The 72,089-nt window shown below is 37.8% G+C and overlaps 1 pseudogene across 1 annotated transcript; it reads right to left on the reverse strand.

The window, feature by feature from the left end:
- Window positions 1-43,068: 43,068 nt before the first annotated feature.
- LOC308515314 (PMS1 protein homolog 1-like) lies at window positions 43,069-45,688 on the reverse strand (annotated as a pseudogene). The gene is made up of 2 exons: window positions 44,622-45,688; window positions 43,069-43,490 (listed from the first exon to the last, which is right to left on the reverse strand). The product of its transcript is annotated as a PMS1 protein homolog 1-like (transcript).
- Between the last annotated feature and the right edge of the window lie 26,401 nt (window positions 45,689-72,089).

A 72,089-nucleotide genomic window follows, 5' to 3' on the forward strand; every position in this document is an offset into this window, starting at 1 on the left:
AAAAATCTTGCCTCTAATCACCCCCTTTATACTTCTGAGCAATCAAGCACCTATGTTTTTAAAACTTAAACTTTATTCCTACCACTTGATTAGTTTCTCCAGTGAAACCAGCACGCATGCAGTCGCCCCATAGATCATGTGGTTATTATTATGTCATCTGTAGACAGCCTCTCCACAGGGGCTGCCATATCCCTGCCAGTCCCCTGCCTCCGCCGTTTACTTCTACTGATTTTGCTGCCAAGTTCACTGCTCTGAAAAGAGAATAACCAGCCATGAGCAACATGTTCTTTTCCTGCAGACTGACAGGGCTGTGCTTTAATCTCCTCTTGTGTCTCATAACAGTAGCTTTTATAACAGATTTTGCTGACTGTCAGATTATTCTAAGCCACTGCTTGTGATGCAGTGAGGAGAAGAACTTCAAAGTATTTACGTTCAGTTGACAAGAAGGATGTTGCAAATGAAATGTACATATGATAAGATGCCAGTGTATGTTTTAGAATTGGTGTTCTGATGGGAATTTTTTTCTTCAAATATTGTACACATAGAAGTTGATTCAACATTTAAAGAACACAAATACAGTACAGGAGTCCCCCCACCTTATCTGAGAGAGACATCTTTCAAGACCCCTGTGGATACCTGACCCTCTGGGTAGTGCTCAACCCTAAATACACTATTTTCCCCCTGTACACACATATTCTATATAATAAAAGGGTAATATGCAAATTGACCCTACCAGCAGAATGACTGGGAATGACTGGTCACTATGACACACACTGACCACTAGGGGGCAGATGCTTAATGCAGGAGCTGCCCCTGGTAGTCAGTGAGCTCCCACAAGGGGAGCTTTGCTCAGCCACTAGAAAGGCTGATGGCTGCCAGCACAGTGGTGGTGGCAGGTGCTTCTCCCACCTCCTCACCAGTGCTAAGGTTGTCCAACTGCAGTTTAGGCCTGCTTCCTGCTGGCAAGTGGACATCCCCCAAGGGCTCCCGGGCTGCCAGAGGGATGTCTGACTGCCAGCTTAGGCCTGTTCCCCCGGGAGCGGGCCTAAGCCAGCAGGTGGACATCCCCCAAGGGGTCCCAGACTGCGAGAGGACACAGGCTGGGCTGAGGGACCCCCCCAGAGTGCACAAACTTTTTGTGCACCAGGCCTCTAGTCCATGATAAAGTTTAATTTATAAATTTGTCATAGTAAGATATTAACAGAATTAACTAAAAATAAAATAGAACATAACAGTAGATATAACATTATACTGTAACAAAATTCCATTTATGTCTTTGGGGCCACTTTAAGTTTAAATTAAAAGGGTTACAACATCAACACAAATATTGCCATAGATAAAAGTCAATAACAGTAGATCTGAAAACAGTTACTATGTAACTAAGAGGAGGGGGGCTTGCTATATCACACAGATACACTGGACAAAGGAATGATTCAGAGCAAGACAGTGTGCTATTTCATCAAGCTACTCAGAATGACATGCAATCTATAACTTATAAGTTGTTTATTTCTGGAATTTTCCATTTAATATTTTTGGACCATGTTGACTGCAAGTAACTGAAACTGGGTTACTGAATTTTTAGAAAGTAGTTCCATGGAAAAGGGAGGGCTACTTTATACCTCATGAAGTGGGAGGGATGGATTCTAAAATAAACTAATCATTATTATTTTTTAAACCTTCTACCAAACAATTTACATATATCGTCCTTCTACTCTAGGCCTAAATCCAGCATTCCATGAGTTGGAATTATAACAGAGGAGAAAATCATTCTCTTAAGTAGATATAATTGGATAACGAGAAGAACACTGAAAATTCTTTAATATAGTATACAGTCTAGTTTACAATAACTGCTTATGTATATTTTTCAATATCATCAGAGGTGTGTTTTTTTTTTTAAGTCAATCTGTGACTGCCTTGTGAATCCATGTAGCCTAAATGCAGCATCTGGTGTGTGGTAGGCATTCACATATTTATCAGAACTAACATTGCAGCCTGGCCCTGCCACTAATTTTGAGAATTTACCTTTTGACCTCCTGAACATCAGTTTATTCAATACAATAGAAAGCTTGAATTAGATTGGAGGTTACAAATTCTGTATTTAGCTTGCATACCACTCATATTGTGAGAATAAAGTATTTTTTTTAAAATTAAGATGTCACATATAATCTGAGGAGTTGCTCAATTATCTCTTTTTATGTATTAAACCATCCCACAGTTTAGTGAATCAGAGCACCAATTTATTGCATCTTATGATTTTGTAGTTTAATATGTGGTTACTCTTGTACTTGGTGTAGGATGAGAGGCAGGAGTAGTCTAGAAATAAGATTGGGAGCTCAGCGGGAGCTATTTAGTGGGTGTGTAGGCTTTCCTGTGTGTAGGCCTCCCCACTGGCAGTCTGGGCGGCTTCATATTATGGTGGTGCTGTTCCAAAAGCAAGCATTGTAAGAGAAGTGCTCTTTAAGGCAAACACTTAGCACTTATCGATACTCCTCTCGCATCACACCAATATGCTGTTGGCCAAGCTACGCCCATGGCACATTCCACAGTTATTGTGGAAAGGGGACTTCCCCAGCAGAGGCCACCAATTGAACAGTCTACAAAAGTTTTTGCAAAAACTGGAATCTGCTTAACTTTCATAGAAGCTGATCCCTTTAAATGGACCATGTATTCTCTAACATCTGTTTGCATCACCCAGCCCTTTTAATTGGTATATACATACACACTTACTTGATCCTGTGGGCATTTGTCTGTCTCTGTTCAAAATTATTGCAACAAATTTTATATGGCCTGGAATATATATTGTTAAAATTAGGTTTAAGTATTTTTACATGTAATTTATTCAGATACTTTATAGACACCTGATACTTGTCTTTATGAAAACATTGTAATACTAATATAAGGTTATTATACCCTTAGGAGAGCTCAATTGCTTTTTGATCTTTTGCCAGTGAATTAGTTGTATATGACCTAAAACAACCTATGTGTTTCTTGCAGTCACAAAATCCAGTGATTTATTTCTTTAAATCTGACATACTCATTCATGTATGCCAATAAGAAAAAATCAAAATGTGAAGCTTAATTGAAATGTATTTTTCTAATGTGTGCAGTTTGCAAACATAAATTGATATTTAATGTACTCAGACTTTACTTTTGGCATATGGTAAACTACACATACCTCCAAACTATGTGAGAAAAAAGAAAAGAAAAAAAGATAGTATAAGTGATCTCACTTTTAAGTAAGGAAAAGCCGTGAATCAAGTTGGCTTAAAAAGGTAATATTCAGTTGCATTACTTAAGAAGTACAGGGGTATAGCTGTGGCCCAAAGCTGGCTCAATTAATGAGCCAGCGATATTATCAAAAGTATAGACTATAGCCCAGCTGGCATGGCTCAGCGGTTGAGCATCAACCTATGAACAAGGTGGTCACGGTTCAATTCCAGTCTGGGCACATACCCGGGTTGTGGGCTCGATCTCCAGTAGGGGCATACAGGAGACAGCTGATCAATGATTCTCTCTCATCATTGATGTTTCTATCTCTCTCTCCCTCCCCCTTCCTCTCTGAAATCAATAAAATATATAATTTTTTTAAAGTACAGACTCTATTTATCAACTTTGTTTGATTTTACCTTAATTAAGCTTACTATTCTTTCTACTGTTGATCAGATATAGGCATCGCATATGGCTTAATAATTTTCAAGTGGAAAAAAGAGCATTGGTTCTCTGTTTCTTAGGTGTCTAATTTTGGGGCAAAGAAGATTTTCCCAGTAGGTATCCCATGCATTTTGCCTCAATTTTGATTAGTAAAAAATTATTGACATTGCTATTCCTTGACCAGGTATTGGCAAAAATAAAGAGAAAGAGCTTTCAATGAGTGACTTTGATTAATCATTTGGAATGGAATGGCTACTGTAGAATTAACTACTGTGGCTATTATAATAATATGAATAGCTATCTTCCCAATTATTCATGTATACATTTTTATTGTATAATTGGATGCATTTTGGGATAGAATATAGCTTATTGTATTAGAAAAGATGGGGAAATAGGACTCAAAAATACTAGATTCTAATCACTCTACCTCAATGTATTCACAACCCTTTATTCAAAACCTTTAGTATGAAATGTGTTCTTAATTTATGTGTTTGTTTTTTTAATTTTAGATGATAATAAATTTTAATTGAATTGTTTTTTAATCTTAGTTGATAATACATTTTAATTGAATTTTTTTTTTGTATTGAGTTTTATGTTCTTTATATATTTTGGAAATTAATCCCTTGTTGAAGCTGTTGCTTACAAATATCTTTCCCCTTCAGTCAGTTTCCCTTTTGTATTGTTGACTGTTTCTTTTGCTGTGCAGAAGCTTTTACTTCCCTTGCCTTTGGGGTCAAATTTATAAAAACCTCACTAAGACCAAGGTCCATAAGTTTATAACTTACGTTTTCTTTTAATTTATGACAAAGAAGACAAAAACATGCAATGAAGAGAAAAAAGTCTCTCCCATAAATAATGCTGAGAAATTTGGAAAATCATACCCAAAAGTAATAAAATTAAGTTGTTGGTCCCCATATATAAAAATTAACTTAAAGAGGACCAAAGACTTACATGTAAGATTATTGTTTTCTTATATTCCTTTGTCTACTGTCAATCTCTGAGTTCCCTCTCCTTTGTGTTTATTACAATCTTAATACTTTAAGCCCTTCACCAAAAAGGTTTATATTCCAAAGCCTGCAGTTATGCCTTCTGGTCTTCTCTTAGAAATGTACACTTGCTCAACATATGATAAAGGAAATTATGGGCACCGGCAGAAAAAGTAAACCTAGTAGAGTAGAAAGTGTTTTTGAACTTTCTTGAAAATTCCTGAGTTCAGTATCCAGTGGCAGGTAGGGCTGGTCCTGATTGGTGAGACTTTGTGAGCTCTCATTGCCCCTTTGTGGAAAGTTGTCTCCTTTTTGTGATCTTTCTTCATTGTGAACTTTTGAAGTGACACACAAAAATTAGATTTACGCAGTATACTTATTCTTCTTCAGGGAAGGAACGTGAGAAGAACAGAAGGTGTGGGCCTATGTAGAATTAGATTGCCAACATCACAGCAAATGCGCTTCTCAATTTTTCAAAGTTTTCAATACCAAATCTTTAAAAACATCAAAAAGCTAGAGGCAGCTCAGAAGAAACATTTCAATTTGTATTTCCCTGAATTAACAGAACAACTGTCTTCAGAAACAGGGCACTGCAACATGGAATTTATTTATTTTTGGGGACTCACAAAAATGTAATGTCTGTTCCTCACTCAGCCCTGCATGCTCAGAATCTGATATTTTAAAACAAAGAAAATGGTTCTGTCCAACATTCTCACCGTTACAATGCTAAGTACATAAGGATACATGTATATAAACATGAATGACAGTTTATTAATTTTCTTTTTTTAAAATATATTTTATTGATTTTTTACAGAGAGGAAGGGAGAAGAATAGAGAATTAGAAACATCGATGAGAGAGAAACATCGATCAGCTGCCTCCTGCACACCCCCTACTGGGGATGTGCCCGCAACCAAGGTACATGCCCTTGACCAGAATCGAACCTCAAACCCTTCTGTTAGCAGGCCGACACTCTATCCACTGAGCCAAACCGGTTAAGGCTTTTAATTTTCTTTCAGTGGGAAGTCAATTATAACTGGATTACTAATGTTAAAACCTATAATGATGAAGACAAGCAATTATTTACATAGAAGCTTGTGTATCATTTTGTTTAGAGAATTTTCTTTCCTTACAGACAAATCAGGCAAGAAACTAAACTCTTAAAAATGTATTTTGTGAGAATAAAATCAGACTACAAGTATCAAGAAAATATTAAGCTATGTCTCCCATAGTGGGTTTAAAACATTCCCAACAACCATGAAAACAGTTAATTTCAGCCAAGATTTCTCTCATCCTAGCTAGGACTCAAAATTAGCACTGACCACCGTGAATGCCTTTTTCATGCTTCCTTGCTGGACAATTATTCTTTCATTTTTATGTAAGCCTGCTGAACTTTGGTGCTGAGAAGCAGTCTGTCTTAGGATACACTTCTTTCCTCTTATCTAATTCATGTATTAACTTTAAAGTTATCCAAAACATTAAAACATTTATTAACTGAGATTGCCTACATTATCACCTCCCGTTATGCCTAAGAATATTTTACAGGAAGAATATTTTTCAAAACTTTATAGTTTTGAAAGTTGAGTGAAGTAAAAGTCTGTTAATGTTTCTTTTCACACACAGTTAAGGACTCCTATTGTCCGGTTGTCACCTGATGTCTCTTAGTTCTTTTTATAAAAGCTCAAACTTCCTTTTTAAACTTTAATTTAAATTCTTTATTGTTTAAAGTGTTACATGAGTCTCCTTTTTCCCCCATTGACCTCTCCCCAGCTGCTCCCACTTCCCAGCACATACCCTCACCCCCCTACTGTCTGTGTCCATTGGTTATGCTCATATGCATGTATACAAGTCCTTTGGTTGATCTCTTACCCCCTCACCCTCTGCCTTCCCTCATAGATTGGACAGTCAGTTCAATGATTCTATGTCTCTGGTTCTATTGTTGTTCATCAGTATATGATGTTAATTTTATTCCACAAATGAGTGAGATCATATGATATTTATCTTTCTCTGACTGGCTTATTTCACTTAGCATAATGCTCTCCAGTTCCGTCCATGCTGTTGCAAATGGTGAGAATTCCTTTTTACAGCAGCATAGTATTCTATTGTGTAGATGTACCACTATTTTTTAATCTACTCCTCTGCTGATGAGCGCTTAGGCTGTTTCCAAATCTAGCTATTGTAAATTGTGCTGCTATGAACATAGGGTTGCATATATCCTTTCGGATTGATGTTTCTGTTTTCTTGGGATATATTCCTAGAAATGGGATCACTGGGTCAAATGGGAGTTCCATTTTTAACTTTTTGAGGAAACTCCATACTGTTCTCCACAATGGCTGCACCAGCCTGCATTCCCACCAGCAGTGAAGGAGTGTCCCTTTTTCTCCACATCCTCTCCAGCACTTGTCATTTGTTGATTTGTTGATGATAGCCATTCTGACAGGTGTGAGATGGTACCTCATTGTTGTTTTATTTGCATCTCTCGAATGATTAGTGACTTCAAGCATGTTTTCATATGTCTCATGGCCTTCTGTATGTCCTCTTTTGAAAAGTATCTGTTTAGGTCCTTGGCCCATTTTTTGATTGGATTGTTTATCTTCCTTTTGTTAAGTAATAAATTTTGGAGATGAAACCCTTATTAGAGATAACATTGGCAAATATGTTCTCCCATGCAGTGTGCTTTTTTGTTGTTTTGTTGATGGTTTCTTTTGCTGTGCAGAAGCTTTTTATTTTGATGTGGTCCCATTTGTTTATTTTCTCCTCAGTTTCCATTGTCCTTGGAGCTGTATCAGTAAAGTTATTGCTACAACATATGTCTGATATTTTTCTGCCTGTGGAATCTTCTAAAATTTTTATGGTTTCCTGTCTTATGGTTAAGTCCTTTATCCATTTTGAGTTTATTTTTGTGTAAAGTGTAATTTGGTGGTCTACTTTCATTTTTTACATTTATCTGTCCAATTTTCCCAACACTATTTAGTGAAGAGACTGTCTTGTCTCCACTGTATGCTCTTGCCTCCTGTGTCAAATATTAATTGAGTATAATGGCTTGGGTTGATTTCTGAGTTCTCTGTTCTGTTCCATTGGTCTATATGTCTGTTCTTGTGCCAGTACCAATCAGTTTTGAGAACAGTGGCTTTGTTAAATAGCTTGATATCTGGTATCATGATCTCTCCAACTTAGTTATTCTTTCTCAGGATCCATAGGCAGCAAAATATAAGACATATGTCATAGCAATATTTTTACTGGTACAGCTCCTAGGACAATGGAAACTAAGGAGAAAATAAACAAATGGGACTACATCAAAATAAAAACCTTGTACTGTAAGGATGAATTTTTGGAAAGTTTGTTCTAGGTCTTTTAAATATGTTCTTGGTATTTTAATGGGGATTGCATTGAATCTATAGATTACTTTGGGTAATATGGACATTTTTATGATGTTCATTCTACCAATCAATGAACACGGTATATTCTTCCATCTGTTTATGTCTTCCTCTATCTCTTTTTTTAATGTCCTGTAATTTTCTGAGTATAGGTCTTTTACCTCCTTGGTTAAGTTTATTCCTAGGTATCTTATTTCTTTTTTTGTTGTTGTTGCAAAGGTAAATTGGACTTTTTTTTTAGTTTATCTTTGCTATATCCTCTAGTATTTATTTCCATATTTTAAAGTAATATTTATGCATCTCTTCCTTAATTTTCAGTTTTTTAAAGAATTAATGTGGATAGACAATCTACATATAATGAAAGTTCCAGGTAAAAAAAACTGGGGAAATGGAGGAGAGAAAATTATCAAAGAAATAATAAAAATTTCCCCAAACTGAAGGATATGTTTCTGGATTATTAAAATTCACTGAGTATTCAACATAATGATTTTTAAAAGAACTTAAAGCTACTGTGTAATTTCAAAATATTGCTGACAAAGAAAAAAACACATAAAAGCTTCCCGAAGGGAGAAATCAAGTCACATACCTAAGATCAGTAGTCAGGATGGCATTGGGCTCCCTGTAACAAAACCAGAAACTAGGAGATGCCATGGCATTACATTCATTCAGAAACAAAATGATCTTCCATCTTATCTATAGCGATCAACATTGTTAGCAAAGTATGAAAGTGGAATAAAGACATAGTAAGACATGCAGGCTTGACATCTTGAATAATGTATTTTCTGCCCCAAGCTGCAACCGGTGGAGAGGTAGGATGATCTGTGGTGCAAATTGGCCTTGCTTGTCTGATTGCTGAGGCTAGGAACTCCAGTACTATGTTAAATAAGAGTGGTGAAAGTGTACACCCGTGTCTTGTTCCTGTTCTTAGGAGAAATGGTTTCAGTTTTGCCCATTGAGTATGATGTTGGCAGCAGGTTTGTCATATATGGCCTTTATAATGTTGAAGTCTGATCCCTCTATTCCAGCTTTGCTGAGAGGTTTTTGTTTTTTTTTTTAATCAAAAATTGGTGTTGGATTTTGTTAAATGCTTTTTCTGCATCTATTGATATGACCATGTGATATTTTTTTGGTCTTTCATTTTGTTTATCTGATGTATCACATTTCTGAGTTGTGAATCTTGTAACCAGCTTTGAATCCCTGGAATAATTCCCATTCGGTCTTGATGTATGATCTTTTTAATATGCTGCTAGATTCAATTTGCTAATATTTTGTTGAGAAACTTAGCATCTATGTTCATCAGGGATATTGGTCTGTAATTCTCTTTCTTTGTGGTGTATTCATCGATTTTGGGATTAGGATAATGCTGGCCTTGTGAAAAGACCTTGGATGTGTTCCTTCCTCTTGGATTTTTTGGAATAGTTTGAGGAAGATAGGTGTCACTTCTTCTTTGAATGTCTGGTAATTCTTCCCCTCCCCCCCGCCCCCCATAAAACCCTCCAGACCAAGGGATTTTATTTATTGAGAGTTTCTTAATTATTGCTTCAATTTCACCAGTTCTTGTTGGCCTACTCAGGTTTTCTGGTTTTGGAAGATTGTATTTTTCTATGAATTTGTCTATTTTGTCTACATTGTTCAGCTTGTTGGCATATAGTTGTTCACAGATTCTGCCCTCTTCACCATATGTCTTCAACTAGTTCAATGTGGGGAATAAATTTATTTAAGAACAAATAATAATAATTTTAAGATATTACTAGATGATATTTCACCCAATTCAATATTTAGCAGTTTTTTTTTTATTCAGTCAGATGTAGGTAAAGGCAAAGAAAAAGCAGAAATCAATTAAGTCTGCTTGAACTGTGCAGATAATGAGGATTCATTAAGGTTCTTTTTTAGAGTAGAGGATGATAAGATAAAAGATATACTGTGGGGAGATTAATCTAATACTCTGTGTATGAGTAAATTAATGTTCGAGGGAATGGAAATCAGTTAACAGAGACCTGTTAATAAGTAATTTTTTGACAATCTCAGAATGACCTGATCCCTGCAGACAGATTGAATTACGGAGAATAAAAGGTGCTTTATTGAATGGAAAAAAAAAATAAGGTAGAGAATGCTTAGCTCTAACTAACAGAGAAAGTGGGTCATAAGAAATGAGAAATGGTGAACAAATGTCACTATGCAAGTGTGTCTATATGATCTGATATCAAATGTAATGTCTTGCGCCTGTCTTTTTTTGCATTAACTCAAACCCAGTGCTCCTGTCAAACAGAACTATGTACTGTTTTCTAATTATTTCATGAACTTATCATCTTTGAGGGCATTTACTTCTAACATTGGCTACACTTTGCAGTGCATACAAGTTGTACATTGAACTGGATTATTCATTCTTTTTTTTATTTTATTTTATTTTATTTTTTCTTTTAATTAAATCTTTATTGTTCAGATTATTACATTTGTTCCTCTTCCCCCCCCCCCATAACTCCCCTCCTCCCAGTTCCCACCCCACCCTCCGCTCTCACTCCCCACCCACTGTCCTCATCCATAGGTGCACGATTTTTGTCCAGTCTCTTCCCGCATCTCCCACACCCCTTTCCCCCCCAAGAATAGTCAGTCCATTCCCTTTCTATGTCCCTGATTCTATTATAATCAACAGTTCATTCTGTTCATCAGATTATTTATTCACTTGATTCTTAGATTCACTTGTTGATAGATGCATATTTGTTGTTCATAATTTGTATCTTTACCTTTTTCTTCCTCTTCCTCTTCTTAAAGGATACCTTTCAGCATTTCATATAATCCTGGTTTGGTGGTGATGAACTCCTTTAGCTTTTCCTTCTCTGTGAAGCTCTTTATTTGACCTTCAATTCTGAATGATAGCTTTGCTGGATAAAGTAATCTTGGTTGTAGGTTCTTGGTATTCATCACTTTGAATATTTCTTGCCACTCCCTTCTGGCCTGCAAAGTTTCTGTTGAGAAATCAGCTGACAGTCGTATGGGTATTCCCTTGTAGGTAACTGAGTTTCTTTCTCTTGCTGTTTTTAAGATTCTCTCTTTATCTTTTGCTCTTGGCATTTTAATTATGATGTGTCTTGGTGTGGTCCTCTTTGGATTCCTTTTGTTTGGGGTTCTCCGTGCTTCTTGGACCTGTAAGTCCATTTCTTTCACCAGGTGGGGGAAGTTTTCTGTCATTATTTCTTCAAATAGGTTTTCAATATCTTGCTCTCTCTCATCTTCTGGCACCCCTATAATTCTGATGTTGGTACGCTTGAAGCTGTCCCAGAGGCTCCTTACACTGTCCTCGCATTTTTGGATTCTTTTTTCATTTTGCTTTTCCGGTTGGGTGTTTTTTGCTTCCTCGCATTTCAAATCATTGACTTGATTCTTGCGCTCCTCTGGTCTGCTGTCGGGAGTCTGTATAATATTCGTTATTTCAGTCCATGTATGCTTAATTTCTAGGTGGTTCCCCAATATACGATCGAGGGTCTCATTAGTTTTCTTGTAGATCTCATTAAGTTTATCAGCGGCTTCTAAACAGTTCTTGAGAGACCTTAAAAGTGTGGTTCTGAACTCTATATCTTCCATTGACAATTTTGTCCTGTTTCTTTGTCTCCGCATTTTGTTATGCTTCCTTGGTGCACCCCCTAGTGGTCTTTGTGCGCAGTCTTATAAACCTTGATTGTTGTAGCTAATACCAGGGAGAGTTTGACCTCCAGGCCAAGTGGCTATGAGAATCAGCTCTTTTCTGCAGTGAGAGAACTTCTGTCCTCTAGGGAGGTGCTAATCTAGCCTTTGCCTGAGGCTATCCGGCAAATGCCTCTGTGCAGGGCTTGGGCGGGGCGGGTCGAACAGTATCAATAGGGTGGGCCGGAGAGAGCAGTGATGGCGGCTCTCAGTCCTGTCCCCAGGGGCTCTGCCTCTCTGAGTCCCAGCAATGGCTGCAAACCTCAGAGAGAAAGCTGCACTCACTCTGACCGAAGCCAGACAGTCCCGCTTCTCCCGTTTGAGTCTGGGTCCCTAAAGACTCACCCGGATCTGGAGCTCAGAGTCTGCGACTCCCTCCCGATTGAAAACGCCAACCGCGCCCTCCGCCGCCAGCCCGCTCCGCGCACTCCGAACCTCAGAATTTGACTTCAGCACTGCGCCTCCTCTGAGTGTCCGTATGTGTTTCTCTTTCCTCCTAGTTGTAGGACTTCCACTCAGCCAGCGTTCCTGTGGTTCTGGGTGATGTCCCTTCCGTTTTTTGGTTTCACTTTTGAAGTAGTTGTTCAAGGCAGCAAACTCCGGCGTTAACCTATGCCGCCATCTTGGTTCTCCCCTATTCATTCTTTAACATTACATAGGTATTTATGAAGTCACTACTTGAAGAGATAATACTATATTCTGTGGCTGGCACCTTAGTGTGGAAGCGAACTAGTAAGTAAATGATTCCATTAGAGTAGATATAGCCAGTGAAATAAAGGTACTACATGTGAAAGCATAGTGTAAAAGAAGCATTGATGTTAGGTGGGCCAGTGAGATTGAAAAGAAAGCAAAGGACAAGGAGAACTTGCTTTAATAAAAACACATTTTACCCTGCAAGCTCCATTTTTCTAAATTTGAATATAAAATTTGTCAAGCTATTTAAGAAGACTAGATATTTCATGGAGGTTCTGTGATAATGAGCCTTTAAAGAATTTTAAATAAGAAAACCTCATAATCAAGTTTTGATGTTAGAAAATGAATTTGGCAGGAATATATATATATATATATATATATATATATATATATATATATTTGATTTTATCAGAAGATGGAATAGAGAGAGATTAGAAGTGAGATTTAGGCATTTAGTGTTGCAGGATTAGAGATAAAGGGGAAGATATGTACAATATATATTTGAGAACTAGTACAAATGACACCTCCTCATAGCGACTTTCATTGATCCTTTTTAGATTGGAGGGAGTTAGCTCTCTCTTGAATCACAGCATCTTTCTCATGTAGCTTAAAATATATTGTTATGAATGATCATTATTTGCTTATATTTTACATTGCTGTTATCTTTCATACACACACATACACATACACACATTAAGAAATGTATGTGTGTATTAGTTTATAATTTATTTGTGATTGTAAGATCAAATTTATTCATAGATTAAGTGTTGTATCAAGTTGTTTCCTAACTACTACTTACTGAATATTTGAATTAACTGAGCCGACGTGATTACAAGGGTGGTTACTAAAAGAAAATTTTGGTTAAGCATAGGCCTGCATAGTAATGTAAAATTCAGCTTCAGGGTTCTGGCTGACTCATTGACTATTTTTTTAAAACCATTTTACCCCTTTTCCCAAGCATAAAATAAGAATAATAATGATTACCTGCCTCAAAGGGGGGTTGTCTGGACTAGTTAGTTGACAGGTTTAAACTATTTTAAAGATGGAATGAACTATAAATGCTCCAAGGAAAGTTTTTAAAAGCACAATGGAATAAAACCCTTGAACCATAGCATTAGGAAAGTCTTTTAGGCAGGCAATCTTCAACCAATTGAGAATTCTATGGGAAATTAACTTTGCAACATTCTTGATTCCCTTTCCTCTTTTCTACTTTTTTTTTTTTCCTGTAGCTAATATCTACCTAGTGACTCAATTCAACAGAAAAGTTCCAGTTATACCATCTTTTGAAATAGATGTTACTCATAAAAAAAAGAAATGCAATGAAGATTATAAAATGGTCATTAATCACACTGAAAAATTTAGTCTCTTCAATGCAGCACTATATTCAGAATTTACCAGAACTATTTAAAATTCACTTCATCATTGGTAATTCAAGGATATAGTTGTCATCGCCTAGAAACAAATGCTCATTTTTGTGCAGACATATACTTTATTAATTTTCTTAAATATCAGAACTAGGTCAGAAAATCATTTTTCAAAATAATTGCTTGGTGTTTTCTTCCAAATGCCAAATGAAATATTCAAAACTCTGGGGAAAATTATTTCCTTTTGTCATTTTTTATTGAGAATACTTATACATTTACATATCCTATTTTAAAAAACAAAAATCACATGTGTATAGGTTAAAATAGAAAAGCTGCAGGCTGGGCAATTTTTTTGAAAAAGAAATGCTCATAAATAGAACATAATGACCATCTGCACATATGCTTTAACAAAAAGATACATCTTCACTCTTCTATGCGAGGTAACTTAAAATATGGCTCCATGAATCTGACATTTCAACTTTTACTAAAAATAAACAAAAAGTGAGAATGGCAAAAAAGTCAAATTTCTAGGTAGAAATATGCATTTCATGTAACAATTCATGAGTTCTCACCACAAAGAGCATGTCTGACATAAACTCTTAGTTTTTTAACCTGAATAAAACAGTAAAATAGGGCATATTTATTTTATAGATATATTATAATGTATGATTAAAATGACAAAGTATAAAACTCTGGAGTCCAAAATATATTCACTTATTTTTAATAAGTAAATGTATTTACATTTAAAATGTTTTAATTTTAAATCTGTATTAACATTGTTCATTTAAAGTGACTTCTGTTTTTAAAAATCAGTCAGATGTTTATTAGAAACTCTAACATGGCTAGAAATTAGGTCAAAGACATGGTGAGTACATCAAAATGATATGACCGTATCTCTGGCAGCCAGTGATTTTGTTAGAAAGAGAATATTAATAGATATGCACATATTAACAGATAATTCAGTGATAAACTGAGTGTTGGTAATTTTAGCACAAGTATTTGATGTGGAGAAACTAGAAATAAGGTTTGTGGAGAAAATGAAGTTTGAATAATTACAATAGTTTTAATTAGAATATACCAAATGTGTTAATTCATTTAACCCATTTTGGTGGAGTTTCTGAAAGAAAATATTTGCAAATCATGTTTGATAAGAAGATAATATTCAAAATATAAGAATAACACACAATTATATAGCAAAAAGATGACCAAACAATCTAATTTAAAAATAGGCAGAGGAATTGAACAGATATATGTATTTAAACAAGGCATACAAATGGCCAACAAATACATGAAAAAGTGCTCAATATCACTAATCCTGAGAAAAATACAAATTAAACCATAAGGAGGTATTTCCTCCCCTTTGTTTGGATGGCTATCATAAAAAAGATAAGAGATAAGTTTTGGCAGGAATGTAGAGAAAAGGGAATTCTTCTATACTGTTGATAGGAATATAAATTGGTTCAGCTGCTTTGCAAACATATGGAGGTTCCTCAAAAAATTAAAACTATAACTATAATACAATCTAGAAAATTCACTTCTAGGTATATATTCAAAGGAAATGAAAACAGAGATATCTGCACACCCATGAACCTTATAGCACTATGCACATAGTAAACATATGAGGACAAGTCTAGTGTCCATGAATGGATGAATAGATATAAAAGATGAAATAGGTATAAATATATAATGGAATACTATTCAGCCATGTGAAAGAAAGACATTCTGCTATTTGACACAACATGAATGGACTTTGATGGCAGTAAGCTAAGTGAAATAAGCCAGAGAGAAAGAGACATTAGTTTATGATGTCTTTTATATGTGGAATTTTTTTTAAAAGTACAACTCATAGAAACATAAAGTTGCAAAGTAATTGCCAGGTGTCAGGGAATGGGGAAAATAGAGGTTGATAAAAATATACAAAATTTTAGCTATAAGATGAATAAGGTCTGAGGATGTAATTTATAGCATGGTGACTATAGTTGACAGCACTGTAGTGTATAATTCAATTTTGTTAAGAGAATGGAACTTAAATGAGCTCACCAAAATGAATGAATGAATAAATAAATAAATAATAAAGTGAAGTAATAATATGGGGGAATCCTTACATAATGCATATCTCTATCACATCATGATGATGTACACCATAAATACCCTACAATATTGTTAATTATACCTCAATAATGTTAAAAAATAACAAGTTGTAAGTCAGAGAACTAAAAATACACACCTACTTCTCACAAGTGGATAGCAGTCAGGATAGACAAAGAATCAAATGGAAGAGCTATAATAGTCTCAAGTTAGATATGCTAGATGTGGATTCTAGAGAATTAGATAAGCAGAATGCAAAGCTGTTAAGCATTTCTGTGTTAATAACCACTGTATTTCTAGCCCATACCATAGTCTCACCCTATGGTAGGAGCTTAATAAATATTTGTTGACTCAATAAACAAATGAAAGATGTATTTGTAACTTGAAGTGGTAAGCAGTAGAGATCAATTGTAGCTCCTTGAGCACCAGAGTGGCAGGATGAAAAGTGTTTCGAAAGCTTCTTTTGGCAGCGGTTATTCCAGATGACACTAGAGAAATAATTATATGGCACTGTTGATGGAACCATTTCTGTTGGAGATTGCTGCTTGACTCAGCCATATTTTGAACATCTCATCATTTATGCTTTCAAATGCAAAAAAAAAATCTAACATTACAAATACTATCAATTGAATCACTCTGACATTTATGCCTTATGATATCTTGCTGAGCTATCACAGCATTTGCATTATACATCAATAGTGAACCAAGAAGGAAAGGCTTTGCATCCACTACATTTGGCAGCAAAGCTATATAAAATAAATCTATTCTACATTTATATTGAAGTTGACTTCAGTGTGTCTGTTCTTGTTGAAAATGGAAGGCCAAAGAATAAAAAGTGTTTGCTCTTGGATTGTAGTCATAAAATAAAATGAACAAAAATAAAATCAAGACAAAATGACAAAAATAATAAATCATAGAGATTCTGCCTTTTCATTATAAATATGCTTGACAACATAGAGCCTAATTTTGAAAGTATCAAGAAGCAAGGGGCTTAACATTCAAATATTTGCTTTAATGATTTTAAAAGAAAGGTAATAAGGAACTAATTTCTTTTTAAGTTACATCTTATTTCCTTTGCACTAAAAAGGCTCAGGGTTGATAATGGAGATGTCCTGATTTTATTATTAGTGGTAAAATTTTTGAATATTATTATTATATCAGTAATAAGTTTGTCACTATTACTAACATTTATACAATGTTTATTTTTATGTGTTATTTTAATTATCCTCAATAAGCAATGGGGCATGTGTTATTAACTTTATTTTATAGATGAAAACTCTACTACTCAGAGATACTAGATATTTCCATGTCATCCAATTATTATAGAACTAGCACTTTTTAATTTCTCATTTTTATTTCTTCAACCTACTACTATTCTTCCTGCCTCTTTACTCCCATTTGGGACTTTCTTTTCTTCCATTAATCCATGGTCAAAATTTTCACTGAAATACTAAACTTGTCCAAATTAATTATTGAGCTAATTACAAATAAAATATTTTATCTAAACTTAAATTGATGAAATTCTACTTTATTTCAACTTGGGAACAGAAGAACTGTATTAAATAATTTACTGTATGCCCTGCATAAACACGCTGAAATATAGTGTGATTGGTTTTTCTCACTCTGTGTAAAAGGAAACTCAAAAGCAAAGATCAACTGGGCAATTATTAAAAGTTTTTCTGGAAGCCATATTTTTAACCTACAATGATTTCCAAGCCTTGGCATAGCTAGTTCTGCACTTTTCAAACTAGTAGCATTCTGATAATTAATATTCAATAAACTTGTGCTACTCTATAGTGACATTTTTTCACTCTTCATCTATTTGAGTAAATACTATCACCCAATATTAACTAAAACAAAGGTATTAAAAGGCATTGTCTGATATGCAATTGAAATTGTCACTCTAAAGTGTGACTTTAATTAATACACGTGGTGAAAAATAGCAAAAAATCGCTTCTACTAAAGTAGTAAGCTTTCCTTTCTACATGTAACAGAAGTAACAAATATCTTGAGCTAAATTATTAAATTATCATAAACAGAGTCATGTTATAGATAGGAGAAAATCATTCTAAAAGCATAAAACTACTCTAGCAAGAATTGACTAAAACCTCCTTAAAAATTTTAAATGATTAAGAAAAATTTATATTTCTTTCATGAGGACTTTGCTTGGCTCTGGAAATATCAGAAAAATGTATTTTGTACATAGACATTCAAGCACTAACATACTTGTTGTCTGGTCTTAAAAGCAAAAACAAAAACAAAACAAAACAAAACAAAACAAAAAACAACAACAACCATATTTTAGATATAAATACATCAAGTTGTTTAACAATGACACTTTTACACATTCAGATTTCAGTGATTTTCCTTTATTTGGTTCTGAGCTTACTAAACACATTTCTGATTGTAATTTGATTTTAATCTAGCTTATGTACTGATAGCATCTGAGTCATATTTGGGTCTTTGGTGTAGCTTGCAGAAGTAGAGAACATGTGCTGGTCCACCTTGAGTTCAGGAATTAAACCCTGTCCATGGGGATTTGGTTAATGTGAGCCTGCTCCCATGAGACAAAGCTGTTCTTAGAGTGTTGCTACATCCAGTCTTTGTGCTTGCCAAGGCGAAAGCACTGCCTGCAGGCAGCTGCCTTGAACATCAAAAATAATGAGGACATATGACGTATCATGGAGAGGGCCAACGCCTTTCTTGCAGCCCATGTGCCAAAAACAACTTTTATTTCAACTTCAATATTGTGCATTTATTATATTTTGAGATTCATGACAATAGTTCCTGAGAATACAAATTTAGAAGACTTAGGCCTTTTCCATGGAATTTATAATCTTATTTATAAAATAATTTTATTTATTCTTCTAAGACAGGCCATGATTCAGAATTCTAAGTATGAAAGACAAAATATAGAATATCATCATAAGAAGGAAAACATGCCATTTTTTGTATTTTACATCAACATTCTATTTATATACTATAAAAATGATCTTCTATTATACTCAGAACAAAATGCATTATCTTTTACACAAACCTGCATCTTTTTTGCCTAACTATCCACACCCATCTCATACTGCACTACCCTTTTCTAACCACCCTTCAGCTACAATGACCTTTTTATTTTTTCAGTTTGGGGCAAGGTTCCCTGGAACCGAACTCTGAGGAAGAGATATGTGCTCAGGAGATATATTGTGTAGTTCTGTTGAGGCTGCAAGAAAGTGAAGGGAGAAAAAGTTCAGGCAAAAGAAGTTAAACATAGATGCAGTGAAAACCAAAGCCTCGGTTGGTCTTATAGGGAGCTCTGGAGCTTGAATGACCCTTCAGAGTTGCCCCAAGTTGAAGCAAGAGGCCCAGGATTGTGCTTCCTTCCTGAAGAGGAAATCCAGACAACACTTCATACCATCCACTCTGTCTGGTTTCTCTGAACAGATGAGCACCTCTCCTAGCTCATTTATCAGCTCCTTTTTCTGGAATGTTTTCTTCCTCCCACTACTCTACCAATGTTGCATGAAAGATTCCTTTTATTTTGAAGGTCATTTTAAAAGTTATCAATAAGAAATCTTTTCTATTTCCGAATCTAAATTATACTTTTCTTTAAATTCTTTCATAGCAACCTATGCTTCATTTTTTTATAAAACTAAATTCATGCACGAGAGGTGGATCCCTCAACCCAGCCTGTACCCTCTCCAATCCGGGACCCCTCAGGATCAGACCTAAACTGGCAGTCGGACTTCCCTCTTGCAATCCGGGATGACTGGCTCCTAACCACTCACCTGCCTGCCTGCCTGATCACCTCTAACCACTCTGCCTGCCTGATCACCCCTAACCCCTCTGCCTCAGCCCCCACTACCATGGCTTTGTCCAGAAGGACGTCAGAAAGGACATTCAGAAGACATCCAGTCTATTCGGTCTAATTAGCATATTACCCTTTTATTAGTATATATTAGTAAAATGTATAATTATAGTTTTCTTGTGTAGTATTTGTGTTTCATTTTGCTCTTCTATATTTGTATTATTTGTAATCTTGAAGAGTATGGCTTTTCACATATGCATAGCCCTAGGAACTTATACATCACAAATGCTTAATAAATGTTTTTAAATGAATGCATTATTCATGTTTTGCCCCCCCCCCCCTTTGGGCTCTAGTAATTGTTGACATTTTTCATTCATTATAATTATTTAAATTTAACCTTGGATTTTTCTTATTCATTTTGTGCTGTTTGTATTAGAATTATCTTTGCTATTCTAACACAGAAATTCTCAAATTTGGTCTACACTGGAGTCACCTGGAGGGCTTGTAAGAGCTCAGAACCCTGGTTCCTATCTCCAACATTCTGCTCCAGTTTGTCAAAGTGAGGGTTCTGTATCCGCATTGATGCTGATGCTGCTGTTCCAAAGATGGCCCTTTGAGAACATTGTTCCAGGGAAACCTTAAGGTGAATAGAGGGATATTTGGAGTAATTTGGAAGATACTCTTAACATTATGGATCATTCTGTGAGACAGGACATTGGCAATCATATGCCAAACCCTATTTCAAATTTCCCCCACAAAGATATATTTAATGAAGTGTAAAATTATATTCTTCAGGTTATTAGATTACCAAGTAAGTGAACAAAACACTATCTATCTATTTCATAGCAGACAGGAGAAAACCAAGGAAGATGAAGTCACCAAAAAGATAATTTAGTTGTCAACCAACAGGTAGAAATGTAAATTCCAACAGAGCTTTTGGCGAGGGAATAGCATACAGACAGAAGTGAATACAATGAGACATATCATAGATAGGAGACCCTTTCGATAAAGGGGGAAAGCAGTTTTATTAACCACCTTAGGCAAAGACAACTACATCTAGAGAGAACTCGGGGAAATTCTATGTCCTGCGTTAAATTATATCTGCTTTTATGTGCAGCAGTATTTGCCTGAGTACACATGCTTACTTGACCAAAAAGTAACCCCACCCATAAATAATTCAAGTGAAAACAATACACTGACTGCAAAAGCAGCTCCGAAAGTGAAGTTTTAGTAATAAGTAGCTACGTTAAAAAAAGAAAAACCACAAATAAAGACCCTAACTATAAACTTGTCAAGGAACTACAAAACAGAAGGCAAACCAAGCCCCTCTAAATGGTAGAAAAAAGGAAATAATAAAGTACAGAATAGAGATAACTGAAGACAAAAATACAAACAGATCAATAAAAATAAGAGCTGGTGTTTTGAAAAGGTAAACAACATTGTTAAACCTTTACCTAGATTTAACAAGAAAAAGGATGATTTAAATAAATGAGATTATAAATAAAAAAGGAGACATTACAATTGTTACCACTAAATAGGAAGAACCATAAGAAACTACCAATTACATTCCAGCAAATTGTACAGCCTAGAAGAAATGGATAAATTCCTAGAAATATGCAACCTATCAAGACTGACTAACAATGAAATAGAAAATCTTAATATATTAATGAGTAGTGAGGAGGTTAAATTATTAACTGAAAACCTCACAACTAAAAAAAGCCCAGATCCATATGGCTTCACTGGTAAATTCCATCAAGGTTTAAAGAATAAAGAATACCAATCCAATTCTGAACAAGAAAAACAAAGTTGGAGGCATCACATTTCCTGATTTCTTCTATACTACAAAGATATAGTAATCAAAATGGTATGTTATTGGCATAATAATGGACTGATCAATGGAACATAATAGAGAAATAATAAAGTACAGAATAGAGATAACTGAAGACAAAAATACAAACAGATCAATAAAAATAAGAGCTGGTGTTTTGAAAAGGTAAACAACATTGTTAAACCTTTACCTAGATTTAACAAGAAAAAGGATGATTTAAATAAATCCATAAATGTAATAAATCCATATATGTTCAATTAATTTTAGACAGAGGAGCCAATATAAAATGGGGAAAGTATAGTCTCTTCAATAAATAGTGCTAGGAAAACTAGATAGAAACACGCAAAAAATAAATAAACTTCTATCTTATAACACAGACAAAACTCAACTCAAAATAATTAAAGACTTGATTATAAGATCTAAAACATAAAACTACTAGAAGAAAATTTAGGGGATATTATCCTTGACATTGGTCTTGGTGATAAATTTTTAAAATATAAAACCAAAATTAACAAAAGCAAAAATAAACAAGACTACATTCAAGTTGAAAGCTTTTGCTCAGCAAAGAAAACAATTAGCAAAACAAAAGTAACCAACAGCACAGGCAAATTATTTGTAAATTATATGAATAAGGGTTAATAGGGAAACAACCTAAGTGCCTATCAGCAGATGAGTGGATTAAAACACCTTGGAACATCTACACAATTGAATACTTCGCCACTATAAAAAGAAGGAGCTTTTACCATTTGCAGCAGCATGGATGGAACTGGAGAGCATTATGCTAAACAAAATAAGCCAGTCAGAGAAAGATAAATATCATATGTTCTCACTCATATGTCGGATATAATGATCAACATAATTTGATGAAAAAAAATAGATCCAGAGATAAATGGCAGGGGAGGTGGGGAGGAGGGTTAGAGAGCAACCAATGGACTTGTATGCATGCATATAAGCCAAACCAATGGATATGGACAAGGGGGGGGTGGGTAGTGGAGGGATAAGGACGCATTTGTAATACCTTAACTAATAAAGAATTAAAAAAAAAGAAACTGATACAATTCAATAGCAAAAGATAACTCAATTAAAAATGTGCAAGAGACATGAGTAAACTTTCTTTTTTTAAAGAAGACATACAAATGGCTAATATACAGGGTCTATAGGAAAAGAAGCCAACATCAGTAATCATCAGGGAAATGCAAATCAAAATCTCAATACAACATCACCTCAAACCTGTCAGCAAGACTATTTTCAAAAAGACAGGCAACAAATAAAAGAAAAAGATGAATATTTGAAGAAAAGAAAACTCTTGTACACTGTTGGAGGGAATGTATATTGGTTCAGCCACTATGAAAAACAGTATGGAGGCTTCCCCGCAAAATAAAAAATGAAACTACCATATGATCCAGCAATTTCACTTCTTGACATATCTCTGAAGGAAATAAAATCACTACGTTAATAAGGTATCTCATTCCCATGTTTATTGCATCATTATTTCCAATAGTCATTGTATGAAAACAACCTAAGTGTGTGTCAGTGATTGAGTGAACAAAGAAAAGACAATATATATGTAAATACATATACAATGAAATATTGTTTAGCCTTAAAAGGAACATCCTGTCATCTGCATCAACATGGATGAATCTAATATATTATGCTCATTTAAATAAGCCAGACAGAGAAAAACAAAAATTGCATATCATTTATATGTGGAATCTAAAACATACACACAAATTAGAACTCATAGAAACAGAGAGTAGAAAAGTGGTTGATAGGGGCTTGGGAGACAGAGAAAGATTAGAAAAAGGGAACAAACTTTCAGCTACAAGTGAGGGTCTGGTAGGGGAAGGATGGGAGCAAGCTGGGAGAGGTTAATGGGGAAAAAGAAGGACCTATGTTGCCAGGAGCCGGTCCATGCTTGCTGTTTCAAGGGACCTGGCATATATGGCATACTGTTCTTAATATGTTTGCTCACCTTCTTGGCACTATGTGTTTTAACCAAGGTCTCTGAGAAAGGTGGTTTCCCCAGGTAGGGATTTTCCCCTGAAGTTAGGGAGGGAATAAAACCTCTTAACTAAGTGCCAGGCGGGTAATTAATCACTTTAACTATGAACAATCATGCTTAAGCTACATAATCTTTACTCCTTGGAATGGAGATAAGAAACGCCCTAACCTTTGGAATAGAGATTGATAGGATTGGAATCAACTGGTATAAATACAGTTGTAACAAGACAACAGCAGACAGAACTTAGAAGACAGAACTTAGAAGACAGAACTTAGAAGATAGGACCTACACAGAACCTAGAGACAGAAGAACTTCGCTGGAGAGAACATGGCAAAAGATCCTGGACAGAAACTGGCAACAGAACCTAGAGACAGAACCTAGAGAGAGAACCTGGCTGAAGAACCCAGAGACAGAACCCGGCTAGAGTACCTAGCGGGAGAACATGGACACAGAACCTGGCTGGAGATCCTGGCCAGAGCTTCGCTGGAGATCCAGACCAGAACTTGGCTGGAGATCCTGGCTAGAGATCTTGGTTAGGCTGCTGATCAACTGAACGCTGTCTCCGTGTCATTCCTTCTTCGCCGACTCTGTCCACATCTTTGGGGATCCCTGGACCTGCTGGGGTTGGACCCCGGCACTATGTGATACTTGCAACAATAAAGATTTAAACAAAGATGAGTAAGGCCTGTAATGTATAATATGATAACTATAGTTGATAACATAATATTATATAATTGAAATTTGCTAAGCGAGAATTTGAATGTTCTCACACACACACACAAAAAGAAATAGCGCAAAAGAGAATACATGCAGATAGATGTGTCAATTAATTTGATGGGGGAATCCTGTCACAATGTATATGTATATTGAACCATTGCATTGCACTCTAAATATCTTACACTTTTATTCATTAATTATACCTCAATAGTGCTAAAAATAAAGACTTACAAATAATTTTAAAAAGATTACAACACACATGGTAACAGGAATATGGAAGTACATATTAAGTTGAAAAGATCACCACTGTACAAGTCATCAGTAAATGCGAAATGTTTGTATCTTCTTGTATTCTCTGAATACCTTATGCCATTCCACACATGTGCACTGTGGATTCCAAGGTAATTGACAATCTTTATCATTGATTTCTTCCTTTATGTCCTAGTAAAAAACATCATAATCTAGATTTTTAATATTATTTAGAGGAAAAATAACAACTAAAATTAGACTAAGAAAATAATTGTTACTTGGTAGTTGGGTTTAATAAGAAATTATAATAGGAAATGGTATTTTTCTTTATCCCAGGAATAATTTCTAATAGAGACTCCTAATGGTTAAATGAGAGGCTCTGAACTCTGCCTCAATTCCAACTGACCTCATTTTAACAACATGCCAGTTTATTTAAAAATTATTTCCCAATGGAAAGTTTGAATTATAGAGAAGGAATGTGCTTTAAACATCATTACCTTAGAATACTCTGCCTAGAACTATAAAAGTGATCGATGCTCTTCAAGGCTCCAAGAGCACAGATGCCAAATTAGTTTCAAAATAGGGCTAAGAAAAGAATGCAATGACATTAAGACGGAAAATTGTGTTCCTGATCTTTCCCACAAATTTTTAAATGAGCAATAATTCTTGGGTTTAAATATATGAATAGAATGGTGGTATTAGTAATTTTTTCTTATTTTTTAAAATTATATTTTGTATTGTTGATAGTATTACAAGTATCTCCCATTTTCTCTCCTATTACCCCTCTCCACCCAGCCTCTACCCATCCACCAAATCTTCACCACCCTATTGCCCATGTCCCTGGGCTATGCATATACGTATATAAGTATATAAGTTTTTTGGTTTATCTCTTCTTATCCGCCCAACCCCACATCAAGGTATGTCAGTCTGTTCTGTGCCTCCCTGCCTTAGATCTTATTTTGTTGGTCAAGTCCTTTTGTTCATTAGATTCCACAAATAAGTGAGAGCATGTGATGTTTATCTTTTTCAGTTTGGCTTATTTCACCTAGCAGAATATTGAAATTCTATGTAGTTGATAATTGCCTGAGAATATAGTTACAAGGGATCCGTTTTCAGTATTCAGTTCAATACAAAATGGAAAATCAAGGAAGTTTAGGATATGCTGTCTTTGTGTCTTGAAACTCAAAAATTTTGGATTGGAGCAATCTGTAATACTATTAGTATAATTGAATTGGAAGAAACATGTAACTTAAAACAATATTTTATTAGTTTTATATGCTATTAATGAGTTCTTCAAAGAAACAAAAATATATACCTATATTATCTATATCTCTCTATCTCTGTCTCTGTCTCTATCTCTAATCTATCTGTGATGAGAGAGAGAGAGAGATACAGACACACTCAGATATAATGTTTAATCTGGTCACTCATGGTCTGACACATAGACACATAAAATTAACCATCTCAGCTAGGTAGCAATACAATTATTTATTGAATCTAGGAAGAGCCTATCTTTATCAGACATGCATAGCTTCACTTGGATATTCACAATTCAAAGCTTAATCTAAGTAATGTTTCTCCTTGTAAATTTCTGCAAGCCTCAGTTAATTCTGAACATTATTCTTCCTGACAGTAGCCTTATACAAATTTATCATTTCTATTTAGATTGGTCACTGGCAATGTGCCTCATTTCAGAGTTTTCTTTTTAAAATCTGAATTCATCAGGAGCACCCTGCCTGCCATATTTGACTCAGTTTGTTTTTTTTAAATCTGCTTCCTCCTGATAATATGTGATTAGTCAAAAGCTACTTATCTCAAGTCACTCTAAGCCTTCTTGCCAACTGCCCTTTTAAAAACATCAAGATATATTTTTTTAGAATCTTTGAATTTTTCCCGTTAAAATTTTACCAATGAACATAATTGTTTCATCAACTGCTACCCACCTTGTTTGTCTTAACTGTCCATGTTTCTAAGATATCTATATATTTCATTTCACCAAGTCTTTTCTTATAAAGAAAGAAATAGCCTTTTCTTTTATTATTCACTCTCTTTTCTAAAAGAGTGGTAAATCCTTATTCTATAAAGAGAATAAAGATTTTAATTATATAGGACAATACTTGCTAGAAGTAGATGAAATCAAGTGACTCTAAACCAATAAAGTACATAGTCATCAATGTATTATTTTAATAAATCATGTCAATAAACCATAATTAAATTAATTATACATCTTTACAGCTTAAATTTCATTTTATTATTTTCTTATTTTTTTTTTTCCTTTATTGACTAAGGTATTACTCTGTGTCCTTATCCCCCATTTAAACGTTAATACAATTGAATTGATAGCAAAAATCACTGTATTCCATTCTAGGGTCAGGCCAATTTCTATTTGTTTTTATTTCATTTTGTTTTATTTAAAATATCTGGATGTCAACTTTCCTATACTGATGAACTTTTATTCGAATTATATAAAACCTTTTGAAAAAATTAATAGTAGGTATTTTGGAAGAAAGGACTTTTTATGTTTGCAAAGTAAATATATGTTTAGAGAAACATAATATGGTAATAGAAAAATAACCTAACTTAGCTTACATGGCTTTTAAGTTATAAATTTGAGACATCTAATAAAAAGCTAATATGCTAATTATACTGGACATCTTCCGAACATCGATCCAGACGTCCTTCTGGACAAAGCCATGGTGGCAGGGGCCAAGGCAGAGACAGTTAGGGTTGATCAGGCTGGCAGGGGAGAGCAGTTAGGGGCGACCAGGCCATCAGGGGAGGGAATTTAAGGGTGACCAGGCCAGCAGGGGAGGGCAGTTAGGGGCAACCAGGCAGGCAGGCAGAGGCAGTTGGGGCCTCTCAGGCAGGTAGGGAAGCAGTTAGGGGCATCAGGAAAACAGGCAGAGTGGTTAGGGGCAATCAGGCAGGCAGGTGAGCAGTTAAGAGCTAATAGTCCTGGATTGCGAGAGGTATGTCTGACTGTCAGTTAGGAGCCAGTGGTCCCGGATTGCGAGAGGGAGGTCAGACATTTAGGCAGTCAGACATTTCCCGAGGGGTCCCGGATTGGAGAGGGTGCAGGCTGGGTTGAGGGACACCACCCTGCCCCAGTGCACAAATTTTATGCACAGGGCCTCTAGTTGATTTACAGTTATAACAAGCTCAAGGATATTCTTAGCTTAAGTGCAAACAATTAAACTTAACCAAAGTAACTAAGTGTTGTAATTAAAAGTTGTGTATTTGAACAGTAGGGCATAAACTTTAGCATCATGAGAAACTAAAAAAATAACATGACTGTCATTTGTTTTGATAGTAGGGACCAGGTGCACAAAATTCATACACTTGGTGCGGGGGGAGGGGGGCATTCCTCAACCCAGATGGTGCCCTCTTACAGTCCAGGAGCACTTGGGGGATGTCCAACTGCTGGCTTAGGCCTGCTTTCTATGGGGAGCGGGCCTAAGCCAGCAGTTGGACATCTTTAGCACTGCCGCAGAGGTAGAAGAGGCTCCCGCCACTGCTGCTGCGCTCGCCAGCCATGAGCCAGGCTTAGGGTTTCGGACTGAGCATTGCCCCCACTGCAGGAGCTCACTGACCACCAGGGAGCAGCTCGCTCACATTGAGTATCTGCCCCCTGGTGGTCAGTGCATATCATAGCAACTGGTCATTCTGCCTTTTGATCGATTTGCATAATAGCCTTTTATTATATAGCATACGCTGAACACAGTTGATAGTGGCATGTTAAAATTAAAACTATATATTTTTTAAACTCCATTTCTCCGTATTATTTGTCAATATACAGCATGTTAACTAGAGGTACATATTTCATCTATGTTTTCACTTACATACTGCAACATTTTGTACTGCATAGGGGTACATATTTCTTCTAAATATCAAGGATTCATTACTATTAACAAGTAATTAAGTGCTAATCAACACATGAACACAAATCTATGGCATGTTGAAGATTACAGTGTGGTGAAATGAGATAGAAAATAAATATATTGATAAATAGATAAATTAATTTGAAAATTAATTTGCTAAGATTAAAAATACAGGTTAGGTTGACTTAGGTTATGTTTTGATTAAAACACACACACACACAACATCCCAGCCCGTGTGGCTCAGTGGTTGAGCATCAACCTATGAGCCAAAAGATCACTAGTTGGATTCCTAGTCTCAGCACATGCCCAGGTGGTAGGTTCGATTCCCAGTAGAGTGCATTCAGGAGGCAGCCGATCAGTGTTTCTCTTTAATCAATGTTTCTATCTCTCTATCTCTCTCCCTTCCTCTCTCTCCCTTCCTCTCTCTCTCTCTCTCTCTCTCTCTCTCTCTCTATATATATATATATATATATATTAACCCAAGCCAAAACAAAATTTAAAAAAACACACCTTTTAACTTGCTAAGATTTCAACTGAAATTTGAAAGAAGAAAAATATATGCAGAGCTAGAGGAGATTAAAGCAGGCAGAAGAAATCACAGCATTAGACTGATCCAGGGTGGAAACAGTATTGTTTGTCCATAGCCCGTAAACAGGGTGAGCCGGGAGGAGGCCACTGCAACTAGAGGACACAAAGGGCAGATGACATTGGCGTCAGAGGCAGTGGTGAGGCATTTTCATTTTATTCTATGAGTAACAGGAATCCACTCAAGTGTAAGAAGCAGAAATATGATGATGTCCAATTCATATTTTGCTGGTTACAGAAGAAGAGATCACTCACATCAAGGAAACTATAGTTGAAAGATTCCCAGACTAGAGGAGGTATAAAATAAAACTCTCTAAAGATCCTCGAGAAGTAAAGAATAAGCATTTAAAATTTTAGAATACACTTTATCTACAGGGTACCAAAAGCAGATGACAGGTGTGCCAGTTATATATAGAAGTTTTCTCTTGCCCCTCTCTTCCCTCCTACCTATTGCAACTCTAGAGCCATCATATACAGCCTGTGAATGGAGGGAAAGGAGTGAAAGAACAAGTTACAGAAACAGGCCTCTAGAGTTGTTAGTGTATTTTGATTCAGGATTAATACTTACACTATATGTATTATTTTACATATTAAAATGCATGCATATTGTATAATATGAAATCTATTTTCTAGTAATGTGACTTCCTTGTGTCCTATTTAAAAAGATTGTCCATGTGAATTCACATTTACTGTTGTACAGAATTTAGTAATAAGAAAATGGCACAATTTACTGATTCATTGCTGTGTGGGTAGGCCAATTCTAATTTTTCCTATATGATAATCCACATCTTGTGAATATCTTCATGAACATGTATGCCAGAGTTTTTCTAGAGTCTAATTTAAAAGTCGAATAACTGGGTCACATGTGTATGAATCTCAGCTTCCCTAGAGATGGGTTAATTTTTATACAATGGCACTACTAACTTTCCCTTTTCTTCTCAACACATTAAATTGTCAGACTTTTACACCTTTACATGATCCAAGATGAAGAATGTTTAACTTTGTTTTAACTTATTTGAACATCTTATTTTTGTTTATTGGCTATGCCAGCTTTCTCTTCTATAACTTGCCTATTTAAATGATTTTTGCTCATGCATTTGTTATCTCTGCCTTACTAGTGAGCATGTATGACACTTCTGTATTGTGAATACTAATCCTTTATTGACATATGTGTAGCAAATGTCTCTTTCAATTCATAACTATTATTTCCCCTTCTCTTATGGTGTGTTTTCATACAAATATTATCTATGGAATGAGAGGGAGAAGAATGAGATTTAGGATGGGAACAAAGGAGGTTTTGAATGAATCTGTAATATTTATTTCATAAAAACATTTGGAGCAAATATGACCAAATTATTAATTTGTTAAATCTTGATGATGAGTTTTTATGTTATTCTGTTTGTAATTCTGATGTTTCAACAATATTATAATAAACAAATTCAATCTGAAAAAGAAACAAGCCTCCACTATAGAAGGAGAAAAGCTTTGAATTACATGAGAAGTTTTAATTTCTAAAAAAAATATTACAGAAGACATAATTTTTACCAGCTACAAGTGACACTTAGCTTTGTGACCTACAGTGAAGTTTATCCTGGGAAGTGCATAACTAGATACCAGAGATGCAATTAAAGTCAATTTTATGTGTACTTTATTGAGCCTATCTCTCCAAATAAGCACTACAGTTGTATGCTGAAAGTGCAGAAAGGAGTTGGTCATTTAACAAATTTGAATTTAAATTACTTTTATATCATTTAAGTCAAAGCTAATTTTGTCTGATCCCTAGGTTTGTGTGTTTGTAAGAATGAGTACCACATGAACATTAGGATATAAGCTTCCTGAAGAAAGACTTTGCCATTCTTTTTTTTTTAAAAAAAAATTTTGTTTTATTGCTTAAAGTATTACAAAGAGTAGTACATATGTCTCCTCCCCCCCCTTGACCTTGCCCCAGCCTCCCTTACCCCCTAGTGTCTTGTGTCCATTGGTTATGCTTATATGCATGCATACAAGTCCTTCGGTTGATCCCTTACCACCCCACCCCCGCAACCCTCCCTGGCCTTCCAGCTGTAGTTTGACAGTCTGTTCTTACCATTTGCAACAGCATGGATGGAACTGGAGAGCATTATGCTAAGTGAAATAACCCAGTCAATGAAAGAAAAATACCACATGATCTCACTCATTTATGGATAATAAAGACCATTATAAACTGATGAACAAAAATAGATACAGAGGCAGAGCAGCATTGAGACTTTGCCATTCTTGCTTACTTGCTGCATTCTTCGTGCTTTGAAGAGAACCTTGAAGAAAGTGTTACTTAATTTGAATCAGCATAAACAACCCTATGTAGGACTGGCTGATTCCTATCATCCTCAGAAATTTTCCAAATAGAATCCTCTTACTGTGTAGTTGAATCCTCTTAGGTTTGTGTAGTTGAATATGATACTTTGAAATACAGCTGAAATCCTTTAAAGAAAAAGTCTATATAAACCCACCATCAAAAGCATTTTAAGACAACACAATTGCTAGAGCAAAACAGAGCAAAAGTCCTTTATCGGGAATTTATTCAGAACCCCGCTGGAAAAAGCTATTTATGATGATATAGAACATGTAGACCTACCAAAGCCACAGTCCTAACTTTAATGATACAATAATTTAATTGCTTAATATGTGTATTAAGACTGTCTTTAATTCATTGCTTAGGAATTTAATGTGATCCAGTGGAGAAGAGTACTTTGTATGAAACCATGGGACATGTAAGCATGTAAATTTCATTATACCTTCTGAAGTCTAAGATCTTAACAGTAAAATTGGAGTTATATCTCTGGCAAGTCCATTTGACTGAAGGTTCTGTGTGAGAATTAATCTTGAGAAATCCAAGCAGACCAGCTAATTATTTAACATTGCCTCCTATTACAAGGGTATAACTTGGTGACTATCATTGGAAATTGTATATCCCAGTCCAAACCCAGATTTGGGGATAAGCAAAATAGAAAAGAGCTTTTCCCTAAACCTCTGTGACTCACTGGTGCTTAAGCAATACTCCTTTGGTACTCAAGTAGAAGAATCAAGTTCAAAAGAAAGAAAACTCTGACTTCTAACTTCTGCACCAAATAGAACATGACTTTTTTACAAAAATACTGCTTCAATCAATACTAAGGAAGTCCAGAACAGAGTCGGTGTTCAATGCACTTTGTCAATAGCTGAACTATTCAGCAGAGTCCAGAGGAAGCAAAAGGGGTGATTGAAGAAAAGCTTACATATGCCAGGAAACCGCATTTTCTATATCTAGTCAGATATTGTTGTATCCCCAAATACCTGTAAAAATAATAAAAACACCTGACATTTATGGAATATTCAATGGAAGAGGCCAAAGGGGGAGATTTGAAGGGTGGAAGTGGTCGAAAACATGTCTTCACTGATGGGTAAATGTTTGAGAAATGCTAAATATATTTAGATGGAGACTTCACAGAGATGCCTATGGTAGGTGGCTAAAAGAATAATTGAAGCACATGTTTCAGCTATGATTATAGATTTATCACTTGGAATATACAATTATTCATTATATTTTCTTCTTGGTACTTTTATCTCAAAGAATGACACCATCAGCCACTGTATTATCAAAGTCAGGAAATCCATAGTTGTGTTAAATTAAGCTCTTCTAACTCCACACATGGTATTGGCACCAAACACTGTAGGTTCGTTTTGGCAAATGTTCACACTTAAGCCTCTATTATTTCTCATGTGAATTGCAGCAGAAGTCTGAGTAGCTACCCTGCCTCCAATATTTTTTTTCCTATCATGCTCCAGTGATACCATTTTAAACAACCAATTTTGAGAATTTCAGCCTCCTTCTTAAATTCATTAAAATATTTCCAACAATTTCAACATAAATTCTAAATCCTCAACATAGTATGTTATTTTAAAAACTAAATCCTGCTTGTCACTATTTTCTAGAATATCTCTGCATGCATAATTTCCTGAATATGCTTTATTTTTTCTTACTTAACAATTTGTACAAGCTGTTTATTTGTATTCAGTTATGGAGCATACCCATGCGCACTGAACCATCAAGTAGTTCATTCATAGTCATTCTTCAATTTTTAGTTTAAATATTTCTATCTCTAAGAAGGTTTTATCTTTTTATTCGCATTCTGTAGCAAGGCACTTTCAATTACAAGTAGAGATATAAACTAGCTTTAAAAAAAATTAGTGGTGGAATCAGAGGCTCAAAAATAAAAAATAAAATAAAAACACTTACATTTTTATTTTATTTTCTTAAATATATGTTATTGATTTCAGAGAGGAAGAGAGAGGGAGAGAGAGATAGAAACATCAATGATGAGAGAGGATCATTGATCGCCTGCCTCCTGCATGCCCCTACAGGGGTTCGAGCCTACAACCCGTGCATGTGCCCTTGACCAGAATCGAACCCAGGACCCTTCAATCTGAAGGCCAGTGCTGTATCCACTGAGCCAAGCCCGCTAGGGTTACATTTTTTTTGTTTTGGTATAGCTTGTTTCTGCTTGGTTTCATTCATGAATTAATTTAGGGACTTAAAATATCATCATAAGGCAGTTCCTCCCCACCTCTTGTTTTTGCTGGTCTGTATGTGATTTCATTCTTCTCCAAGTGTGGCAACATGACTGTGGGCAAACCCACATTCTTATCATCTCACTTTTCCTAATGTCTGTGTTTTAGACCCAATACCAGAGAAGACTTGGATAGGCCTGACAATCCCAGATCCAAACACAATGTCCTTGGAATTGAGGAATACTTCTTGGCAGTCTTGGGTCATAGGCTCACTCATAGGTGATAGGGGAATATGATGCTTGACAATCTCATAAGAACAATATGAAGTAAAGATAAAGATATCCAAATAAACCAGAAGTTTAGACAGACTCACACACACACACACATACACACACATACACACACATACACTCATACACACACATTACAACAGCCCAATAACTTCTTTTTCTCCAAAACCTGGACTAGTCATATCTTCTCTATGATTCATGGTAACTTACATGTATGTTTATCATGGTGCATATCTCATTGAGCAAGTTATTTTTTAATTTCTCAGACTCCCTGATAGTATATTTATATTGTTTACTTATGTGTCATCAATACTTTGTATGGACTGGTGAAAAATATACATTGTACAAATGTTTGATAAAAATATAATTTAAAAAAATCATAGCATCTGTACCATATTTTTCTCGTAAATTGTTCTTAAGATCATTCATTTCATTTGCCTTTTTGTTTTTGCTGAACAATAAAACAGACTATTCTGTACTTGTTAAAATCTCTTATTGTATTAATTATATATTTCATTTAACATAATCAGTTTTAGTATATATAGCAATGGCTTTTTCTAGAGCCAAACATCTTTAAATACCCTAATATTATTCATTATTAACATTTTTTACCAATCTCAAAGCATAAGATTTGAAAAAATTGGGTATTGCCATTTAATTTGCATAAGTTAGAAATAGCTTTTTTGTTGTTTCTTTGTCAGTGTCTAAGTTGAATAACTTAAAAAGAGCATGAGTCTAGCCAAAGCCACATCGATTTTTTTTTTTATTATGTTGCAGAGAAAAATGCTTGTGCATTAACAATTATTAAGAGTACATTTAAACCATTATTCATTTATGGAATTGCATTAATTTCTGAATAATGTGGCACCACAGATGGATGATTCAAGCCAAACTAGAGTCTCTTTAAGTCATTTATTCTTCATAACAATCTATTATTAACTGTTGCCACCCACAGACAGTTCTCAATCTGAAGAAAAGTCATTATTAATCAGATAACTGGATGAGACTTATAAAATAAAACAATTATCATAGTTTAAAGTATTAAATTCTCAGAAGACCAAAAAAGTGATTAGTTGCTATTTTGAGTCTAGTAGCTTTGGAAATTACAAAACACTTATAAATCAATTTTGTTTAAGCAATCCTATATAATAAAAGCCTAGGTGATGTCATGCCCTCATGCAATGCCCTTGCATGATGTCATCACAAGATGGCCGCCAAAAGATGGCCACATGCACAGCAGAGGCAGGGCCTGGTGGCCACTCTGCATGATGAGGCCTGGGGGGTCCCACAGCTCTGAATGGCATGGAGGAGGCCGGTCACGGCATCTCTGCCACCTCACGTGGAGGAGGCGGGTCCCAGCGGAGGAGGTGGGTCATGGCAGGGGAGGGCAGTTGTGGGTGATCAGGCCAGCAGGGGAGCAGTTAGGCATCAATCAGGCCAGCAGGAGAGCGGTTAGGGGGCGATGAGGAAGGCAGGCAGGCTAGTGGTTAGGAGCCAGCAGTCCCGGATTGTGAGAGGGATGTCCCAGATTGGAGAGGGTGCAGGCTGGGATGAGAGACACCCACCAACCCCCCATGCATGAATATTGTGCACTGAGCCTCTAATATATATATATATATATATATATATATATATATATATATATATATAATTTTAAATCCAGAACAAATTCTAGTTTTCACTGTCTCATACACTAGTACTTTAATGCAAACAATCTTAATACCAACAAATATCTTTTCTCAAAATTTCTGAAGATTTATCATTTAGTAAATAAAAAAAATCTAAAAATGTTTAATGTATTTACCACCTTATAATGTAATCACTGATTGACCCATTCATGCATTATACATTTATTGGGTACAAACAAGAACTGTACTATACATTAGATGTTGGGCTATACAGTTATTATGAGATTAATGTCCATGGAGTATGTGTAGTAGTAATTGTACATTGTTCACCTAATTTTTTTCATGATTATAATAAAATAATATGTACTCATTAATATATTTAAGAGGTAGTACAATGTAATTGATTGATTAAGAGTATGAACCTGGAACCAAAGTGTGCAGTCAAAATCTGAAGTTCTCTTACTATTAGCTATATGCAGGACATTGAAACATCCAGTGCTTCAAATTATTCATCTGTCAAATTGAAATAGTAACAATAATATCTAACTCTAGGATTACTATAAAAATTAAGTTTTAATTAATACTGGTACTTTTTCTACCAGTGGACATGATAGAAATATATGAGGTTTACATCCTCTACTGGTATCAACTGAGAAAATATGTGGAACAGTCTTTGTTTCTAAGTACTTATATATTTACAGTCTAATACAAAAAGTAATTAACTTATGTAATAACTTATTTTACATAACAGACAGTTATATACTCTTATTTTAATAAATAGCTAGGGAACAAATAAAGAGAATTTGGAACTGTAAACATTTCACATTTAGTTTTAAAATCAGCCAGTCAAATAAAAACTAATTTTAAAATGAAACTAAAATATTGTCAATATTACTTTTAAGTTTTCAGGATCAAGGTGCATGATATTTATTTAAACTGCATTTGTTTTTCCTTATTGTATCTATATACTTAATTTGTCTCTCAAGAGTCACTGACATATTGCCCACAGGTATATGAATCTCCTTGGGAATGCTGGTTTGGGATTAAAATAATATTTAGCCATGTCATTGACTATCCATGTTCAGTGTACTCTGAGGGAAAATATGACTGAGAGAAAAAAGGCAAACCATATATAGAATTATGTAGAAAACTGCTTTTACCTATTCTGGGGCCATCTAGATATTTAAAAAGCTATGGATTCAAGTAACAGACTGACAGATCTCACAAGGGAGAGAGTTAGGGGGGACTAGAATAGATTAACCAAAAAATATATATGCATATATGCATAGACCATGGACACAAATAATAGTGCAGTGAAGGCCTGGGGTGGGCACGGGCTTGGTGGAGGGGAGTAACGAGGGAACGGAAATGGGGGACATCTGTAATATTGTCAACAATAAATAAAATCAAATAAATAAATAAATAAGTGAATAAATAAATAAATCTGTGAGTTGTGGGTTAAGTCAGATGTGGCTAAAAATAAATATGTATATATGGCTTTAGTTTCAGGGCTTCATACTGAATGGTGAAGAAACTGTTATTGGAGGCTGAAAGGCCAATGATTTGTTCTATTCGGTGGTAAAGCATTTTTGTTTTTTTTTTGTTTTTTTTTAAATATATTTTATTGATTTTTTACAGAGAGGAAGGGAGAGGGATAGAGAGTTAGAAACATCGATGAGAGAGAAACATCGATCAGCCGCCTCTTGCACACCCCCCACTGGGGATGTGCCTGCAATCAAGGCACATGCCCCTGACCGGAATCAAACCCGGGACCCTTCAGTCCGCAGGCCGACTCTCTATCCACAGAGCCAAACCGGTTAGGGCAAGTAAAGCATTTTGTTGAAAAATATCACTTGTGATAACTTAGAAGACAAACAACATTCTTGAATAAACTTTTAACTTTATTCAAAGAGGTGGGGAAATAAGATGTAAGGATTGTTTTTAAGTGACTAAGAAGTATTTAATAATGTATTATAAGAAGAAATTCAGTTTATAAAATAATTGCAAGGAAGAATAAAAAGAAATTAAGATGAAAGGAAATTTGAAGGATTCTAGAAATTAAAGGAAGTTGGAAAGTTAGAATATAGAACTGATGTTTCTTTCTATCCAGTAGTAGATAAAACTGAGATCTTTGAAAAAAGGCCAGATTAGTTCATGGAAAAGATGTTTGAATCAATTAAAATTGTGCCTAATAGATCTGTTTAGTAAATGTATAAATGGCTCAAGGTAAAAGAGACTAAAGATATGGCTTTTCCATGACGAGTCACAAGTTGCTTCAGTATTCACAACTGAGACTGAGGTCAGTAAGGCATGCTATTCAAAGTATGAGTGGGCTTGACTCTTCCAGGCTCTTTGGTGGATGGTGCTGGTGTTAGAACCAAGGTCAAATGCCACTATAGCCAAGTTCATAGGAAGACAGGGCTGTTGCCAGGTCTATAGCTGGAACCATGATTAGTGAGCTTGCAACCTGGGCATGGGCCTGCCATCTCAAAACAGCCGTTCTTGGTCTTGTAATCCATTGGGGTTTTATAACATCCTATCTGAATTCCAAAGCCCCTACAAAGGCATTGCTGTCTGTGGATAGTTGCCAAGTCATCGTTGTTTTGGGGATATATGAGCATGGGACCCCCCATTTTACCATCTTGCTGATGTCCTTGACTACATTATTGTTCAAACTGTTTTTCTTCCCTATTCTATACCTCCATCCTTTAATATCAGACTAGGATTTGTAACTTGCTTTGGTTAAGAAAGGTAATTAAGGATGACCTATATTACTTCAAAGCAAAAATGTTAAAGGTCAACACATAACTTGCCATAGTTTCCTATTTTCTCCAAAATTGGCAGTGTTTAAGAGACAGTTGCTATTTTAGCCTGAGTCCAGAAGTAAACATGAATGACAAAAGCCAGTTCATTTTTTTTCATTATGTTTAAGACAACATAATTTAACTTTAGGTAGCATACTCAGGGCGAAAAGCCTAAATCACCCATGTCTATTACAAGCCTGAATCTTACAAAGTTTCCCTCTTGTATAAGGAGACAAATCTATATCACAATAGTCCAAGAGAAGAACAAAAAATAAACTGAACTTTAACCCAATGCAGCCTTGTTAAGGTGCATACCTTAGAAAATGTGTGTAAGTATGTGAACTTGTACTTGTGCAGTCAATACAGCTCCTTGCAATACAATATGGATTTGTCAAACAGTGTGGAGAGGAGCAACACCATAGAGGCTGTTACTTATCAGTAATAATCTAAAGTATAGACATGCCAGTTAGAAACCAATATAGTGTCTCCAAACAAATACTTTCTACATTATGAATTATATTCAAAATTATTTATTTTAAAATTATATTTATTGGGAAGAATTGGTTAATAAAATTATATAGGTTTCAAGTGTACATTTCTGATACATGATTTGTATATTGCATTATGTTCCCTCCACCCAAAGTCAAGTAATCTTCTGTCACCATATATTTGCTCCCCTTTAACTGTTTCTTGCCTCCCCACCTTGCCTTTGGTAATCACCATACCTTTGTCTGTGTCTATGAGTTTCAGTTTTATATCCTATGTATGAGTGAAGTCATATGATTCTTAGCTTTTTCTGACTGTCTTGTTTCACTTAGCATGATATTCTCAAGGTCCATCCATGTTGTCACAAATGCAAATATTTCACCTTTTCTTATGCCTCAATAGTATTCCATTGAATATGTGTACCATCACTTATAATCATGTTTTGAAATTTCAATGCAATTCTCATTATGAAAGGCATTTTCTCTTGTTTACTTGATCAAAGTCAATGCATGCTCTTAAAAATCCTTAGAACTAACTAGCCACAGGATTTTAACTCCATTATGAACACATAGATGCTCATTACCAAGTCCCCATGAGTTCTTTTTCTTCTGTGTTATGCACTTCAGTCTGTAGAGATTTCTTCTATCTGCAAAGATTATAACTGTCATTCAAGACTTCCATAATTTTTATACTGAAACTTAACACTCTTTAAAGTATGAATGAACTATTTTCCACTTATTATCTCTGAAGGGATGACCCATAACAAACAAATCCTAAGTATATTTCCTCTACACAAGTCTTAATAGTGGAAGATATGGGTAGTAAAATTCATAAACATTGAGCTTTAATATTACCCAGTCAACCAAGCAATCCAGAACAATATGCAAAATTGTTCTTAATTTCAGATTTGTCTTAAAAATCCAATCCCTTTTATAGTCTCTGGATTGGAAAGATTGGGCATGGGTCTCTATCACATTCAAATGAATGGGCATAGGACCTTGGTTCTAATAGGAGAACTAATAGTTTATATTTATAAGGACTGATAATGTGTGGGGCTGAGATGGCAAATGGGCACAAATGTTGTGTTCTCATTTTTCCTTTAGGGCTCACAGAAAGGTGTGATTTTCTTGCCTCTCTTAAATGTAATGGTGGCCATTCTCCCCAGAAAATGAAATCTCACTGCAATTGAAGTGGTCAGTTTCAGATAGCCTCTATACAATATCCCATGTGATGCTTAGTCTCTTTCCTCATCTGCTTGTAGATATGTATGACATAGATATGGACAGAGAAATGCAATGGAACAACTCTGAGTCAGTGGGCCCTGTTAGGTATAGAGTCACCTTCTGGAAATCACTTATCTCCCACTGCACTGAATTCAAGTGGGACTGAGAAATAAATTTTTATTGTTAAGTTGCTAATGGCTCCTGGAATTTTGGATTTGTTATACAAGTTAATCTTCTCTGATTAATAGAATGTGGGAGAAATTATTCTTAAAGTATTTTGTATTTTATCACATAAGAATCAAATGAATTAGAGTCTCCATTAGCAGATAAATAAATTGAAGCAAAAAAAAGCTAAAATTTCCAATATGCCAGAGATGACAAATTGGCAAAATTGGAACTTGAACCCAAGAAGTTTGGTTCCAGATCCAGCTTTCTTAAACATTATGTCATTTTTTGTAGCATCCCTAAAAGGCCAAATCTCTAATGGTTGGCAGGACATTTTCTATTTAGGTCCATTTTCTCTCTCTCAGGCTTCCTGATAGTTTCTCAGTCACGTTAACCACTCCGTTTCCTTTGCTGTGTACCACCTCATTTTCCTGATTGGTCATAGTCCTTCTGTTCTGTCTGGTTCTAACATCAGGGGAAGCTAGCACAAAACAAGGAGAACTAGAAACTTTTTAGTTGCAGAAAAGTGGTCTCCACATCACATTTCCTCTCCAGGCTCCAGGTCAAGGATTTATCACACTTATTAGGCACTGCCAGAAGTTGCCTCATTTTCTAATGTCTCCTATGAGTGGTGATGCTCAGAATCTCTGACTTAGCTATTTTGAGTCACTTTACCATTAGCCCTCTTCTATCTCTGCTTCAGTGTGAGCCAAGCTTCCAGCAAGCTGAATTGGATGAGCAAAGAAGAAGAAAAAATCCAGGCAAAAACACTTAGGCCATCAAAACAGAGATGCCAAAAATTAGATGGTCCTTTTTCAATTTTCCTGACACAATTTTTTTTCTTTCTTTTCTTCAGATACAATTTTAAGCTCGGGTTCATTCTCAGTTATCCAGATTCTTAACTCTGAAAACATCAGTATTCAAAATTATCTAGTTGTGTTACTCAGTAAGTATTTATCATTTCCTACATTCATTCATATGTTATGAGATCTGTGATGTGCAAAAGAAATAGCTAAGTCATTTGGGAAGCAGAAAGGTGGATAAATATCATCAGTCCACTCTTAGAAAGATGTAAGGGGGGAAAAACAGAGATACAACAGTAATTACAGCATAAGAGGGTGTACTGAGTTGTATGAACAGGATATTTTTTATCTAAAAGACCCAGTCTTGCCCTGGCTGGTTTGGCTCAGTGGATAGAGCGTCGGCCTGCGGACTCAGGGGTCTTGGGTTCGATTCCGGTCAAAGGCATATGCCTTGGTTGCAGGCACATCCCCAGTGGAGGGTGTGCTGGAGGCAGCTGATCGATGTTTCTCTCATCGATGTTTCTGACTCTCTGTCCCTCTCCCTTCCTCTCTGTGAAAAATCAATAAAATATATAAAATAAAATAAAATAAAATACCCAGTCTAAATATGTATATATATATATATATATATGTAAATAATATGTATGCAATTAATATCTGTTTTCAAAAAGTTATTTCCTGTACCATTCTATATCTAAAATGAGATTTACCATAATCTCTCACCTTCATTAAGAGAATGTATGCAAAAATGTTTAATACATGTTTCACTTGAGAATCTTTTCTTCATTACCATTATAGATCACAATGCAATCAGTTGCCCATTGGTATTTATTACTCTAACCCTAATTCATAATAATTGGTTTATAATTGGTTTATTAATGAACACATGAAACCAGATGTCCCAATCAGTATTTCCTGAGACTTTGCCAAACTGTTATTTTTCAGGAAAAAAAGTTGTAAGGGCAATCAAAGCATGTAACTACTATCAGCAACATGGAGAGAAGTTTATTATCCCAATAAACAGCCCCAATACAAACTCTTGCTCTCCTGAAAGCGGGCCCTGGAAGCTTCTTTGTCTCTAACGGAGTTCAGAAACTGCTGGCTCCCTGTCCTTCCTCCTTTTCCACCTCACCACCCCACTTGGTTTAATCTGTGTGTGGATGGGATAGCCCAGGGATGGAAAGGACTAGCCTCTAATGATGCAAAAAAAAAAAAAAGTTTCCTTCTTACAGCACGTGCACTTATAATGACATGATTTGTATTATCCTCACACGTGTTTACTACTGCTGGGGCCTTCCTTCATCGTTTGAGGGCTATTTTGTACTTCCTATAGCAATCAGCTGAAACAAAAGTTATCACACACGTCTCTCTCACGTATAGTATGTGGTGGTGTGTAGATACATGCATAGGAACACAAGAGAACACCATCTAAACTTCTTAGATTCATTCTGAATCTCTTCATGTACCAGTCTCTACAGAGATCGCAAAACCGTTTTTTCCAATTTCTTAACTGAAGCAAACTGCCCTCCCCCTGCCCGCCTCTCTTTTTGCCCACCTGCACCTCCCCCGGAGGAATGGAGTGCAGCTGACCGGGGGCTCAGGGTGGGCACTTTGAGTTGAGTGTTTCTTATTTTTGCAGGCAACTAAGACACACGGAGTGGGAAAGTCCGTTCTTCCTGGGTTGTTGGGGGTATTTTTGGAATGTTTCATTGTTAAGAAGATAACCCTACTCAGAGACAAGTTGTTCTTTTAGTCACTTTATCTTTTAATAACAAAAGGGAAAAGCTGCAATGGTGCAAGGGCCTGTGCCAGAAGGAAAACACACAGCGAAACTGCTTTTTTAAAAAATCAAGTGTAGAGAACAGTCGTTTTTAAACTAAATTAGAGAATTGTTATCCAACGGCAGTCCTTAAGGCGGAACAAGTTCATCTTTCTTTCACCGTAGGGGTTCTAATTCTTTGGCTTGTGCTACTCTGGACTCATTTTACTGTTGTTTTTATTATTATCTTAAGTGCTAATTAACAAGAAGAAATGAAATTTAAAAAATAAATAAATAAAATGAATAGTCTATATTTGTTTATTTAAGTTTTCTACAGTTTAAAACAGTTCTCAATATACAAACAAGCTAGTAAATCTTCACTTAAAATAAGTGAACCAATGACACTGTTCAGAGATAGTTCAAATACTGATTCATATTATTTATGACCAAATCAATTTCAAAAGTAACTAATTGTCTTAAATATGTTTAATCATGTAGCTTCTGGAAGATGAGTTAAATGATGAGAAAATGGGTGACCATGAACATACCCTTTAATTTCAGTTCCAAATTGGTGCTTCATTCTGTAGATGATGTCTTGGATGTCCTCCTTTGATAAGTACATTGGTAATTGTCTAGATAGACACACCGCTTCTCCCTCTAAATAACTTATCACTTTGAGAGGTCTACATTCATAAACTTCTTTTGCATTTTTGTTGACTATAGCATTGAGAATTTCTTTTCAATCCATCATGCCATAGAACAGAAGACAGTTAGCCATTCCCTCTATTTCTAAGTAGTTTTCAGCAATGGAAACTCCTGGTGTCAATTTTATCCTGAAACCATTTGCTGTAAGATGAGGATCAGACAGCTAAGTTGATCCACTGTAGTTTTGGTCACCTGCTGTCATCCTATCTAATAAAAGAGAAACATGGTAATTAGCCGTGCGTCCGCTACCCTTCCTATTGGCTAATCAGGGAGAGGTGCAAATTAACTGCCAGCCAAGATAGCGGCCAGCAGCCAGGCAGCTTGAAGTTAACATGAGGCTTGCTTGCTTCAGTGATGGAGGACTCCAACGTTCCCCGCCTGCCGCTGCTGGCCTCTGAGCTTGCAGTTTGAAACATTGTTACAAATATAGAAGCTAAACAAAACCCCAGAAACCTGCTTTCAGCCCACCGGGATCTCAGAGCTGGAGTTGATACAGTGTTTTGATTATAGAACCCAAACAAACCAGATGCCTGCTTTCAGCAGCAGAGGCCTCAGAGCTGGAGCCAGAGCTAAAGCTGGCCCAGAATTAAAAAAAAAGAAAGAGAAAAAAAGGAGCAGTTGGGAGCTTCAGTCACCTGCCCCCCCTGAAAACAGCCATCAGCCCCTCACCCAGACTGGCCAGGCACCCCAGTGGGGACCCCCAACCTGAAGGGTGTGTGACCAGCTGAAAACAGCCATCATCCCCTCATCCAGACTGGCCAGGAACCCCAGTGGGGACCCCCACCCTGATCCAGGACACCCTTCAGGGCAAACCAGTTGGCCCCCACCCATGCACCAGGCCTCTATCCTATATAGTAAAAGGGTAATATGCCTCCCAGCACTGGGCTCAGCAGAGCCAAGAGGCCTCCCGGCACCGGGATCAGTGTGACAGGGGGCAGCGCCCAAATCCCCTGATCGCCCTGCGGCTCTGTGTGTGACAGGGGGCAGGGCCACAACATCCCTATCCTCCCTGCTCTGTTCTTGACAGGGGAAGGTTCCCCAACCCCCTGATCAGCCCTACTCTGTGGGTGACAGGGAGTGGTGCCGCAACCTCCCCATTGACCCTGCCTTGAGTGTGACAGGGGGCGGTACCCCAACTCCCCAATCGGCCCTGTCTGAGCCCGACCAGGGGCTGCACCTAGGGATTGGGCCTGCCCTCTGCCACCGGGGAGCAGGCCTAAGCCAGAAGGTCGTTATCACCCGAGGGGTCCTAGACTGCGAGAGGGCACAGGCCGGGCTGAGGGACACCCCATCCCCCCTGAGTGCACAAATTTTTGTGCACCAGGCCTCTAGTTTTATATAAAATCTCTAAATAATGAGATCCATTAAAAAGTCTCTCTGTTAATATAATTGGTTTCTCCAATGGTTCTGCAGGAAGTTTATGATTCTCAAGAAGTCTTTTAAATAGTGGGGCTTCTTCCACTCTATATGCATTTAACAACCTTAACTCTGCTTTGGATGTAATTAGCCATCCATCAGGGAACTTGAGATTGTGGATTAAGCAAAGTTCATCCTTTTCTTCTGGTTCAAATTTCTTGTGTTTCTATACATTTTTTTTAAAGTTTTCCATAGAAAAGTGAATTTGAACTATTTTAATGGTTTGAATTTTTTTTTTTTTCAACTTGGGACTGGAAAAGCTCATCAAGTTTTGGCTGATTAGATAATGATGTTTTCAACTTATGCTTCTGTGCCAAACTCCATGAGCTTGTGGGTTTTATCTTTTTTCTGCCATCTTGTAGTGAGGTTTGTGACTCCTGTTCAATGGCTCTCTTGATTTGCCTATTGTATTGTTCCAAGTCTTTAGTAGCCCTCTCTTCATATTTCAGTTTTTCCTCTTCCCTCAGTGTCTTCCACAGGTCTTCAATATGTATTGTTGCAGCCTCCAGACTGGTCTAAGGATTTTCTGTGAGAAACTGGACACGATGATCTTGAACAAAAAGGGTGCTTGTTGACATGGGTTTCTTGATGACGCGACGGCTGATTAAATCATAAACGGTCAACTGTCCTGATTTGTTATCCACCACATTTGACTTTTTGTTACAGGATCCATCACTGAGATTCTTCTGTTCAGGGCTTGGAGGACTTCTCTCACTTCCTTCACATGCTGAACTTCCTGGAGGTATCAGGATTTTCACAGATTCAATGTTTTCTCCCATTGCATTTTTGAGTGCATTTCCCCTGCTCCAGTTATCTTCACAAATTTCCACAGACTTCTCAGGAACTACTTCTTTCTCATTTCCCCCACTCTCATCAATATGGCCTTGACTGCCATTTTCTGATTGGGCATGGGTAACAGAACCTACAAAACAAGTTTCAGTATATTCCTTCTGGGTGTCCTCACTTGATAAATTATCCATTGGGATCATTGGTTTATTATAAAGCAGGTATCTGGGGTTTGTTTGGCTTCTCTAATTGAAACTTTGTTGCTTTCGGAGCTTAGAGCCAGGAACCTTGGCTTCCTCCATCACTGGCGCAAGCAAGCCTCCTGCTCGCTTCAGCTGTGTGGCTGCTGGTCGCCATCTTTGTTGGTGGTTAATTTGCATATCGCCCTGATTAGCCAATGAGAAGCGTAGCGAAGGTACATTCAATTACCCTTTTTGTCTTTTATTAGATAGGATTAGAGGCCTGGTGCATGAAATTGTTGCACTCAGGGAAGGGGTAGGGGGGTTCCCTCAGCCAGGCCTGTGTCCTCTCTCAGTCTGGGAGCCCCATAATCAATCACCCCACAGAGGGAGGCTCCACCCACCCACCGCAGTGCCACCGTCAACCAGGTAGCCTGGGCCTCCCTCTGCAGGGCAATCATGGGGTGATGGCAGGGCCCCCGCAACCAATTGCATCACACCCACCTTGGCTGGCCTGGTGCTAGTGCGTGTCATAGTGTGGTTGTCTGGATGGTCATTATGCTGTTCGGCCGTTCAGTCGATTTGCATATCACGTTTTTATTATAGGTTTCTTGAGGATAGAAGCCACAATTTTGAAATAAATATTTATTAAATCAAGTTTTAAAATGGATTGCATAAGTCAAAGTCTAATATGTTTTTACAATTGCAAATGGAAATTCCCTATAGCAGTATGTTTTGTTGTTGCTGCTATTATTATTGTTTTGTTTGGTTTTTTATAAAAGGAAAAGGAGGCTAAGAAATTATTTACATAATTGTGTATTAACTAAGTAAATTCTTATGTTCAATATCTATAATAAAATAAGTTTTGATAAAGGGATAATTTCTAATACAGGAGGACCATCTGGAACAATATTTTCTAGCACTACTTTATTCTATTTTGCAGCTTTTTGGAACCAGCTTGAAATATTTCAGGGAAAGGAAGTGTGTAGAAGACCTTATTTCTCTGGCAGGGGTGCAAAAACTAACATTTCTTCCACTTCCTAAATTCTTATAACTAGGCTAATAATCAATGAACATAAGACAGAATAACAGGAGAAAATATCCAAAATATATTACCAATGTACATTTGGGGGTGCCATAAAATATTGTAGTAGGGAATTAGACAGGCATGAACAGAGCAGGAACAATAGGTCAGGTATGGAATGTCACTACACCTGTGCCTTTCCCCACCCACTTCTTTCTTAAGTTCTCTCTCTCTCTCTCTCTCTCTCTCTCTCTCTCTCTCTCTCTCTCTCTCTCTCCCCTTTTGTCTCTCTCTTTCTCTCTCTGAAGCATGCCTGAGTCTTACCCCTCTTGTTCCCTCAGGCCTGAATATCCTTTCTTGCTTTCTTTTTCCTAAGCTTCAGGGTCCTTCTTTTGCCTCTATAACTTGTTAACTGAGCCCACACAGCTCAGCTGCCTCATTTCCTCCAGGGCCAATTCTACCTCTGTGACTTTCTAAAAAAAATATTTTTGGCCCTAACCTCTTTGGCTCAGTGGATAGAGCATCGGCCTGCGGACTGAAGGGTCCCAGGTTTGATTCTGGTCAAAGGCATGTACCTTGGTTGAGGGCATATCCCCAGTGGGGGGTGTGCAGGAGGTAGCTGATCAATGTTTCTCTCTCATCGATGTTTCTAGCTCTCTGTCCTTCTCCTTTCCTCTCTGTAAAATATCAATAAAAAATATTTTTGCCTCTATTTGAGTCTTGGCTCTGAATTCTTTCTTAGTTAGAACTCAAGTACTGAGTTTGCTGAACTGAGGTCCAATTGAGGGTGACATTCTAATGCCCTTTTGACACTAACAATACGAAATCCAAAGATGCAATTGGCAGTTGAGGTTTATATGCCACTTAGGAGCTAAGGAGAAGGGGCAGTGTGTGTGTATGTGTTTGTGTTTGTGTGTGTGTGTGTGTGTGTGTGTGTGTGTGTGTTTTGGGGGGTGGGGTGGACTTTGATTCTTCAAAGAGCAGGAAGTCAATTCACATAAGGATGAAAAAGCAAATGCTTCATAAATAAATATTGGTTGCGCTAGAGACACAGAGAGGACTTTGGATAAATGAGTTTATTGGGCTCCCCTCTATCACACAGGAGCATAGATTATACTACTACAGGCCTGGTGCACAAAAATTTGTGCACTCGGTGGGGGGGGGGGGGGGGCGGTCCCTCAGCCCAGCCTGCACCCTCTCACAACCGAGACCCCTCAGGTAGGCTCCCTTGGCCTGGCCTGAGATCAGAGCCTATCAGGGTTTCCCTTCCCCCCGCTGCAGGCAGCTGGCCCCACCCCTGCCACTGCCACTGCTTGCCATCTGTGCAGGGCTGCACCCTCCTCCCCTGCCACCAGGGGCCTCCCTCTGCAGGGGACAGGCATGGGGTGCGATGGCTTGGTTGGCCTGGGCCTCCCTCTGCAGGGAGATCGCTGGCTGACCACACACATGCCACAGAGTTGCTGCTGGTGGCCTGGGCCTCCCTCTTTCTTTTCTGGGGGGTGGGGCCAGCCCTGTGAGGGGCCGTCTGCCTACCTGATTGCCCCTAACTGCTCACCTGCCTACCTGATCACCCCTAACTACTTGCCTGCCTACCTGATCACCCCTAACTGCTGGTCTGCCTATCTGATCACCTCTAACCACTCTGTCTGCGTGCCTGATCACCCCTAACCACTTGCTTGAGGGCAGGGCCAGCCCGGCAAGGGGCTGTTGTGGTTCTGGCCTCTGGTCGTTCTGGTTGTTACACTTATGGTGGCTGGCCTTTTATTATATAGGTTAGCTATCTGTGATGATATCTCCCTTCCTGGAGCAGGTCCTCTATCTAAATTCTTTTAGGCAAGTAAAGGAGGAGAGTCAAAATTTCTTTCTGAGTCTTGTTCCTTATTTACTTGCTTAAAATCATCAATATTCCAAAAGACATATTTGGGGGGCAAACTCTGCTGCCCTTCATCTTTCTACCATCTCTTTTACCCATTTAATCAGTTTGATTAGACATTTGTATTATTTTATCTGTGCTGCAATTTGCAAAGTGAGTGTCATTTAAATATTTTATTTTGATGTAGTCATTTAATCACAAAAATTTTTAAGTAATTTCACTTGAGAATTATTGTATGATTGCCTTAGAAGAGTTTTGGACAAAAAATACACTTTTTGAGGTGTAATTGAGCATTTTCATCATGATTGTTAAGGACACTCAGACTCATGCAAACTATTTTGGTTAGACAATCAGTACATAAATGAAAACAAATAGAGGAAATAAATTTGTGCAAATATAGAATGCTGAAATAAATTGATATTTGATCTGATGAGCATATATCATCAAGACTACTCAACCTCGGGGTGGGGGGGGGGGGACTGGGGAGAATAACAATTAGGAAACTACAAAATCCATATTATTATGCTTATTTTGAGAGTGAATTGCTTTATTCCTTTCCATTTTCATTAAAGCTGTGCTAAGGATTTGAATGTTAATTTCTTTGATTCTTTTAGGCTATAATATTCTCTCATTGAATATGCCCTTTGTTATTGTTCAAGATACTGACTGTCTTTAATTATCCTCACCATCTAGTTTGCAACATTACCAAAGATAGCAATTGAATAAGATTAAAGAATAAAAAAAATACTTTCTTTAAATTGCCATATAGTAACACCAGCCTATTTGAAAAGTCTTATCTTTCTGTTGAAGTGTATTAACCATATTCTAAGCTTGCATATTTAAAAATATTTGTCACCAAAGAATAACTCTTATTTAAGACAAGTACTGACAATAAGATGCTTGTTTTTGTTTTTTAATTTGTAGGGGATTGAATTTATCTTTTAAATAATATTTTGGCATAGCTTCCCCCCAAATCACAGCCTTACAATACATTCAGCCAATTGGGAAAATTAAGTTTTATGAGGGCTAAGACTTAGATATTAAAATTCTGGTTATTGGTGAAATTATGTTTATTTAATATATTTATAGTATATAAATTACATATACATATAATCTGAAATTATATACATGCATAACTTAACATTAAAGAGTCATAATTAATTTATTCAACTTATACTTTCTGAATGCTAACTGTATCAGGAAATATTCTAGGCACTGTTAATACTTCAGTAAATTAAATGGATGCATTTCCTGCCCTTATGAAGTTTTAATTCTATTGGGAGGAAAGTTAATTAGGTTTTTTTAAAAAAAAGCTGTATTTATGTAAGTTTTGTTTCAAGCAACAAAACCTTACAGGGTTAGCCAGTCTTTCCTACATGTCCCCACACACTTCTTTCACACGTGTGAGTATAACACTTAATTTACTGTTGATTTATTTTTATCGAAAAATACAGTGATCACTTTGAAAGCATAGATCATGGATAAGCAATTTTGATATTGCCAGAATCTAACTGTGTGGCACTTAGAAGGTATTCATTTAACATCTGTGGTTGGAAGGGAGGAAGAGAGATACAGGATACAAGTTAGGATTGAAAAATTGTTGTAATGTACCCCACGAATCACAGAAGGACGCCTCAAGAAGTCGAATTAAAGAGTCACATTTATTGCAATCCAGGACTATGAGGGGCCATTCCCCAAATCTCATAGTGATAAGATGGTGGCAAAGCCAGACTTCTATAGGCAAAGATCACAAAGGTATTGATTACATCTCAAAGTTTGGAATGAGGAACCTGGTTCGCAAAAAAGCAGTTTATAGAAGCAGAAGCAGCATATTATCTAAATTACAGTTTTGGGTCTCTGGATCACTGAATTGACAGAAACACATTATCTAGACCCCTCAGGTCTTGAGACCACTGAGTTTCCAGGAATTCATTATCTGCCATCGAGGCAATTTAGAGTAATTGCACTGTCCTGGTCTTGGGACCACTGAGTCAACTGGAACGCATTATCTGTGGCCACTAAAACAATTTAGGATAATTGTGCTGTCCTGTTTCCCAGGTACAGAAGAATGTGCTTCGATAACCAGTAAGATCACAATCAGTGGGATATTCACGTTACAATCAATAAGGCATTCAATCGAATGGGATGACTTATACAATTTAGAAAATCAAAGTAACCTGCCCATTGTTAAACAAAGCAAATAGGTACCATACTTCAAAATGAACAATTAATTCTTAATAATTCATTAACACACAACTGTTAACAAATTTCTGTTTTACTGCTATATCACAATGTGTCTCTGAAAGGGCGGGGGCTATATCATAATGTGTCTCCATCTTGCCCCGTATCATCCATGTTGGGGCAGCAGCCATGTGCTCAGGAAAGTACCTTCTTCCAGGAAGCCCAGGCCTCTGCTGGCCATGCCCAGAATCTTTTTAAACTAACCAATGACAATCAGGGGACATGCTCGCCATGGAGATGACCACATACCCGACTTGCACCTAGCCAATCGGCAGGGCCCACAGTCATCTCCCGTCCCCTCACTCCACCCCCCTATTAAAACCCCATTTTTTCCCACGGGCGGGCTCTCTGCCACTGGGCTTACCGTTGCATCGTTGCATCGGTGAGTGTGGTCGGGGAGCCGAACTAGTTCGAATAAAGGACTCTCTGCTTTTGCATCGGACTCGCTGGCTCCCTGGTGGGCTCTTGGGGATCTTGAAATCTGGGCATAACAGTCTCTAGGAATTCATTTGAATTCTTATTTCCTTTATTATACCTTTGCAAAAATAATAACAATAATATTTTTATTTATTTTTCAGGAATATCTAAAGATAATCAAGTAGAAAATTAAATAGTTTTACTTCATTAGAAGGTTTTACCTAAATTTGAGGCTAAAGATATTAGTGTATTCTAATTGTTTTTGCTAAGAGGACTTACAAGACTATATAAGTAAGAACTTCTGGATTTGTTCATTTTGCTTGAGATAGAACAAATGTAATGAAAATGTTTCATTTGTAACCAGAATGGCATAGAAAATGAGCCTTCTTGAATTGGAAAGGAAAATAGTAACATACCCTTCAATGTTATACCTGCCGGAACAAGAACCTCTAGAAGGATTCAGCAAACTGGAGAAGGCTGTGCGTAGATTAAGAGTCCAGAGACAAAATATAATTTTGAAAGGCATTTGGGGGTAAGAGGAGCCTACCGTAAAGGAAATTAAGATCTAAGTTCTAAGGTCTAAGCAGGTCTAAGGCAGTGGTTCTCAACCTTCCTAATGCCACAACCCTTTAATACAGTTCCTCATGTTGTGGTGACCCCCAACCATAAGATTATTTTCGTTGCTACTTCATAACTCTAATTTTGCTACTATTATGAATCGTAATGTAAATATCTGGTATGCTATATGTGTTTTCCGATGGTCGCGACCCACAGGTTGAGAACCGCTGGTCTAAGGTCTCCTTGGCTCAGGACCCCATGCTTTTTATTAACACAAATTGTCCGGAGGCTAGGCAGAGAGAGATATACACTTCAAAGGGTCAGGGTTTGGTACAGGGTCTATTGTCAGAATGGGGGAATTAGCCTATGGCTGTTCAGGTGTTTGGCTAGTAGGAGGCAATAACATGTAAATTAAGATGCCTTTTAGCTGTCTGGAGGCTAAGAATCAATTTAATGTATCCTATTCAGGTTTGGGGAAATGCTTTCAGCCATTCCCAGATGCAGCCCTGCTGTCATGTTGGAATTAGACTCCGTATATACCTTGAGCCATAAGCAACCCCCTCGCATTACCGGCACCAGGGTATACCCTTTTCTGAATACAGAAGCAAGTTTTCTGCTGGTTCTCTGGCCTGAGTTAGACTGTTCCCTTTTAAGGCTCCCTCCCTGAGAAATATTAACTTTGTACAAGATTTAACATTAATGTGCAAGGTACTGGACTGATTCTCTCTCCTCATTCCTCATTCCTGAAGGCTAGATTAAGATTAGTGAAAGTCCCTGCTGTTCAACTGTGTCATATTAAGATCATAAGAAGAGGAAATAACCCGAAAAATAGTGACAAAAAAGGTGATAGTCTGTGGATAAATGAGTAAAGAGAGAAGATTTACCTCTATTTATTTAGGACATATTTCCTATACTCACCATATTTCTCTCAATTTTATGTCATGACTATAGCACTATCAAGGTTACTTTTAATAAAATACAAGATTATTTTTTAAATATATTTTATTGATTTTTTACAGAGAGGAAGGGAGAGGGATAGAGAGTTAGAAACATCAATGAAAGAGAAACATCGATCAGCTGCCTCCTGCACACCCCGCGCTGGGGATATGCCCGCAACCAAGGTACATGCCCTTGACCGGAATCAAACCTGGGTCCCTTGAGTCTGCAGGCCAATGCTCTATCCACTGAACCAAACCAGTTAGGGCAAGGTTATTTTTATTTGCATGTAAGTATTTTAGAAATGAAAAAAATGTCATATTATCTTCTATATATATCATAACTTTATGTTCACGTGATTTATGCAAAAACAGATGATACATTTAAATGTTTAAAATTACTTCTGCAATAGAGCTGGTCTTCACATTAGAATAAATACTATGATTATGAAGAAGAATAGAAGACAATATCTCCTATAGTCTCAAGAACACAAAGGAATTAGGTTTGTTACTTGTTTCAAAACAAGTTATTATAAAAAAGCAATCTTCTAATCATACAGAAGAATATGTTTATTACATGACTGCGGGTATTTATAGATATTAGAATTATGCAATATTTATTTTAAAGTACTGGTTATGGCCCTAGCTGGTTTAGCTAAGTGGATAGAGCGTCAGCCTGCAGAACCAAAGGGTCCCAGGATCGACTCTAGTCCAGGGCCCACACCTAAGTTGCAGGCTCCTCCCTGGCCTCCAGCATTGGTTAAAGCTTGTTCAAGAGGCAACCAATTGATGTGTTTTTCTCACATTGATATTTCTCTCTGTCTTTCCCTCTTTATTCCTCTAAAAATCAATGGAAAAATATCCTCAGATGAGGATTTTTTTAAAAAAGTACTGGTTATCTCATAATTATTTAAAAATGTAACTATTTTATTTTTAGTTACATATGTATTTGTTGTTTGCTTATATGGAGCTTTGTAGATTTAATACTGGTTATGTTCAAATGTGAACAAAGATCATGACTAAAAGTCAGCAGAGATGATCATAATTTGCAGTGTTTCCACTTTAATTATATTCCCTTTACTATTTGAACAACATACAAGACTAACTTTGTCTCAAAATTTTTGACTTAAATTTAGTGTTTCTGTTACCTATTGTTAGGTTTTTTTAAAATCCAGATTGAAAACCATGATAACACTTTTTTTTTTTTGTTCAAGAATCTGCAATTTGGATAGGCCTCAGTGGGGACAGCTTATTTCTGTTTCACTTGACATCAGAGACTCAGAAACTAGGGCTGGCATGTTCCATGGCTGGCTCAGTCACATGTCTGGGATTGAAGCAGATAACTGTGTGTGAGGTGCCACCAAAAACCCAGCCTGGCTTCATAGCTCAGTGCCTGAGATCCAAAGGTAAGCCTCACAGAAGAAGAGAACCATGAGGAAGATGTATTATCTTTTGGGGCCGATTCTCAAAAGTAATAAAGTGTCACTTCTGTATTTTATTTTAAATTTATTTTTGTTGATTTCAAAGAGAAAGGGAGAGGGACAGAGAGATAGAAACATCAGTAATGAGAGAGAATCATTGACCGCCTGCCTCCTGCATGCCCCACAATGGGGATCAGTCCCACAACCGGGGCATGTGCCCTGACCAGAAATCAAACTCTGACCTCCGGGTTCATAGGTCAACACTCAACCATTGAGCCATGCTGGCCAGACTCTGTATTTTATTTAGTAGAGAAAGTTGCTAAGGCTAGCTCACATTCAACAGGAGAGGAATTAAACTTCACATGAGAAGAGAATAACAGATGAAATATATATGGAGATGACCATGTTTGGAAAATGTACTTTATCACAATCTCTTTAAGTAAGTACAGACCTAAACTAATTCTACCCCTCTGTCTTATGTTGTTGTGGCTTTAGTATGCCTTATTTTTTATTATTCAGCAGATATAAGGACAATTTATCTTGTTCCAATTATTTTGAGTGAGAAGAAAGTATTTTCTAAGAAAATAATAAAACAATAACTACTTGTTGTCTATCAAGTAGTAAAGGAACAATTTACAAATGGGTACACGCAGCTGGAGAAAGCTATGATTACATTTTTTGGAAATTCCAATATTTCTTCCCTTCATCTCTGATGTCTGAATCATATAACATTTATTGTAAAAAAAGAATCATAAAAATTAAATTTAATAGCAATAAAATAACGTTCTCGAAATTGTAAGTAAATAAATCATTGTTCTCTGTAAATCAATTTTTAGTTTTCACTTTTTAAAAAGGTTGACATAAGTTCCTTTTGAACTGATGATGAAATTACTTTGATGCTAAAGTTGTTTTCTAAGGAATATTTCAAACTAGCAATCTCTGTTGTTTGTTGTCACCTGTAGCTATGGCAAAAGACTGCTTCCCCATAAATGAATGAGAGAAGGCCTCATAAAAGATTTATTTCTGCTGCCCCATTTTTCTTATTTATTTCTAACATTCAGCCCATTTACCATGAGCTTCCTCACATTTCAGAAACAGCTAGTCATCTCTGAGAACAAATTGTGCTATTTACTTCTGTCCTCAGAGAGAACGAATGCTTTAGTGGGTGAGATGTCCAGAACAATAAGAAAAACTTGTGCTGTGTATTCTCAACAGAACAAATAGATCTTCTGTAAATAACTCCCGGCACAATCATGGCAGGTTTCAGCACTGCACAGAGTCATATATATATTATAACTTTGAAGCCTTTCAAAGGAAAAATCAACAGAATGCTGTTATGCAGGTAGATAGACTCCACAGCATTATGGAAATAGCATATCCTAACCCCCAAAGTGTTTTGGTTATATTTCTATATAATTTATCACACACACACACACACACACACACACACACACACACATTGATTTTCAACTTCAATGACAGAAAATATTTTAGGCGAAATGAATACAATTAAATAATATGAGAAGAAAAAAAAGTTTCTTTTTTGTATAAATTAAAGTGAATTGATGATAAAATTCAATAAATTATGACATATGCCATTTCAATAAAAAAGGAGAGGTAGATTTTATCATTTACTAAGTCCATTACCACATGCCAGACTTATCTGATAGTATTTATAAAATCTTAATTGTCTTAGGTATTTTATGTAATTGACATTTTTTTTATTCTCATTACATAGAGAAGAAAATTGACAGAAGCTAAGCAGCTTCTTTCTTTCTTCACAAACCCCTTCCCCCTAACAATGTGGTTTACGGTGGGGAACTTTGGACCACTCAGACTCAGCTTACCCTCTGCAAGGCTTGGAGACTAAGGTCAGCCATGTGGGTGGCCAACCATGTCTATGTGATTGAGACCCAATATAAATCTGTACGCCGAAGCTCAGATGGGTTTGGCAGTACTCCATGCATGTTGTCACACATCAGTGCTGGGAGAAATGGGTGCTGTCTGCAGTACTTCATTGAGAGAGGACATCTGGAAACTCTACACTTTCTGTCTCCTGGACTCGCCTTATGGACTAATTTTTCTGTTGATTTTAGTTTGTATTCTTTCACTGTAATAAGTCCAAACCATGAGTATAACAGGTTCTCTGAGTTTTCTTAGTCTTTCTAACAAAGGATTGAACCTGATTGTGGTCTTCGGGACGCTGAAACCTGCAATTCCTGTCAGATGTGAAGGTGATCTTGAGATTCCCAAACCCTGTACCATCAGAGATCATTGTTCTTTTCTTTGTAACTATACCAAATCATGAATTAAATGCCTGTGTTGGGATCAATTGTTTCCAGGTATGGCTAGAGGTCACCAGGTAAACAGACAGTCTTACCAGGGAGGACACGCCAAAAGCTTTCAAATTACCTCCTAGAGGTCAAGGGCAAAGGGTTGACTCTTTTGGTCAGGGTTATACACCTTCGCTGCAGAATTTTCCTAACAGCAAATAATGAATGGAAGCAGTCCCTCTCTCTCTCTCTCTCTCTCTCTCTCTCTCTCTCTCTCTCTCTCTCTATATATATATATATATATATATATATATATATATATATTATATCTCCTATCTAATAAAAGAGAAACATGGTAATTGGCGTACGACCGCTACCCTTCCCATTGGCTAATCAACGAGATATGCAAATTAACTGCCAGCCAAGATGGCGACCGGCAGCCAGAAAGCTTCAAACTAACATGAGGCTTGCTTGCTTCAGTGACGGAGGAAACCAACGCTCCCCGCCTGCTTTGCTGGCCTCTGAGCCTGAAGTTTAAGAAACATTGTAATGAATATAGACGCTAAACAAAACCCCAGAAACCTGCTTTCAGCAAGGCCAGGATCTCAGAGCTGGAGTTATACATTGTTTCGACGATAGAAACGAAACAAACCAGATACCTTCTTTCAGCAGCAGAAGCCTCAGAGCTGGAGCCAGAGCTAAAGCTGGCCCAGAATAAAAAAAGAAAAAGAAAAAAAAGGAGCGGTTGGGAGCTTTAGTCGGCCTGAAAGCAGCCCTCAGCCCCTCACCCAGACTGGCCAGGCACCCCAGTGGGGACCCCCAACCTGAAGGGTGTGTGACCAGCTGCAAACAGCCATCATCCCCTCATCCAGGATGGCCAGGCACTCCAGTGGGGACCCCCACCCTGAAGGGTGTGTGACCAGCTGCAAACAGCCATCATCCCCTCACCCAGGCTGGCCAGGCACCCCAGTGGGGACCCCCACCCTGATCCGGGACACCCTTCAGGGCAAACCAGCCAGCCCCACCCATGCACCAGGCCTCTATCCTATATTTTAAAAGGGTAATATGCCTTCCAGCACCGGGATCAGCGGAGTCGAGAGGCCTCCTGGTACCAGGATCAGCGTGACAGGGGGCAGTGCCCAAACCCCCTAATCGCCCTGTGGCTCTGTGTGTGACAGGGTGCGGCGCCCCAACCCCCTGATCAGCCCTGCTCTGTGTGTGACAGGGGAAGGCGCCCCAACCCCCCCTCCCCACGGTCCCTGCTCTGTGTGTGATGGGGTAGAGCCATAACCTCCCCATCGGCCCTGCCCTGAATGTGAGAGTGGCGGCGCCCCAACCCCCTGATCAGCCCTGCTCTGTGCATGACACAGGGGAGCTCCCCAACCCCTTGATTGATCCTGCTCTGTGCGTGACAGGGTACGGAGCCCCAACCCCCCTGATGGGCCCTGCTCTGTGCATGACAGGGGAAGGCGCCCCAACTCCCCTATCGGCCCTACTCTGTGCATGACAGGGGGGAGCTCCCCAACCCCTTGATTGGCCCTGCTCTGTGCATGACAGGGGGCAGCGCCCCAACCCCCTGATTGGCCCTGCTCTGTGCATGACAGAGTATGGAGCTCCAACCCTCCTGATGGGACCTGCTCTGTGCGTGACAGGGGGTGGTGCCGCAACCTCCCCATCCACCCTGCCTTGAGTGTGACAGGGGGCGGTGCCCCAAACCCCCAATCGGCCCTACCCTGAGCATGATTGAGGGTGGCATCACAACCTCCCGAGCTGCCCTGCTCTGTGCATGACAGGGGAAGGCACCCCAACTCCACAATCGGCCCTGCTCTGAGCCCGACCAGGGGCTTCACCTAGAGTTTGGGTCTGCCCTCTGCCACCCGGGAGCAGGCCTAAGCCAGCAGGTCATTATCTCCCGAGGGGTCCCAGACTGCGAGAGGGCACAGGCCGGGCTGAGGGATTCCCCCTCTCTCCCGAGTGCACAAATTTTTGTGCACCAGGCCTCTAGTATATATATATATATATATATATATATGTATATGTATATATATGTGTATATGTGTGTGTATATATATATGTGTATATGTGTGTGTATATATATGTGTAATATATATATATATATATATATATGATTAAGTAACAATCAAATTTGTTATAAAATTTCAAAATGGAATAGTTTTCTTATATTTTCATTTTTAATTACAAAATGATTTATTGTACCATACCCCTTCTCAATTGATCAAAGATTATTTCTTAAACTCCATTTTCTACTAAATTGTATAGCAGCAGAAAGGATTTATAGACATTCTACTATGAACTTATTTGACAAACTGATACAGTTCCTAACTTTACTGAGAAGTATAGAAAAGCCATTATTATCATGGAAGCTTCTTGTTTTTCCTGAGACACCAACTTGTCCATTTTTTTTCCATCCATTACTATCCTGTAGGGAGACTCTACTCCAGGAATCTGTGCAAAGAAAGACTTGGAGGTTTACCTTTAATAAGCAGATTTGAATAGGGACTCAGTATTTCTCTGGGGCTATGAGATAGATTTTCCTAAAAGTGTATGTTAATTTTATTGGAAAATTGAGTTCATATTTTAGTTGAATTTGTTATTATGTGAGAACACATTTTAGTAGAACAAGTCACTATAAAAAATTCTCTGTGACATTCCAAAATTAGGTTTTCAGATGAATTTAGAATGTAGTCCTGACTGACTCACTTGTTTTATCTTACAGAATATCCTGTCTTTATATATTGATCTATTACTGTAAATGCATGTGTATGTTTTAAAGAAAGTGAGCATTTGGGTGCAATGGATCTGATTGTATAGAGAATGTTTGGTTAAAGAATAATACTAACCTGGATAAATATGATTCCAAAAAGAATGAAGAAGGTTTTATTGGTAAACAGCAGTTAAAACATTTCACTCTTGATTGCCTTGGTAAAAAGAAAAATCAAGGCACAATGACATTTAATATGTGCTTTTATTTATTTTTAAAATGCTTTTATCTCTTCTTATTAAATGAATATTATTAAATTAATGTTCATGACAATATTAAGTAAATTTTAAAACTATAGTTATACATGTGTATTCCTATAATTATTTCTGATATAAGATTTAGTTTAGCCCTAACTGGTTTGGCTCAGTGGATACAGCGTCGGCCTGCGGACTCAAGGGTCCCAGGTTCAATTCTGGTCAAAGGCATGTACCTTGGTTGCGGGCATATTCCCAGTGGGGAGTGTGCAGGAGGCAGTTGATCAATGTTTCTCTCTCATCGATGTTTCTAACTCTCTATCCCTCTCCCTTCCTCTCTGTAAAAAATCAATAAAATATATTTTTAAAAAAGATTAGTTTATGGTGGAGCTGTTAGTTTTAAAAACAAAGTCTAGTTCCTTTCATGCCTATAACTACTTTATAACTTTATAACTACTCAGAAATAGAAATTATTGTATTTCTATTTGTTTGAATTGTGAACAGAACAACCATTTGGGAAATGGAAGTGCTAGGACAGTTGCTGGACTGAGTGGAAATAAAGCTTGCTGTTCCCAATGTCAGACTGCATCAAGTCACTTGGAATCGCACAGTTTAAAAGAATAATGAATTTTGATTCATTTTGACATATATGTCTGGTCTGAATATAACCTGCAATGTGTGTCATGCTGCCTCTCAAATTTAACTGAACGCCTTGCTTCCTTGGGGGTGGAATAGTATGTTTCATGAGCTTTCCCAGACATGTGACATTGCTCATTGTGAAATTAAGAGTGAAGACTGGGTTTACCTTACAGAATCGGTAAGAAGTGATTAAGCAATTTTTTTAAACCCAGATTTCAAAATTAATTATACAATGGTTTTATTTCATTGCAATATTTTAAATAACCATAATGTAATGAATATATGTGGCTTTATTATATTTACTAGGGGCCCAGTGCACAAAATTCGTGCACTGGGTGTGGGGGGCGGGGAGAGTGTCCCTCAGCCCAGCCTGCCCCCTCTCACATACTGGGAGCCCTCAGGCGTTGACCCCCATCACCCTCCGATCTCCTGATCAGCCCCTTGCCCAGGCCTGACGCCTCCGCCAGAGGTGTCAGGCTTGGACAGGGGACCCCCATCTCCCCCCGATCACTGGCTCTGCCCCCCTCCCCAGGCCTGAGGCCTCTGGCCCAGGAATCATGCCTGGGCAGGGGACCCCCATCTCCCTCTGATCGCTTGCTCCACCCCCCGCCCAAGCCTGACCCCTCTGACCCAGGCTTCAGGCCTGGGCAAGGGGACCATCATATCCCCCCAATCCCCGGCTCTGCCCCCCACCGAGGCCTGATGCCTCGGCCAGAGGAGTTGACCCTCATCACCCTCCGATCACCAATCACCGGATTGGCCCCTTGACCAGGCCTGAGGCCTCCGGCAGAGGTGTCAGGCCTGGGCAGGGGACCCCCAGCTCCCCGTGGTTGCAGGCTCCGCCCCTGCCCAGGCCTAATGCCTCTGGCCTAGGCGTCCAGCCCGGGCAGCGGGGACCTGCAGTGGCAGCGGGGGGCGCCGCGATCGTGGGCTCCGCTTTAGGCCCAGGCAAGGGACCCCTAGCTCCTGGGACTGCCAGCTTCGACCGTGCCCAGCTCCCATTGCTGTCTCCACCCCTACTTCCTGCTATCACTGACCAGGGCGGCAAAGGCGCCTGATTCTCCGATCATGGCTGGGGGGCAGGGCAAAGGCGGCCCCAGGGCCGCCTTTGCCCTGCCCCCCAGCTCTTAGCTCCCCCCTGGGTTTCCGATCACTGTCAGTGACAGGGGGCTTCTTCCTGCTTTCCCTTTCACCTCCCTGCATTGTGCCTACATATGCAAATTAGCCTCCATCTTGTTGGCAGTTAACTGCCAATCTTAGTTGGCAGTTAATTTGCATATAGCCCTGATTAGCCAATGAAAAGGGTATCGCCGTACGCCAATTACCATTTTTCTCTTTTATTAGTGTAGATTTTAAATCATTTCTGTTCTTGATATGTCACTTTATTTTTACATTTTCTAAGAAATATTGCTATTTCAAAGCTGAAGCCCACTATTTAAAGGGGAACTGCATATAATGACTCTCGAACATTTAGATTAAAAAAATATCAACTAAACCATCAGTTATTGACCTCAGATTAACATTGGGTTATTCCACATGTTTCATGGCTCAATTAATGGAATAATTGCCTTATTTTTTTCTCACTGTTGACAATAGTATTATACTTTATCTTTAAGTAATGGTAGTGTTTTTATTTACTGAGCCTGGAGATTGTTTCAAATGGTGATGTCAGTTGGGATTCACCAGCCCTTGAAGAACTTGAAGTTGGTGACTAAAAGTGGCTTTATGATTTGGGCCTATAGTCCTTTTCCTTTACATTATTATATTTGCCTTATCAATAGGGTGTTCTGTGATGTTTAATAAGATTAACATTATTCTTTTAGACATCTGCGTACCCCTTGATTATATACCCCTTTGGAATATCTCTAATTTTAGAAAGGCTTAGATAGAAATTTGTCACATTTTACTTACTATACTAAATGCTCATAACCAGAATATCATGGCTAGTTTTGACGTATGGCTTCTGAAAGTGTTTGGACAGTACTTGAACAATATACCAGTGTTGACACTCATTGGTTAGGCTGCTTCTTAAAGAATATTCAAGCCACCCTAGCCGGTTTGGCTCAGTGGATAGAGTGTTGGCCTGCGGACTGAAGGACCTTGGGTTCGATTCTGGTCAAGGGCGCATGCCTGGGTTGCGGGCCAGGTCTCCAGCAGGGGCCATGCAGGAAGCAGCCAATCAGTGATTCTCTCTCATCATTGATGTTTCTATCTCTCTCTCCCTCTACCTTCCTCTCTGAAATCAATAAAAAACATAAAAAAAGAATATTAAAGCCAAAAGTAAAAAAAATACTAACATATGGAGACATCTAAATTTATTTCTTTACTTTGTGTCACATAACTTATTACAAAATATGAATATTCATAGGGTTAAAAAGGGGACTAATTTGGAATAATGGAAAACTTTAAAGAAATTGGTCAGTTTAGAAGTCTTGAGACTTAGCACTCTAGATCAATGGATAGAATGTTACAGTAAACCCATGATTTTGTGGGCCAGAACTTACCAGGCTTTGGATTTAATAGATAAGTTTCCGGTCCATATGTCATATGTAAAACTTAACACCTTATTAATTTTAAAATGTTTTTAACCAAGATTTGCTTGCATATTTTCACCTAAAAATATAAAAACTACAGGTGAAAAATGACCAGTGATGGGTGTCATTAAAGAAAAGATAGCATCAGACAGGAGAGAAAAGGTATGGCTTTAAACTCTAGCCAAGCCCAAGAAGCACAGAAATCAGTTTATGATAGTAGCAGTTAATAAACAATCTACTTTCCTACTTTTACACTGCCTTGCTACTCCAAACTTAAAGCAGACAAAAGCAACATATTGAATGAGGGAGTAAAAATAAAAACTCTTAGTCTTACTGGTTATGCTTTCAAAAAATGTTATTGTATCAGATTTATGAGTATGTAGTTAAAAAAAAACCCACATACTACCAAAATAACACTTCCATAAATACTCCAGCTACATGTTCTTTCAGATTTGTGTGTGTGTGTGTGTGTGTGTGTGTGTTTTACAAACTGAGCTCTTTCAGTATTTGTAAATCCTCTGAACAAAATAGTTTTCTTGGTGTTTTTTGTTTGTTTTGTTTTGTTGTTGTTTTGTTTGTTTGTTTGTTTGTTTGTTTTAAAACCTTTTGCTTAACACCACACTAATGTACCAATCAACAATATAAGAAATTTTCTGAGGTGATTTCTTTTCTTTAAGAAAGTTGTAGGTCTTTGATACCTTTCTTCAAAAATTAAACTAGGGTGACCCTGGCGCTATTATATTAAGTAGCTACATCAAGCTCTCACCTATATCTTGAAGAAATAGGGCATTAAAAATATGTTTATCACCGAAACCGGTTTGGCTCAGTGGATAGAGCGTCGGCCTGCGGACTGAAAGGTCCCAGGTTCGATTCCTGTCAAGGGCATGTACCTGGGTTGCGGGCATATCCCCAGTGGGAGGTGTGCAGGAGGCAGCTGATCGATGTTTCTCTCTCATCGATGTTTCTAACTCTCTCTCTCCCTTCCTCTCTGTAAAAAATCAATAAAATATATTTTAAAAAATATGTTTATCATGAAATTTATAAAATATTACTTAATGTAAGCTTGACACGTTTTTTAATGTTATTTATAGTAGTCTCCACATAGGTGGATCAGGTAATGTTAGCACACGTTACCTAAAAGATTAACTAATATTTTAAAATAAGGTCCAGGCCCTTTTATTCTACAAAAATCCATAACATAAGTAAGAGTAGATTTTTGCAAGTACTATTTATTCATTTTATAAATTTAATAAGCTCTATACCCAGTGTAAGTGTCTATGATAATTTCTAATCTCATAATTATAAACCATGAAGGCACCTTGCTATCAAAAGATTATTTGTGTATAATCTATTCCTATACCTACATCTTTTCCTTAGCAGATTTAAATAAATGGGCTATTCAGATCTTCGGCACACCACAGTATTTATCTAAACTTGTGCTGACTATGCAGGTGTCATTTGTGATTTCTGAAATGCTCATGTTAAAACAAGAAACCTACACTATCAATGTGCAAACCATCCTTCATTATTCCAAGTTTAAATTAAGAAAATAATGCCTAAAGGAAACTCAGACTAAAAATCTACTTCTTGGTCATACTGTTTCCACTGGGAATTTATATTCCACCAATTTCTTTAGGGCATCATTGCTTTAACTTAAATCTGAAGAAATAAAGGATGATTTCTTAAAATTATACTAGGTATTTGCATAATCAGGAATTTATTATTTTTCTTTATGGAAAATATGTAAAAATTTCTCAAAATTAATCTACTTATCATATTTTTGTAATATTTGTTTTTCTCAAACTTAAGGATGTAAAGCTCAACAGAGATAACAAAAATAATATTTTTTGACCTATTTTTTACTTTTTTACTCATTATTAAATTTATCGGAGAGACTTTAGTTAAAATATTATATAGGTTACAAATGTACATTTCTATGATACATGATCTGTATATTGTATTGCGTGCCCATCACTCAAAGTTAAATCATCTTTCATCACCATATACTTGACCCCTTTTATCATTTACTAAACCCCCGACTACCAACCTCCTTCCCTCTAGCAACCACCATACTATTGTCTGTGTCTATAAGGGAAAACTACTCAGACATAAGAAAAGATAAAATACTGCCATTTATAACACCATGGATGGGCCTTGAAAATATCATGCTAAGTGAAACAAGTCATACAGAAAAGTCAAGAACCATATGATTTCACTTATATGTGTGATATAAAACTGAAAGCAACTGAAGAACAAATAAGAAAAACAGACAAACAAAATTGAATTTTTATATCATTACATATTGCTTATTAATTGAAAGAAAAAAAAATAGTAACTATACATTGGAGATACCAGACAATCACTTGACTAGATGATCTGAGTTAATATCACTATTGCAGAGCTGAGGGACATCACATGCTCTCAGATGTGATATCCTGAGAAAGACACATTGCTTCTCTAATATTCTGGCTGAGGATGTATATCCTGAATCTAACCCTGAGGGAGAATCAGACAATCCAAATGTGAGGGACATTCTCTAACGTGTCAATGTCAAGAAAGACAAAGAAAAACTGAGTTACTCTTCCAGAGGAAAAATAAATAAATAAATAAAGATGAGAACCAAATGCAACATATGATACTGAACTTGATCCTGTAGTCGAGGGGAAACAGTTATAAAAAGGATATTATTGGGCCAACAGAATAAATTGAAATATAAACTGTATGTTAGAAAAAAAGCTATTGTATTGATTTAAAATTTTCTGAATTTGCTACGTTTCTATGGTTATACGATATTATATCCTTCTTTTTAAGAAATATACACTGAAAAATGTAAGGATCAAGGGCATGGTCCTCAACCTGAGATGTAACCTGAGACTCTTCTTAGACACAACTAGTCATTCAGACTCACAAGACCCTCATTGGCCACACTTGGCACCACTCCATACAGAAGCAACAGGGTGGGAATTGCAACTTGTCAGAAAAGTGTGGTGGAGTTGGTCAAGAATTGCTCTTTGCCAAAGTCCTTGCTCTAGTCTGAAATCTCAAAGGCTCTGAGACATGATTCAAATCAGAAGGTTGTAAGAACTGGTCTAGCTTAAAAGTCTCGTGCTCCACAGGACCAGATATTTCTGATAACAACTCCATCAACAGTGCTTCCAGGGTCCCCTCGAAGGATATGCCAGTTATTACAGTCAACACATTCAGGGCAGCTGAAGTATATTTTACTATCAAGTATTCATACAGTGTACTAATTAGAAATATTTCTTACCATAAGCATTTAGTAACACAGCTGACATTCCAATACTTATCAAATAACCTAAAGCTGTGGTCAGCAAACTGCGGCTCGTGAGCCACATGTGGCATTTTTGGCCCCTTGAGTGTGACTCTTCCAAAAAATACCATGTGTGGGCATGCACATACAGTGCGATTGAAACTTCGTGGCCCATGCGCAGAGTAGGTATTTTGTGGAAGAAGAACACTCGAGGGGCCAAAGAGCCGCATGTGGCTCACGAGCCGTAGTTTGCCAACCATTGACCTAGAGGAACAGAGCTGGAGAGTTCATCAAAGAGCAGCACAATTCACCATAGCTAATATCTAGAAACAGCTGACGTGCCCATCAGCAGATGAGTGGATTAAAAAAAATGTGGTACATCTACACAATGGAATACTACACTGCTGTAAAAAAGAAGGAACTTTTATCATTTACAACAACATGGATGGAACTGGAGAGAATTATGCTAAGCGAAATAAGCCAGTCAGAGAAAGATAAATATCACATGATCTCACTCATTTGTGGAATATAATGAGCAACATATACTGATGAACAAAAACAGATCCAGAGACAGAAAAGCATCAATCAGACCATCAAACCTCAGAGGGAAGATAGGGGAGGGTAAGAGTAAGGGAGAGAGATCAACCAAAGGACTTGTATGCATGCATATAAGCCTAACCAATGGACACAGACACCAGGAGGTGAGGGCATAAGAGGGGAAGTGGGGGGCAAAGGGGGCATAAGGACACATATGTCATACCTTAATCAAAAAATAAAATTAAATTAAAAAAGAAATAAAGATAGAGACACAGAAGTAAAAAAAAGTCATGCAAAGGAGAATTTCTTTTTTGCTAAAATTTTGATCATGGCAACCAATCCTCAGTTCATAAGAATTAGCGTTTGTGTGTGTGTGTGTGTAGGACAGACAATGAGAAAACAAATGTAGCAAAATAATAATAATTGGTGAATCTCGATAAAGGTTCTAAGGGAGTTATTTATTATTCCTGATACATTTCTGTGTTTGTTAGATTTTCAAAATAAAAAGGGTTTGGGTTTTTTTTTGCAAAATGGAGCATAGTATAAAAAAGGTAAAAGCACTAATATTTTAAACAGTGCAACTTCCTTTTCTAAAATGATTTTGACAGTTTTATTTCCAAAAATACCCCACAGATACAATATATACCAGTAAATTCCCAGGGGAAAACAGTCTCTTTTAACTTCCAGGGCACCAACGCAATGTTAAATTTCTCTGGGCTTATTGAAAGCTTTTGCTTTTTAAAAAATCACTGATAAAAGGGAAAATATAATCTACTTAGAATACATAGAATGATGACATTCAAATAGTGCTAATAGGTGCTTTTAAAAAATCTGCTTTTTTCTCTACAGTGGTGTGAACATCCTATATAATAAAAAACTAATATGCAAATAAACCCAATGGAGGAACAACCAGTCACCATGACATGTGCTGACCACCAGGGGGTGCCTGCGGAACATGGCGAGCGAGGGCAGCAGGCAGCAGAGCTTGGGACATGGCAGGCATTGGCTGTGGTGGGATGTTGGAGCAGGTGAGCAGGGACTCTAGACCAAGGCAGGACGCTGGTCGCTGTCATTGGGGGAGATTTTGGTGGTTACTAAAAATTCTTTGCTCCTGCATGCCTTGGTCCTGCCCAGCGCTCGCACCTGCTGCCAGTGCAGGCCCCACTCACACCCGCTGCTGGTCCCAAAGCCACCGTTTGCACCTGGTGTCTGTGCCCAGTGCCAGCCCTGATTGCTTGGCACTGTCAGTGGGTGCGAGCAGTGGCTGCTGGCCCCAATTGACCCTGAGAGCTTCTCCACCTTTTCCTGTTCCTGAGGGGTGATTGGGGCAGCAGCCACCGCTCGCACCCACTGATGGCGTCGGTCTCGTTCAGACCCATTGCTGGTGCCGGGCCCAATCGCTCTGTGCCGTCAGTGCACGGGAGTGGTAGCAGCAGGAGCAGGGCGGCTGGCAGACAGGGGTCTGGTGGCCAAGGCAAGAGGGACTGGTCAGGGGTGCTGAGGATGGGCCAAGACCCACCCCTGTACCCACCAAAGCCTCTCGACCCACAATTCCTTTTAAGATGCGTGAATTACATGCACCGGGCCCCTAGTCTACACTAATAAAAGACAAAGATGCTATTTGACCATACATTCCCTATGCCCTAAGCCACGCCCACCAGCCATTTGGAGCAACTATATGCAAATTAACCCAACCAAGATGGCGGCCCACAGCCACGGAGCTGGAGCAAGCAGGAGACTTGGATGCCCGGGCAATGAAGAAAGCCAAGCTTCCCGCCTGCCCTGAGCCGGCTGTGGCCTCTGCTCATGGCAACAAAGTTTCAATTATAGAAGACAAATAAATCCCAGATACCTGCTTCCAGCCAGCCTCCTCTGGGAGCCTGGGTGGCTGGGGGCTGTGGCCAGCCTGCAAACAGCCATCAGCCCTTCACCCAGGCTGGACACACCCTCATGGGGTGAGGATCCCCACTGGGGGCTTAGCCAGCCTGAAAACAGCCCTCAGCCCCTCACCCAGACTGGCCAGGTACCCCAGCAGGTACCCCCACCCTGAAGGGGCTGTGGCTAGCCTGCAAACAGCCATTAGTCCCTAACCCAGGCTGGCCAAGCACCCCAGCAGGGATACCCACCCTGAAGGGGCTGTGACCAGCCTGCAAACAGCCATCAGCCACTCACCCAGACTGGCCAGGTACCCCAGCAGGACCCTCCCACCCTGAAGGAGGTGTGGCCAGCCTGAAAAGGGCCCTCAGCCCCTCACTCAGGTTGACCAGGCACCCTAGTGGGGACCCCCACACTGAAGGGGCTGTGGCTAGCCTGCAAACAGCCATGAGCCCCTCACCCAGGTTGGCCAGGCACTCCTATATAATAAAAGGGTAATATGCAAATTGACCCTAACAGCAGAACGACTGGTCACTATGACACACACTGACCACCAGGGGCCAGACGCTCAATGCAGGTGCTGCCCCTTGGTGGTCAATGCGCTCCCACAGCGGGAGCTCTGCTCAGCCACAAGCCAGGCTGATGGCTGCCAGTACAGTGGTGGTAGTGGGAGCCTCTCCCGCCTCCTCAGGAGCACTAAGGATGTCCAACTGCAGCTTAGGCCTGTTCCCCACTGGCAAGTGGACATCCCCTGAGGGCTCCCAGGCTGCCAGAGGGATGTCTGACTGCCAGCTTAGGCCCAATCCCCCCAGGGAGAGGGCCTAAGCCAGCAGGTGGTCATCCCCCAAGGGGTCCCAGACTGCAAGAGGGCACAGGCCAGGCTGAGGGACCCCCCTGAGTGCACAATTTTTGTGCAACGAGCCTCTAGTTATAAATAAATTCCATATTTATTTATGCAGATGATAGAAAGCAAGGCATATTGTTTCTTTTCTAATTGCTGGATAAAGTTGCCTTTCCAGCTTTGTTTCCTACAACCTACAAATCATCTGGAATTCCAAACACTTTCATAGAGTTCAAAAGTGCAGCCTACTTCATTTCTCATCCATGAATATCCAAATTGCCCTTAAAGCTTTTAAAGGAAATGGGAATAAAAGCCTACATTCAAGTAGTGGGTAGCAATGAAATGAGATGAATCCCTTTTACTAATATTATTTCTGCATACTCTTTATTCATCAAAATGTAAGGAAAATATGATATATCAGAGAAATAAATGTGGAAATAAAATTGTAGTGTTTGAAATGTGTTTTATATTGTCCAATTATTTAAGAACTCAACTAAAGGGATTTTTGACCCTGAACAATGAATTAAGGGCATATTTTTAAAGTTAATTGTACTTTACATTTTCTTAGTACTTCACAGTCTTTAAACATTTTCTTAGACATTTCTTCAGTAAATATTCCTTAAATATTCATTACCTTTCAAATTGTGAAACATTATTTGGAAGAACTTATCCCTTCTGAGGTAGGTGTTCCCATCCCCATTTTATAGATAAATAAAGCTAAGGATAAAAATTAAAGTCTAATCATATAGGAAAATAATGACTTTAATATAGATAGTAATATATCTATTTTTTATTTTAATGTGTACATACTATCATTTTTATTTTGACATTATAGGACTACATATTAAGTTTAGGTGACATGATGCATGTTTATAGTTAGATAATCTTTATGAGGAATAGAAAATTCAAACCTAACTCTGTCAGGAGCACCTCTTTCTTCTGACCTTTGTTCTATGAGATATAGATGCCCATTTTTTGTCATTTCAGGTGAGTCAGAGATAGATTCTGTGTTACATCAAAATACATTTCAGCGGGTCACATTTTTTCTTTGATAAACTTATTTAGATATAGCCAACACTATGTCTACATGAAGATTACATAATCATAATTATCTAAAATCCCTCCATTTCTATAAATATTCACCTAATTATTATTACAGATATTATTGCCTGTTATTTTCACAGCAATTTTGCATTGTAGATGTTATTATTTTTAATCCTCAACGAAGGATATGTTTTACTGATGTTAGAGAGAGAGGAAGGAAGGGAGACAGAGAAAGAAAGAGTAAAAGAGAAACATCAGTGTGAGAGAGAAACACGATTGATTGCCCCTGATAAACTTCCTGACTAGAAATCAAACACACAACCTATGTGCCCTGACCAGGAATCAAACCTGAAACCTTCTAGTGTAGAGGACAGCATTCCAACCAGGGCAGTATTATAGATATTATTATTATTTCCAAATTAATGGTGAGAAGACTAGGACTCACACCTGCACAAAGATATACACTCAGTACGAAATAAATATAAAAGTCAACATCATTTCTCATTTCCAAGTCCAGTCTTCTCACCTCCACAAAAAATAAATGCTTTTCTTCAAACTTTTGTGAAATAAGAAAGATGATTATTTAGCTGTCATTTTTTTTCTCAGATCAAGGTCTTTAGGAATGAATACAGAAAGCTAAGGCTTTATTATCCCAAGATTAAAGAGTTCTTATATCTTTAAAGGCTATGCTCATAGCAATTATGCTAAGTTAGACTTGAGTGCTGCCAACAATTGCATGAAGAGCAGGTAGCCGGATCTCCGAGAAAGCTGAATTCTTGTAGACAAGGGCACATGGGCAACAAATGGCTGGGACTATCACACCCCAGTGCCCTGAAAGTTGAGTTAGAGGTTACGATTGCCAATAAGCACCCTGAAAAGTGTGAAGAAAATATGGTGGTTGTGAGCTTGGCATGAGAAATAAGTGGATTCTTTGAGTTGTAGAACCACTTAAACCCTATTCACCATGAAGACCTAGGCAGTAAGCACCTCACACTTTCTTCCTTTCATGGTCTAAAGAACAAAAAGTAGCCTTAAAAACTACTCCCACTGAATGAGTCCTGGAGACTGTGGGATCCTGAGTTCCCCAGAGTTTGACAGGACTTTATTGTAAAATGTGATCCAGAGAGCAAGAGTGAGGAAGATGTGTGAAGCAAGAAAGGAGGGGAAGCCAATAAAAGGAAGCATAGTGCATCTGGCCAACTCTGCTTCTTCATTATATCAGGATCTCCTGAAGAGTCAAATAAAACGCATCTCAGAACTGACCCTCAGGGAAATAAAAGATAAAATTATACACTATTCCTCGAAGTTGTCCTCATGGGGCAAAAGCATCACCCATTTAAGAAATGCATAAACTGTTCTTCCCAGTGTCTCCACTTCCACACGAACAGCAAAATCCAGGGTAGAAGCAACAGTATCTTGCTATGTGAGCTGTAGAACTGGTTATAGAATCAGCAGATGAAATAAGAAAGCTGTGAGGACAAGCGCATCTTAATGCACAAGAGAGGTTTCATATTTGCCCATGCTTCTGCTGTCTACCAACAATCCAGGCTCCTGATGAAAACCATGTTCAATTGTTCCTGCCAATGTAGTAACACTTTTGTGTGCCTGCCAGGTTTTGGCATTGAGAACGTAACTAGGTATCTGTTGTGGCTTCAAGTTCAGTGAAACTTTCCCTGCATTCCCTTGAAGAGGAAGATCTAATCTTGGACCTCATGCCCTAGATGAGATCAGTTGCATTTAAGTGTTGAAACATATTTAAAAAGCCAATGGGTCCTATGCTTATACAACCATTGCATCACCTCTTTGCCATGAAAATGTATCTCCTGGTAGGAGAGTGTTGTGCATCGTACTGTGTCAATAGACTCCTATAAGAACTGTGGGAGCAGGACAGCGATGCTGGCAGAAATAGTGCAGTGAGGGAACACAAACCCATACCCAGAGTGGATGAAAACAGAATGGCAGGAGA

This window comes from Myotis nattereri, assembly GCF_964212035.1.
Source record: "Myotis nattereri genome assembly, chromosome: 3".
Classification (NCBI taxonomy): Eukaryota; Metazoa; Chordata; class Mammalia; order Chiroptera; family Vespertilionidae; genus Myotis; species Myotis nattereri.